The sequence below is a fragment of the Thalia democratica genome, chromosome 2 (assembly GCF_965202585.1).
Source record: "Thalia democratica chromosome 2, ktThaDemo2.hap1.1, whole genome shotgun sequence".
In the NCBI taxonomy this organism is placed as follows: domain Eukaryota; kingdom Metazoa; phylum Chordata; class Thaliacea; order Salpida; family Salpidae; genus Thalia; species Thalia democratica.
In genome coordinates, this window is record NC_139166.1 from 75,146,983 (window position 1) to 75,219,071 (window position 72,089).

The following is a 72,089-nucleotide window of genomic DNA, read 5'->3' on the forward strand; positions in this document are numbered from 1 at the left end:
GTTAAAAATAGAAATTTTGTAATGACATCATTAAAAATCACTTCGATTAACGAGTATTTTAATTGTTTAAGTTTAAAACACTTTTTCGTAAAAAAAATATTGCCCGTGTTTTAAAGCTTTTATAGTATTATAAAGTAAATTAAATAAAAATATTTTTACTAAATTTTGAAAAAACAAAGTAGAAAGTCAACTATAAATAGAAACATTTTATCTATAAATTAACTTGATTCATACTATTGAATTGATGTATTTGTCTAATATAGTTTGTTATTTTTTCCTATGAATAAAAAAGTGAAGCTTTTCAATGTATAATTATCATATTTAACACAAAATAGACCTACTTAAAAAATTAATACTTTATTTTCGATCGAAAACTTTTCAATGAAATAAATACAAAGTTCTAAAGTAGCAATCTACATCAACTTATCTACTAATTTTGTTCACTAATTCAATATACCATTTTATGTGACTGTTATGTCTAAGGGAAATCACCAATTTGAATTGAAAATTAAGATTGTTTAGTTGTTCCAGAGTTCTTAACTAAAAGTAAAGTGGTTGAGATCCACAAAAAGGGTGACAAAGACAATGATGAATACATTGACTGTTTTTAAGCAAATGCTTTCAGTATCTGTGTTTGTATCAGCGTCTGTAGTAGTGGCGTTTTTCCACACTCTTACACTGCCACTTTTGCTTTTTGGTAAAGTTGATCTGCAAAGAAAACTAGTTGGATTTTTCACACATCTTCATTGGGGAAGTTAGTTTTACATTGTTGTTTGTTTTTTTTTTTGAATTATAGCTAGCAACATAAATATAATTTTCATTAGTTTTACTACATTTTAGATGGATATTTTTTCCATAGTTATAAAAGGACATTTTACAAAAAAGTAAAGTTTTTAATTTAAACTTTTTATTATAATTTTTTTAGTAAAAAAACATTTGCATGCTACTCCCTTTAAACAAGATATGTTGTTTTTTGTATTTTCTTGTCCATGGGTTTTGATCTTACAATGTTCAAATCAGAAAGTTTTCAAGGCTGTAATTAGGACCCCTATGCCATCAGGCCACACAGAGTTTTCCAAGAAAAACAAGTGTTTAAGATTATATTTTCAAAATTTATTCATCAATCTAAGCAATGAATTTCTAAGGGATGGGAGAAACGAGCTCTGGCTTGACGCCATGGCTCTTGACAAACACCTTGGTGCCGTTTGCCTCATTCCTCAAGTTAGTCTTCACCCTCTGGGGGAAGCCCTGGCGGGACTTGGTTGCTAGATGCGTTTGGGCAGGATCCTTCCTCATATATGTAATTTTACTGTCCCAAAATAGCAACTACACACAACTAGGGATAATCACATGCAACATCAATCACACATTTCTGTGAATTTAGAGTTTTCTTAGCTTTATTTAAACTCATCATTTTTAATTATACTAAGATTTGATAATTACCTAGCATGATGTCTCACTAATATAAAGCTGAAATTATGTAGTTAGCCTTATATTTGTATTTATATTCAATGTGTTTAAAATTCATACTGTTAAGCTAAAAATCAATGTTTATAGCCTTATATTTTTATTCTAAAAAGTATTTGTATTAAACAAGCTATTTAAATACAAAATTGTAATTAATTTTTTTTTTATCATAAACTAATAAAACTTAAATACTTAATTGCTTTTATTTTATCATATAAAGTAATTATATTGCTTTAGATTTTATGTATTTAGCTTGATTTACTGGGATTAATTATTAAGTGAATTTTATTCTATAACTGTAAAAATGTATATTTATAAACTAAAATGTAAACTAGATAACTGTTAAAAGCTGTAAAAAGTGTTATGCATTTTTTGCAGTTTAGTTTTAAATAGTTAAATTTAAACCAAGCTTAATGATAGTTTTTACTTATTTAGTTGAAAAAGACATCTAATATAAGTATAGAAATATAAATATGCAGTTAATTATATAAATTCAGCTTAATATTGGTATAACATCATGCTAGGTAATTACTTCAGATTTTCTGTAACACTAGTCCATAACCTAGATTTTAATACACGGAGAAGTTTAGACCAAATCCTGTTCTAGGTCTTTCAAGTACAAAGTTATAGTTTTTGAATTACTGGTTTTGTGTGTATGAGCCATACTAATTGGAGTAAAGGAACTGTGGTCAAATTTAAATCCTTTCAAAGGATCCTGTATCAACTTACAGATTAACTACCTCATCAAACTTCAGAATACCAGTTTGTTAAAGAATTTAAAGTCAGTGCAGGCAAGCAATAAGTGTATTTTATGATTCTCTTTTGCTTACTAACATATGGCTTTAAATGGCAACTAGTGGACCCAGGCTAATGTACAATACTGAGTATCTGAGTAAAACAAACTGAAATACACTATTTTCAAAGTAATCAGATCCAATTAATACCTCAATTTTGACGCCATAAAATAGCTTCATAAAGCTTATACTTAGGAAACTTTAAATTTACCTTCCATTTCAACAATTGTAGTCTAATACCTAACCTAGATATTTAAAATTTTCACTCTGCTCAATCACAAAATTGTTAGCATCGACTCTTTATGCAGTTCTATAAAAAAATAAAAACTTTGTTTCTGATCACAATTAAAAACATTGATCAGTTTTTCTCAATATCATATATATATATATGATAGAATAGGTCAGAATCATAATTTTAAAAACTCAAGCAAGCATTATCTGCAAAAAATCTCAGTTTAATAAATATGTCATTTACATACACAATAAACAACAACAGACCTAAACAAGAATGACCCTGAGGTATTCTAGCATTCAAAATTTTACAATCAGGAAAAACAAAATTTATAACAGTAGAATGACTTCTGTTTTTTAAATATCCTTCAATTAAATTTAACATCGAGCATTTTGTGTTATAACCTTTAAGTTGTAATAAACTTTTATCACTAGTCCTATTAAAAGCCTTTGCAAGATCCAAAAAAACAAAACAATTTACCTTTTTTTTTACCAGCCTCAATTATTTCCTGATCAATCTGATTTACTGCTAACTCAATTGTACTATAATTCCTAAACAATTATTGTTTACAATGCAGTAAATCATTTAAAAGAAAGTAACTACCCAGTCTCTCACACAATAATGAATCAAAAATTTTAGAAAGGGTTGAAAAAAGAGAAATAGGTATATTTTAGTTTACATAATATTTTTAACAACTTTTGTATTTTGGTATGCTTTAGTATGTATAAGAGACTCAGGTAACATACCATTTTCAGCAAACTTCTTTTACAGATTAGAATCATATGGTGAAATATTTTTTTCACTAAGCTTCACCAAAAAATACTAGGAACATCAGAACACACACTCTTATTAGGATTCAAATTATAAAACAAGTAGTTAAGAGTTTTAAAATAATTCATTTGTCTATATAGTTTGGTTTGGTTTAAAAGTTAAGTCTGCATAGGTCATTTGAAGGACAGTTTTGCTAGACTTGCCATAATTATTTAAGCACACAGACTTAAAATAATAATTATATGGATTTTTTATTTTACTTTTATTTTATATTTTATACTTACACTAAGAAATGCTTAGAAACAACTATATTTTTTGTTATTAAGTAAATTGAAATAAATCAAAATTAAAATTTGCTATTAGCTATGACTTTTGTGATAATAGAATTAGAATTTTTTTAAACTAAATTTCAAATATATTTAAAATATTACAAACTATAATAAACAAATAGTTTTAAGTAAACTTGAAAAATAGTTAATATTAAAAACAATTTTTTTTGTTCACAATATTATTTGAAAAATTCTTTGATGTAGTAGTATAAAATTTAGCGAATAATTGAAAAGCATTTAACTATAACATTTAACTCTTTGTAATGTAGGATATTTTTTACCAAATAAGGTTGAAAATGTTAGAAAAAACCTTTTTATTCATCTCAAACTTTAATCTTTTTATAAGTTTTTACATTTAAAATGTTTTTTAACTGTTTAAATATTGCTTCTTGAAGTTTTGAGGTCAATTGTTCAAAAAATGAAGGATAATATTTTTATTGAATTTTTAAACAGGGTTGCCACTTTACCTGGAATCCTGGAAAAACCTGGAATTTGGGAAATTTTGAAAAAAACCTGAAAATTTGAACAAAAATTACTAAAAAAACTTGGAAAAACCTGAAATTTTAACAATTTTCACATGTTCAGTTGTATAATTTCGATTTGTCTCAAAAAATATATCATATAAATAAACATTTTTTGTCATCATCAATTTTTTTTATTAAAAAACATATTTAAAGTAGCTTTACAGTATCTTTTCAATGTTTTTATAGTGTTTAACACAGTTTCTTACCTTAAACTTAACTTTAAACTAAAAATAGACCCAAAAATTTGTACTTTTAAAATCCTGGAAGAAGTTTGGAAAACCTGGAAAATTTTTTGGAAAAACGAGTGGCAACCTTGTTTAAATTTCCATGAAAATTGGCAATAAAAAAATTTCAGTTCATGTGTTTGTATTGGAAATTATCTACAAAAATAACCACAAATAATACAATTTTTTAATAGGTAAAATAGTTACATGCTTGCCAAAAACCTTGTAAATCTCGAGTTTAGCAATTTTGGTAAAACAACCTGAAATAACCTGGAATCAAAGTAATTTTGGAAAAACCACAAAAAAAACCTTAAAGACCTGGAATTTTAAAGTATTTCCACATGTAAATTAATGAAATTTTAGTGACATTAGAGAATCTATCATATTAAAAAGTAAAGAAATTATCATTAAATTTTTTTAATAAAACATATATTTCAAGTAGTTTTACAGTATGTTTTCAATGTTTTTATACTAATTAAATCAGTTTTTAACCTTAAATTTAATTTTGTATTACAAAAGGACCAAAAAACTTGTGCTATTAAAAATCTGAAAGAAATTTAGAAAACCTAAAAAAATTAAAAAAAATCATTGGCAACCCTGTAGTTAAAATTTGTAGCACATTTAATGAAAAAAGTATTTAAAAAACAGTTGTTGTATACAAGGTGGCGAAATAAAAATTGCAAAAATTCTTTAGCTTGATTTAAAGTCAGCATTTAAAAAAATCTTTAAGTTATTTAAAGTAAGAATATTTATAAAGCTTTTTGCAATTTAAGAGTTTATGCTGTAGAAATATATGAAGTTTCTAAGCTTATATAAAAGTAGTTCTTTTTCTTTAACACTTAAAAAATAATCTCAATTTTATCAGCTGATAATATTTTTCAAGTAAACTTTAGTTTACTCATAATATATTTTTTCAAATTAAATATTTTAAAGTATTAAATAAACTTTAAAACTTACAAAATCTAAAATTTTTAAGGGCATAGAGGAGGTAAATAGCTTTATAGTCTTAACTTTTTTCGTATAAAACTAAATTATTAAATTTTTTATACAATTAGTTGAAGTTTTGAATAACTTTTAAGGTATGAGCGATCATAGTTTGATAGTTTTATAGATTCGTTAAGAGCAATATTTTTTACAATTTATTTATGAGCATTATTTTTCAAACTTTCTCAGTTTAATGTTTACAAAATTAAAAAAAGTATGTAAAAATAGTTTTTAAACAAAAGAATTTTTTTAATGTTTTGGTCATATATTCTTTGTTTTTTCCACTTTTAAAAGTCTAGTTGACAGATTTTTATAAATAAATTGCTTGGAAGACTTGCCAAAAATTTAAAGGTATCTACCTCAAAAAACAAATGTCACATTTTTATACAAAATGTTAAAAAAATAATGCGATCCATAGGTTTAAATCAGAAAATTTTTGCAAGAATAATCATATCTCAAAAAATAACTTTTACTGTTATATAAAAACTGATTTATAGTTTATGTTTTATACTTTCATATAAGAGAATCAAAATGTTTTTTTTTCTAAAAAGAGTCCTACATTAGCTTATGTAGTAGTAGTACAAAAAAGCTTTTAAAAGTGTTGTTAACTAAAAAATAAATAGTATCATCAATTACTGTAGTTGTTAGTTTATCTTAGAGTTTTTAAAACTTGCTTAGTTTATTTGTGAAAAATATATTAAGACTACTACACCACCGGAGGCAAGGATAGCTGATTTTGAAAACGCTTTGTACAAGTTAATAAGTAACATTAAATTAAAAAAATACAACAATAGTTTATTAAACACCATGAAAAAAGATATCAAGAATATAACATCCTCCTCATTCATTACAATCAAAGACCACAAAAAATATTTTCCTAACAAACTAACTGTAGAGTTTTGAACCCCTCCAAATCCCCTTTCAACAAATTCACTAGACACTAGACACAATAAATAAAAGAACAATAATAGGCTCAAAACTAAATCAATGGAAAAACACTGACAGCGTTATAAATTGGTTCAATAAATTAAAAATAACCCCTAAAACCTGATTCATAAAATTTGATATCACTAAATTTTACCCATCCATAACAAAAACAACTTTAATTAACTCACTAAAATTTGCTGAAAAATTCACACCAATCACGAACAACGATCAAAAGTTAATACTACATTCCTGCAAGTCTACAATCTTTAACAAAAACAAAACATGAGAAAAAATAAACACCTCTGACCTCTTTAACGTTAGCATGGGATCCTACAATGGAGCCAAAGTGTGCGACATGGTAGGACTTTTCATGCTAAGCGAAATAAACAGGGTTGCCATTCGGTCAGGAAAAGTCAGGAAAAAATGGGAGGTTTTGAAAAAAAGTCAGGAAAAGTCAGGAAATTTGACAAAATTAAAAAAAAAAGTCAGACTTTGTCAGTTTAAATTTACAAAATTCCTTGTTTTCGAAAGTCTTCTAATGGTAAAAATTAATTAAAAGTTCTTTGAAGTCAGAAAAAAAATCCAAAATTTTCCTAGAAATTTACAAAAATATTTAATTTTATTTTCAATGCCTTCATCTGGTATAAAATAGTAAAATATCCTTTACAAAACTGCAAAAATTTTCTATTAGCATATTGAACAAGTACCCTACTTGAACAAGCAGATTTTGTAAGCTTTTTAGTATTGATGATCTGTAGTAAGGATACTTCCATAGTGAAACTGTGATATATACACAAAAGTTTATTTTGCATAATTTTAGAATCAAAGTGTTTTTTGTTTAAATAAATAATTGAGTTTTTTATAACTAAGCAGTTAGTTTAGTATTTTATGTAACAAGTTAACGTGTATACTTTACCTCTTTATAATTTTTTCAAAGTTGTTTAAATTTATAAAATAAGTTATAAGAGAGGTATATGCCAAGATTAAGTTTATTTGTGTTTTTTATATAATTATAGTATATACATTTATGCTAGGAAATTGTAAAAAATTGTGCCTTTTTTCAGACAAGCTGTGTTTTAAGGCAATAATACAAGTATTTTGCTGATAGAGCTGTTTATTACAAACATCAATCATACACAGATGGTTCAAGTGATGTAATGGAAGTTTGATAATAGAATTCAAAAGTTTATTTAGCATAATTTTAGAATCAAAGTGTTTTTTGTTTAAATAATTGAGTTTTTTTTAACTAAGCAGTTAGTTTAGTATTTTGTGTAACAAGTTAATGTGTATACTTTACCTCTTTATAATTTTTTCAAAGTTGTTTAAATTTATAAAATAAGTTATAAGAGAGATATATGCCAAGATTAAGTTTTATTTGTGTTTTTTGTAGAGTAACTTAAGTTTTTAAAGTAAATAAGAGTATATTTATTTGTTACAAATTTTATACTAAATGATAAGAGGAAATATTTATAACTGAAAGTAAAAATAAATTACTGCTAAAAGAAAAGAAATGAAGTCCACAAGTTGTGGCTTGATTTAAAGAAAATATTCTCTTCAACAAGTGTAGGGGAAGCAGATGAGAGCGATAAAATAAAATGAGGCAAATAATTTTAACTGCCAAGAAAATGAAGCGGAATGCAGTTCAAATGAAGGAAACCAATTCTTCATTAGATGAAGAGGTTGAAGTGCTAATAAAAAACGAAAAAAATAAATTTTAGTACATACATTTAAAAAACAGTATTTGATTAAGTTCTTTACTGTTTTAATGTTTTAACTGTAAAAGTTCGTTATTGTTTTGAGGTTTTAATTGTTAAAGTTCCTTATATGTCGTTCCGTTTATTTAGATACATTTATGCTAGGAAATTCTAAAAAATTGTGTTCTTAAATGTTTTAAGGTTTCAACTGTAAATATTAGTTACTGTTTTAAGCTTTTTTATTATAAAAGTTCGTTAATAATTCAAGGTTTTAATTGTAAAAGTTCCTTATATGTCGTTTGTTTATTTATATACATTTATGCTAGGAAATTGTAAAAAAAATTGTGCCTTTTTTCAGACAAGCTGTGTTTTAAGGCAATAATACAAGTATTTTGCTGATAGAGCTGTTTATTACAAACATCAATCATACACAGATGGTTCAAGTGATGTAATGGAAGTTTGATAATAGAATTCAGCAAAAACTGTTGTTTTTAAGCTGTATTAAAACTAGATTGAAAGCTTTATATAGTTTTAAGTGTTAGATTATGTATTTTAGAATAAGTTTAATTTAAAAGTCAGGAAAAGTTTGGTAAAAAGTCAGGAAAAAGTCAGGAAAAGTCAGAGAAGCCATTTTTTGACCAAAAATAACATATAGACTTATATTATAGTAAATTTCATAATCTTTCAGATCCTTTTTTTAGATTTTAAAAATATTAAGTAACTTTTTTTTTATGACCGGTTATATAAAGGGTTTTCTTTATAAAGGGTATATAAAGGGTAACTTTAAAGCCGTTTTTCTCGAGTTTTTAAAAACGGGCTTTAAAATCTATCTTCTCCTTCATTTTTCAAGCAATCTTCTTCAAATTTTCAGGAAATGTTCCTTACATTATAAGAAAAAAACGTTATTTGTGAATTTTAATAATTTCAAAAAATAAAAATTTTATGACAAAAATTAAAAAAAAAAGTGATTTTTTATCAAAAAAAATTTTTTTTTTCAAAAAAAAAGTATTTTTACTTAAAATTTTTTAAAGTCACAAATAACGTTTTTTTGTTATTGTATAAAGAATAGACTGTGCAAGTTTGAAGAAGATTGCTTAAAAAATGAAGGAGGAGATAGATTTTGAATGCATTAGTCTTTTTTCGCCGTTTTAGTTTTTCCTTCCCCATAAGAAACCTGTTATGCGGCCCGACTTTGGCCGGTCATATCTCAAAAACTAATTCGAATTTTTAAAAACGGTAAAAAGCAACTTGAAGCTTAGTAAAAACTCTATAAAATAAGATCAATTTGTAAAAAACATGGCCTACCCCCCTATGGCCTTAAAACAATAATGAAAAAATAAAAACAAAAACTTAGAAAGTAACTGTATATACAATTTTTTTTTTTAAGTTTAAAAATGGTAAGCACCCTTTTTTAACCCATTACTGCCAATATTGACCATGGAAACCATAGTCTACCATGGGCTCCACACCGTCTCCTCCCCTAGATTTCTATTTTTATGATCATGTACATTCACATTTTTCTTGTTGCCCTTTCTACAAGAGTAACCACAAAAAATGCAACAAATATCTCAAAATTGAATAAATGGGAAGAGTTAGTAATGTCAGTATACATAAAATGTTTAGTAATGTCATAAAACTGTAAGAGCGCCATGTATTTTAAAGTAGTGTCTTTAAATTTCTAGTATATGTGTTTGTAGGTAAATAAAAATAGAGCAAAAAAAAATGTTTAATTGTTTTATAGATTTGTAAAAACTCAGTTTTAAACAATAAAATCTAGCACCAATAATTGATAGAACTTATTTAAACTACTTAAAATAAAATCACTCCTAACAATAAACAGCTAAATTTGAAAAAAAAAAATAAAACTTAACAAATATTCTGAAAAATAAAGTAATAATAAAAGTATTTAACTGAGTTAAATAAACTGTTTGTAAACCTAAAACTAATTTTTAACAAATAAAATTAAATAACCAGAATGTCTAAAAAATATCAAGTTTTTACTTCTAAATTTAAAATCTCTATCTTCTGAAACATATTGACAATTAATATATAGTAAACAAAAAACTACAAAATAGAATTAAAAAAGAAAAATAATACATCTACTTGTTTAATCACACTGTCAATGAGGACAAAACAATACTATTAAATTTTATGTACAAGAAACAAATTAAAAATGTATATATAACAAATAAAATAATAAAAATAATAAAACCAACCTATACCAATCCAGCTCTACCTTCACCCAGTTTATAAGACCAATAGAAATCAGCCCAAAAAAAAAGTACAAACACCAATACAAAGATATAAGTTTAACTATTGGTAAAGATTAAGCTTGATATTTTTCTGATTGTCTTCTAAGTAAGTTTTCTCTCATTCCATATTGAAATGCTCCAAGATAGCTCTGATCTATTAAGTTTCTAGGCAATTCTTCCCATAGTTTAGAACCAAGGTAAGATAATGTTTTAAGACCAAAGAGACTATTTACTATGGGAAAAAAATAGTTTGTTTTGGCAAATCTTGTTAGATGATTATGCATTTTATTAACGTTTGTAAAGTAAGGCTTAAAGTTAACTGGCAAAGTATCTTTTCAAAATTTGTGCACAAAAACTCCTACCTCATACTTAAACATATTTTTAACATCTAATATTTTCTTTTCTATTTTTATACTGTTAACACTTTCATTCCAACCTTTTAAATGAATGCATATTAATGCTTTATTAATGAGTTTATTGATCTCAGTAATTTTAGTTTTACTTGCCCTACCCCAACACAACAAACCATATCACAAAAGTTTGACACAAACCACCCATATCACAAAATTTTTAACAGGAACACACTCAAAATTTCTTATAGCTGTATGGAAAATTTTAAAACAAAAATTCTTGAACACAATAACAAAATATTAAACATCCTAAACTTCAAACAACAAGAAAACCTGCAACTGCAGGAAAGAAAAATGCCCGTTTAACAATAATTGCCTATCAAAAAATATAATCTACCGAGCAACTATAAAAACAGAAGATATAACAAAATTTTACGTGGGTTCCACTAGTACAACATTAAAAAACAGATATAGCAACCATAAAGCAAGCTTTACTAACAAATTAAAAAGGCACAATACCGAATTATCGAACTATATTTGGGAATTAAAAGACACAAAAAAAGACTATAATTTAAAATGGGAAATACTCTGCAGAACCAAAACAAAACCGAAAAACAAAAAAACATGCCATTTATGTTGCTTGGAAAAGTACGAGATTGAAAAAATTAATAAAGATTTATCATTAAAAAAGAAAAGAAAGGCAGCAACTCTGCCTCCATAATCAAAACATGTATTTTAAAAGAACAAAAACCAATAAATAATAACAAAAAAATAACAACCAAACAAATCCAAAAACAAGAACAAACAAAGAAAAAATAAGTTGACTTGTACATAAGTTGTTTTTGAAATAGGCTAACTAAAGTTATTCAATTTTAGTTGAAACGTCACAATGTGTTTTTTAATGTGTTATTCTTTAAAAAATTTTACTTTGTTCTTTATTTTGTTCTGAGGATATGTACAAAGCATTGAAACTAAGTAAACGATTCGAAAATTAGTTCTTTTTTTATATTATAAATATTAAGACTACTAAATATATTGCATAACTAGTGATAAAGCATTTCTATTTATTAAAATTAAATTAATTTTTAAAACTTCAGTTATTTTAGAACCTACATACAACTAATTTATGATTAATAACTTTTTATATCCTTTTCAGTTGTGGTAGGGTACTCGGAATGGATTGGTGACTACAAACTGAATCTGATAGCTGATGAGAAAACCTTAGCAACGTTCAACAAACAGCACTCACTTTGGATGCTTAACCACCGATACCAAGTAGACTGGATAGCACTACAGATGATAGGAAATTACTATGGCATGATACAGGTACATTTGCTATTCTTATATGATGAATTATCTTGATAGTAAATTTAGCCTTTGAAATATAAATTAAAAATATTACTTGGTTCCAAGATACATTTATTTTTAAAATACTTTTTGTCAGTAAAGTATACTTTATTTTTATATGAAATTTATTTACTTAATCTTTTAGTCGTTTATTTCTATTATTTAATTTTTTAGTCTTTTGCCTAACTTTAAATAAAACTTTAATAAAAAACCTATGCTAACAAATTAAGTGAAATAAAAGCAAATGGTTTGTATTGTTCTTAATACAACACTTGAGTTTAAGTTTTGCTTTTAAAAACTAAAAAAATTGTCAATAGTTTTTAATACATGTTTCACAACTTTCTAATACTTAAAGTAAAGTAATTCTATTATGCTGAAAAACTTGAATCAATCTTTGTTTTACAAAGTTTTTAAATGGTATAGTTTTTACTTTCAAGGTTTGATAGGTTATCAATTTAAATAAGATATCACAAGCAGTCGAATAATACTAGTCAGATTATAATTTCAAACCATGATATTAAACTATTTTAATTTTTCCCATATGGGTTACAGTTACTATTGTAGGAAGGTTTTTGTAACTTTTGTTATATAATTTGCAACATAACATGTATTAATTTAGATTACTCATTTTCTTTTCAAATTTTTATTTTAACAAACCTTTCCAAAATAAAACTCTATTTATTTTTCAAATTATCAAGCGAAATTGAATTTATTTAATAAGTAACTAGTTTAAATCTTGTTTTTATAAATAGCACCACTTTTTAATTTACTTTTTAAACTGTTTACCCAGTAAATATTTTAAAATTCATTTTATCACTTTTTAAAGGAATATAGTTTTATTTCGAAACGTTTGTAAAATATAAATTTAAAATGAAAATGAGTAACTCAAATTTATAGATGTTATGTTGCAAATAGTATACTAAAAGATTACAGATACATATTTTTTTTCTTTGACATTTCAAAATTAATTGCATCTTTGTATAACTTCTCATCTAACATTACTTTGGTTCAGACTGCATTGAATCCATAAAATGGTAAGGCACTTTTTACAAGTTTATCTTATTTTAGTATGTTTAATTTGGTTATAAGTTACTTTTACCATTATAAAAATACTAGTTCTGAGATAAAAGGGTACAAGTCAGCAAGTTCTAGATTCTTTATGGAAGGAAAAGGGAAAATATTATTTTAATACAAATCTATCTTCTTCCTACATTTTCTATTAATTGTATTAAAATTTTGGTCAAGTTTTTAACTTGATAGTAAACAATTCAATTTTATAACTTTTTATTTTGAGTCAAATTTGTTTTTTTCTCGAATAAAAAAAGCTATTACTGTTTTCTAGTTTTTTTCATAAAATGCTTAAATATTTTTTATATTTTTTGAAAAACTGTTACAATGAGACTTTTTTTTTATAATGCAAAGAACTCTTCTTGAAAATTTGAGGTTAATTGTGTAAGAAATGATGAATAAATAGATTTTTATGAAGTTTTTTAGAATTCTGAGATAATTAGAAATAAAAACTTTCATTTTCATTCACTTTTTTTGAAAACCTTTTACTGAACTGCTACTTTAATTCTTTTTTTTTTTGTTAAAGCACTTTTTTGTGTATAATTTAAGCTTTCATTTGAGGACTTAAGTAAATTTTTCTAAAACAAAAAGGGACTTATCCCCGAGGCCTTAAAATATAATTCAATAAGCTAAAATATGATCATATGCTAGAAAATAATTAAAACTTCTAAACTCTATGCAAAACGATTTATAGTAGGTTAGTTGGAAATTTTTAAGACTCGTAAAACAATTTTATTAAAATGTTTTCTCAAAAACTATCATCTTAGTTTTAGTACCAGTGTGTTTGTATTTTATTAATGTGTGTCAATAACCATTCAAGTTTAGTGTCATGAGATATATTTAAATAAAACGACTGTTAATAAAATAATTTTTACCACGTATTTTAAACTACTTTTTAAAACTAAGGACTTTGAATCTAGCTTAAATAGCTATATAAAATATGAATAAAACATAGATAGTTTATTATGAGCTGCAATTAGAACCCAGTTATAACTTGTTTAATGATTCCATTGCCAATTACTAGTATAATGACGAAGTAGTTTTTTAACCAAGCTTAAGTTTTTCTTTTAAAGAACAAAATGAGTTTAAGCGTTTCTTTTAAAGCTTGTGTACCCTTAAGCACTTGTCAGTATGGTTGGTAATAAGGCTAAATATATGAAATAAAATGTTTGTATATGTATATTAAAATAAGCCAAATTAAAACAATTTTTTTACCATAAGTATTTATTTTTCTCTAAAACAAGAGTTTATTAAGCGACATATTAAGTATTACTAATCTATTTCTATTTAAAGTAATTTTTGCTTACAAAGTACTTAATGTAAAAATTAAAATAAATATTTTTTTCAATTTTTAAAAAGTTAACATTTACATCAAATACTATATTACGTAAAAGCACAAGTTTTTACAACATTACAGGAACGTAGCATAAAAGTAAAATTGTAGGTATAACACCAAAAATCGATACTTATGACTATGTTAACAAAGCAAGTTTATAGCTCATTTAGAAACAAGCTTTGGTGCAAACTTAAAAAATAAATTTATTTAAATAAAAAGCTGTTAAAACTTCAACTGAAATTACAAAACGTTTATTATCATTAATAACCATAAAAAAGTGATCAAAATGGCATACAACTATAGCTTACAAAAATAAATTGCCTTTTTTAAGAATTTTTACACAAAATGTATTTGCATACGTTTACATCAAGAAGTAATACGAAGCTGAGAAGATGACTGCTGTGCCCAAAGCGTACGCTGTCGTGCCGGTGAAGTAACCGATCACTGAAGTTTTACGCCCGTTCTTCGTGTCTTCTATCCACTGCGCGATCTTGCGAACGTCCAACCCGTAGCTGCTTTTGACTTCGTTGCACACTTTGTTCTTGTCCGCGCACCCGTAGTTGTGCATCGCAAACACCACGCCTTCGTGTACAGGGTTAGCCCCCGTTTCGAGAGCGCAAACAACCGGGGAACCAGAGTCTCCGGGCGCCGGCGCGCACTTTCCCTCTTTGCAGCCGTAGCAAAACTGCAAGTTGGACTTGAAGAGGTTGCGCAAGTACTTCTTTTTGTAATCAATGTCGTTGTAGTCTTTTTCGCACACCGCCCCCTGCAGAAGGTCGACCGTGCCCTGCCTCGCGTGCTGCGGCGAGGTGTTGGTGTACTCCAGTTCGCCCGTCGCCGCGTCAGTGACCAGCTCGTTGTGTCCCCACCCCTGAATGACGCACTTGACGTCGGCGTCAAACTGCACGCCCGCTTCCAGCAAGATTGCTGGCAAAACGGTCCGTGACGGCTTGAACGCGTTTTCCGTCAGATCGATCATGGCCGCGTCGTATTTCTTGTCCACGGCGTAATACGGGTGAATGTGAACTTTGTCCTTATTAACAATAACGCGCTGCGCTTTAGCAGTGGTGTCGCTGCTGTCTTTCGTGCCGGCTACAACGGTGACTGTTTCGAGGACGTTGAACTCAAATTTAACTCCCCTGTAAGTCGTGCTCACGCCTTGGAAAACGTGAGCGGCGGTCAGCACCCAGTTGTAGCTGATAAGAGTTCCGGTGCCGTGCTTGTTCGCCGCGTTGCGACCGCTCTTGTCCTTCAGCAACGAGTGCACGTACACCACGTGTTTCAGCGTTCCAACTTTGGCCCTTTCCCCTTTGAGCAATTGCGCTTTTGCTTGGTGAAGCAGCAAAAATACGGCTAGGAAACAGAGAGTCTTGTTCACGCTGCTGCTCATGAGGACAAACTAAATTGAAAGAAAACTGATATTTATATTTTCTGCAAAACAAGAGTCTGTTTAGTAAAAGATTGAGTAGCTATTTCGAATCGTACATAGAATATATTTTCATCTAAAAAACACTGTAAAACATTAAGTTGTTACTGTTTTTATACTTATATTACAGTTACATTGCTTTTGACTTTTATTTAATAAAAATGTAGAAACTAAAAATCTTTTGTTTAACAAAAAAATCAAGTAGTTTTAAAGCTTAACTAAAAAGTTCGAATTTTGAATAGATCAAGCTGTATTTAAAATAAGTATTTTTCTAATCACCCTTCAATTATCTAGTTTTTATATTAAGTATTTTGTAGAAACTTGCTATTGACTTGCTTACAAAACACTACTTGCTTCTATCATATAAAAACTTATTCGCTATTCAAGCTGTATTAAAAATAGACTTAATTATTTGAAAGTATCTACAAGTTATCTATTTGAAAGTATCTTTTATATTTATCTAAGCAATTAATCACAAAAATAAAACAAAACAAAAGTTGAAAAGTCAAACTTGATATAGACAAACATGTATGTAAATTAATCCTTATTGGTTTTATTGTTTTGGTAAGAAAAAATTTAGTCTAAATATTTTAGAAACTCATAAAAATATCAAATAAACAAAAGTATTTTTAATACAAAAATGTAGAACTATTTAAACATTTAGTTGTTTTAAATTGTATCTTTTAAAAAATAATTTCGACCTTATAAATCAGATAAGTCTATTGTAATAAAAAATAAAAGGATTAAAAATAATCTTTAAATTTGTACAATTAAGTTTAAATTTTTTTGTAAGGTATATTAATATTTTTCTTTAGTTTATCTTTATTTAAATGACTTGTGCAAGTATAATTCAAAAAGAATTTAGACAAATTTTTGTTTATAAAATGTAGAATTATGAATATACAACAGATTACTACAATGTTTCGACCAATAAGGTCTAATCAAGTAAAAATCTCTCATTGAAAACTGTTAGAAATTTTCACTGTAAGAAAATTATTAACTCTAAGATATTATAAACATTATTAAAACCAACAATAAGTTTTAAACTAATTTTTAATGAATAGTGTGGTAAAGTTGATTGATTTACAAAGCAAAAATAATCTAATTTAGGTCTTACACTAAGTTTTAAACGAGTTTACCTTATAGGACCTTGTTGTAGATTACAATGTAGAATAATATAATGGAAAACTACTAATGCTATTGCAATTGTTTTTGCTCAACAATTTCTAATGTTCTAACTTAGTAAAATGACGTAATAATAGTTTTGCACAAATTTTCAAAATTTTATTGAAAAACAAATCATGCTTACATCTTGAAGGATAATCGTTAACTAAAATCAAGTTAATCAATTCATAATTACAAGAATATAATTGACATTGGAAAATACTAAAACTGAATTAACTTGAAACATAAGAAAAGTAGTAATACTTTTTTTTACCTATTCCAACTTTGACTGGTCTGATATAATAATTAAATAGTGATTTTTTATAAGGTTTATAACTTATTTTATATATAAAACAAGTCTTATTTGTATGATTTTATACTTTTTCTAGATATACGTTTTCATAAATTAGATATTCCTTTAAATATCTATCTACGTTTGTCTTCTAGTTTAAAAACACTTGGGTTGCTTTTGTTTAATTAAAAAATACTGTGTAAGTAGAATTTTAACATCTATATTTGTCATAGTTATAAAATTACATTTAAAATTATCTTCGTGGAATGAACTATTTAATAAGGGAATTTAATAACAAATAAAATTTATTTTAATGTTTGAACTTCACAAAATAGTATATATTGTCATAAGTTGACTTTTTTTAAAGTTATAGGTTAAAAGTTTAGTAAACTAACTACTCGGTTTTTTAAAATTATTTATCTTTTATAACTAACAATATACTTTTTTTTAATGTTATTTGTAATATATAGTTTTTTTTTCACACTTTAGTTTTAGTAATAAATAAAATTACGTTATGGCTAACATTTGTTTTTTTCACGATTTTCTTGATAGTTTGTTCGAATTAAATTTATGTTTTGTGCAAGAATTTGTTTAATAAGTTTCTTGTTACAAAATTTTTTTTTGCTCAGTAGGGCTCTTCATTTATAACTTTAATCTAAAAAAAGTAAGCTAATTAAATAGATGGAAGGTATAATAAATCAATTAAAAAACAAGCAGCTAAAGTTAGGCTAAAATCTTTAATTTTAGGGTTTACATCAAATTAAAGTTTTGTTAAGCTGGTTTGTATATAATATTTAAAGTCCTAAACAAATAAGATTCTAAATTAATAAAGCTAATACAAACTAAAAGTATACCAGAATATAGTAACTTTTATGACTTTTGGTTGCAGTCTTTAGTTAATTTATCAAAACTTTTATTCAATAAATTATTATCTAATTAGTTCTATATATAAGTTTTTTGTCAGGTATTATAAAGCTATAAATTTTATTATGTTCAAATACTTAAACTAAAAAGTTAAACCAAAATTTATTTATTTTTCTTACTACTTTAGAAGATAAATTAAAAAAACGTTGTTTGAATGTGTTTGTAAATAAACAATAGATAGTTGCTTGAGAAAAAGTTATAGAAGTTTATATTGTTATATGTTTTGACTTTTCGAAAACTAATAAAAGGATCTTAACTTCTAGTGAAATTTATTTTGAAGTGAAAAAGTACCAAAAAAAGTTGCAATAAGCTTTTAAATATTTTATTTTAAATCACAGAACATGAAAGGTGTGGGCAAGCACTCGCTGCTGTGCCTCCCCATAGTGGGCTGGACACTGTTCTTCAACGAGTTCATACTGGTGAAGAGGAACTTCGCTCAGGACAAGCACATCATCGAGAAGAGCATGAAGTCTCTCTCCACTCACAAGGACCCCTTCGCTGTTCGTTGTTTGTATTTTAACTTGAACTTAAAAAAAGTACTTTTTTATGTATTTTTTGCATAGGGTTATACTAGTCTAAAAAGCTCGGATAATTTAAAATTGTGCTGAGAACTTTTTATGCGCTTTGTTGGACTTATAGCTTCTTTGTTGTATATATGCTATTTCTTATGAAGTCATTCTAAATATTAGTTTAAATCAATTTCAAAAAAGAAAAGTGTGCTTAAAATTTTTTCTAATATTATTGATAAAACTGAAGTTCCACTTATAAATTACAAAACTGTTTCAGCTCTGATAAAGTTTATACACAGGTTAAAACGAGCACAGGTTTATTAAAAATACAATCAGGTGGGCGTAGTGTTTCTAAAGTGAAACAGCAGCCCTTCTAAACAATTGAAGTGTTGAAAAGGACAATGATTGTAAAATTAAATTAATACAGTTCCTTTTAAAACATCTCACTGAAACAGTTGATGTTTATAAGTGAAACAGCAAACGTTTAACAAACAACTGGCATTAGTCTCGCACAAGTAATACACAATCAGATGAATGACAATCAAATCGAATATTTTAGTTTCCTACATTAACAAATATATCAACAAATAAAACTTTCACAGCTGATAGTGTTTTGCGAAGGCACGAGGTTCACGAAGGAGAAGCACGAGGCAAGCGTGGAGTTTGCGAGGAAGAACGGCCACCAGCCCCTCAAGCACCATCTGCTGCCAAGGACCAAAGGATTCCACGTTCTCAGCCGGGGAATGGAAAAATTCGGTTTGCAAAACTAGTTTTATTTTTTCTGTCGATTTCAAGTTGCTTTAGTTTTTCAATGCGGGGTTTTTATTTGTGTTCAATTTTTTACCTACATGCAAATTTAGGCAGTACAACAACTCTGTAACGTAAAATGTATAAAATGTTTCTGATAAAAAAACACTTTTTAATTTCTCTGTGTGCACAACTTTCTATATCGAGTATAATAAAAGCTTTTAATGCTGAGACGATTTTGAGTTTGAAAGGTATGTACGGCATCTGTTTGGCTGTTTGTGCGGATTTCACAAGTTGCATTTTTGTAATTAAATGCAAAATTTTTATTTGTTCTCACTACTTCTTTTCTAAGGTCCCATTTCGGCAGTGTTGTAATACAAAAGTCTGTATAAAATTTATAAGTTCGATGTTCGTGATATAAAAAAGTTTCCAAATATTTTATAGTTTATTATAAAACATTTAGTCACTTTGCTTATATAACTTAAAGATTTTATTAACTATATTTTTCCCTGGTGTTTGTGCTTTTAATCTAAAAAATATACATTTACATTGTATACACAATGCTTCTCATTAAAAAAGTATATTTAAGAAGCAAAAATTATTAAAAAAGTTTTCAAAAATTACTGTGAAATACTATAATCAGATTAAGAACTTGCATGAACAATCTTTTTATAAAAAGCTTTTTTTCAAGTATGTAAACTGTATGCTATGCTCTGCACTATATATTTTTTAATGATAGTTTAACGTCAAGTTCAACAAAGCGTTTTGTCGTTTGGCAATTCACCACTTGCCTTGCCTGGATTCGCTTCAGCTGTTTTATATTACCTGCCAATTATCTTCAAATTAACTAATATACTCTCTATTCGTTTTGTAAAAGAAATGCAGTTTTCAATTTTTCAAATTGCTAGTCAGTAATCTTGCTAAACTACGCCTATAATTTTCTTTTTTTTACAACATTACATAAAGTAGCCTAAATTACTTTTTTTGTTAATCTTTATTTACAATGGTAAGTTTAGTTGTTTTTAAGTTTTTGTAAACTAAAAACATTAAAATGTTGAACCACTATATAAATATTTTTTTCTTTATTTTTGAGATATCTGTAGTAGGTATGAGTTATTTTAAAAAGGCATTTTTTTCATTTTATGTTTAAGTTTTAACCTCTAATTTTAAAGCTGTTGTTGTTGCTCTTAACAAAACTTCAACTCTTTTAGTATAAAATTTAAACTAAATTTATAAAAGTTGTTAGTTTTAAATCCTTAAGTTTACTTTTTTCGGTGTAAAGATAATGTATTTCACTTCTAAATAAAATAAATGTTGCTTTTTTATTGAAAGTTGAATATGACTTTATAAATACAATTAAACTAATATTTCAAGTATAAATAAATAAATAGTTAGATATTGAAAAAAAAAACTTGTCTAAAAAGGCTTTAGTAGATAATTCAAAACATTTAATTATTATTTTTTTAACTATAAGTAGTAATATATTGCTGCAGTTCTCTAACATTCGTTTTCACTATTACTAAGAATAACTGTTTATTAATAATTTTTTAATAGTTCTCGCATGTGCACCTGTGCACAGTAGTGTGCATAGAATTTATTTTACGGTGCACAAAAAAATTGTTGTGGTATAAAAGTATTCTTTAATTATGTTAATAAATATTTTGTATTAGAAAAACCTGATAATAAATTAAACTAACAGTTCTAGTGACAGTATTTATGTATTAAAACGCTAAAAACATAAGAAAATATTTTTAAAAAATAATCGTTTATAATTTTTATATTCTTTTGGGCACATAGTTTATTTTCATGTAATTTATTTAAAAATGTCGAGAACCACTACCTCATGATTAATACTTCATATGTGGAAGTTAATTAAAAAGTTAAAAACCTTCTCTGTTTGCTTACCTTATTGAAAGTGAAATTTAAAATTAAGTTTTCACATGTATGTTTTTTGTTTGCCTAGAGAAAAAGTTTGTTTGATGAACAAATAAGTTTTATTGTCGTTAGAACTGTTTCTTTTTTGTTATTTCAAAAGTTTTTCTAAAGCTTATTTGAAATTAAATGTTCAGCTTTACATTTTCTTTGCCTAGAAAAAATTGTAGAAAAATGAACTATATTTAGTTATTAAATTTTTTAAATATTATATGTATGTATACATTAAGTAAATTTACTAGTAATAAAAATATATTGTGTTCTAAGTAAACTTTGATAATTTATACAAACAAAAAGTGTCATTTGAAAAAAGTTAACTAATCTTTTTGTTGTTTTAGTTCCGCGAGTGTTCTGCGCAACGGTGTGTTACCAAGGCAACCGGGACCCCACTCTGGTGGACTTGCTCAATCTTAAACCCATCAGGGGCGACATGATCATCAGGTAGAAATTGTTGGTGTAAAAATTCAAGTATTATTTTGATGTTTCGCACTGACAAACAACCGTTTGATTTTATTGTAACATAGCTTCCACTTGATCAGGAAAGTTTCACTGACTGTTTGTGTGGTTCCTGGATTTTGTTTAACATAAAAAAGTTTTAATGACTATTTGGAAAGTTAAAAGCAGGGTTCGTGCGCGTCAGGCTAAATCAGGCTAAGTCAGGTTAAATCAGTTTTTTTGAAAAAAGTTGAAAAACGTCAGGCTAAATCAGTTTTTTTATTTACAAATTTGAGAATCTCAGTTTTTCTTAGTTCAAATGCTTCAACATTTTTGATTAAAAAGAGTTGAGAAATCTTTTTAAGATCAAATTAGGATGTGAATTTATTTCTAAATAATGATTTAGTTATTAAAGACAAAATCAGTCAGTACTTGTAAAAATAAATGCTTAATACCTTTTGTTGAATCTCTAAAAAAAATGTAAGAATCTTCATTTTGTTTTGAGTAGATTATATACGTCATAACTATAAAAATTCATAAAAAAAATACAGTTTAAACATTACAGTTTAGTTCAACAACTAAATAGTAGTAGTAGGCAATGCACGTCGTTTTATTATAGATCTTCTGGTTATAATGTTTTTACTTAGTGCTTGATTAAATTGAACAATTGTGTTTAATAATATATATTAAATTTTTACACTAGTAATAGATTAGATATAACACTTATTTTAAAACTTATCACTGAATTTGTTATGTTAAGGGCATAGGGGGTCAATCACTTTCTTCACAATTTAGTCTTATTTTATTGAGTTGTAACAAACTATGTGTTGCTTTATGCAGATTTTTAAAGCTCTAAATATTTTAATATTTTTGAGATAAAGCTAGTTGAAGTTGGAGACTACAATAGTACTAATTAAGACCCCTCAATATCTAAAATGACTTCTTAAGAGGATTTTCCTTACTTTGAAAAAATGTCAGGCTAAATTGGTCCCAGTCAGGCTAAATGAAAAATATTTCGCGCACGAACCCTGTAAAAGCCTTTTATTTGATCAAGTTGCAATTCATTTGCACTAAGAAACTCCGGCAACTATGTAAGGTTCAGAAGTAGGAGACAAGCTTTGCTAATTGATAAAAACTGATAATTGAAAAACGATATAAAAAATTCATATACTAAATTTTTCTCACCTGGATATTTTTTGGTCATCAGAATATTATATTAATTATTTACTTTGTAGGAGCTACCCAATGGATCAAATACCTTCAGACGAAAAAGAGTGTGGGGATTTCGTCAGAAAAATTTACCAAGAAAAGGTAGTTTTTTATTATTATTTTTTGTTATTTTTATTACTGCAAGTTAAAAAATATCACGTAAATGTTATATGCATCTCCTTGAGTAAAAGTAATTTTGTAAAAGGTTTTTAAGTTTAAGAAAGTTTGAAAGTATGTAGGTGTTAGTCAACTGCTGGTCTATTGTTGTCAGCAGATTTTTTGCATATACTGCTTTCTTTTGTAAATACGTTTGTAAAAACTTAAAACCACAAAATTAATAAAAAAAAACGATTTTGCTTTGTTTAATATGATTACCAAATAAAGAAGTTTATATAGCTAGGTTTACCAATGAGTTTAATTCAAGTTCTATCAACGGTTTCTTAATAATTTAAACATGCGAACTCATAAAGCAATATTTAAGTTCAACAAAAATTATGTTTTTTGTTGAGTGCAGTAAAACTATTAAGAAATGATCAATATGAGTGATGCTTGCAACAACCGGAAACTGTTGTGTGACTGTTTTCGCGTTGCTGCAAATTTTGTTGTAAAACAATGTAAGTTGTGCGCAAACACGATTTTTTATTATGATTTTTAAACTAAAAAGTTATTAAAAAGTTTTAAATAACAGTGACTAAGTTATAGAGGTGAATTGAACTTATTAGGCTTGTTTATATGTTTTAAACTTTTGACATAAATATAACAAACAAAGTTTTATCTTTATTCTAGTTATGAAATTTGCAACACAGTTAATTTAAAAACTGTTTCAATAATTAATAAAGTTTTAGTTTATGTAATACTTGTATTTAAAAATGATTCATACAGCTGTATACAGTTGAAAATAAATTATTTTTGTGAATAACTTGCTGTGTCAATCTACAAATTATACATTTTGTTTATTTTTAAAACTTTTTAGTTTACTGCATACTATTTCAGGATGAAATGATAGATTATTACAAGGAAAATGGAAAATTTCCACTTGAAACTCAAGAAGATTTGAAAGATTACAAAACAATTCCCATAACTAGAGGATGCGGGTTTGTAAAACACGTTATTAAATGATAATTTATCGACTATCGATTTATTAGAATATCCCAAGTATTTTTTATTTGGGTTTTATTCAAATATGTTTTAATATTTTACATTTTAATTTTACTTGTATTCAAAATAAAAAAAGATGGAGTAAGGTCTAAAATCAAAAAGTTTATTTTTTTTCCTTTTATGAACATTTTCTTTATTCAGTGCAACATTATTGTAACTAGTCATAATAATCAAAAGTAAAAGTCCACAACTAAATAATTCAAAATTAAATGTTCACAGCAATAATAATAAAATATTTAAGTTTCTCAAATGCTTCTTTTGGTATGTCAATTATTATTCATATTATTTATTGATTATTCTACTTGCTTGCTGACGAAACATTTGAAAGTACTTCAGGCAATAGTAATGAGTCTAAAATAAAAATTTGTATATTTTTTTGCTATGCAGCGAGAAAAAAGCACCTTTCATATTACTTCTGTAAGTGATTCATGTCAATTTTATTATTATTAGATATTAATAACTATATTTTTGAAAATAAGCTAATTGAATTAGTTTATACATTTTTTTTCAAATGTATGCACAGTAAACCGCATTAATATTAATTTGTTGTTCACTGAGTTTTAAATATTTTATTGAAAGTATTTGTAAAATAGGTATAAGTAAACTGTATTTGTAACCCCCAGCCTTGGTTAAGTGATTTTACTTTATAAATACAAATTAGAAGTTACTGTCTAATATACATAACACTCTGGTCGTAGTTGTTCAACAATGTGTTTATTTCAACAAAGCAACACAACATACACTAACTAAGTTTTTAAACCAACTGATAACACAAATAAATAAGAAAACACAAATACTCTTTTGCACCAAGTTTACAAGTTGTGTGGTAGAAACCAACATCAAAAATAACAAAGGACAATTTGTTACATATTATCTTAATTTTTTTTTTCTTATAATTTCTAGTAAGTTCTAATATGTTGCATGCTAACAGGTATAGTAAAGCTTTAAAAAAAACACATTTTTTTCCATACGTTGCATTGAAATTGCACAGCTTGAGGAAAAAGTTCACAGTTTTAGAATTAAAACCAGGGGGTGGCAAATTACTCTGTGGGGAATTTAAATAAGCATGTGAAGTTTTTGGAGGTGAAATTTTTTGATGGAATTAATCTTTTTTGAAATAGAATTCAAACTAGTGAGTGACATCTTGCAGGGTCTGATAATTTCTAATCAGTAGTAGGCTGTGTGCTGTACTCTTCTTTTTTGGTATGCTTATTGGTTCTGTTGTTTTCTTTAAACATTCCAGTACAGTTACATTATTAATCCATGGTTTTTCATGTTGTTATTTTTAATCTATTTAAAGTGGTTCGTCAATCTTAGTATAGAATTTCTACTAATATTTATAGTTTTTTTTTTTTACTTAGTTAATTAAAAAAAAAAAAAAAATTATTAAACAAAAGTTTTTATAGTTATTTGCTTTTGAAAAATTTGGTTGCCCTTGGATCATTGTTTTTGAAACTCGATTAAACGCAAACGTTAATTTACAAATCAGGCTCAAAAGCTTTCGAAAAACAAACTGTATACTTTAACATTTCAATAAACCTTTAAACGTTTCACAATTAATTTTAAACAAAGCTTGAAAGCATCACAAATCAAACGTTCGTATTCAACAGGAGCCTGATGACACTGGTTGGTTGGGTGGTGTATTTCGTGCTGTTCGGCTACGTCGTCAACTTGTACGTCGACCTCGCGCCCATACTGTACGGCGTCGCAGTGGTCATGGTTGTCGGTTAGTCTTTTGTTGTAAGATAAGTTGGGAATTACTAACGGGTGACGTTTGTTGCAATAAAGCAAAGAAAAGCTTTGTTGTGATAGGTAAACTCTTGTGTATGTTCAAACATGCTTGGTAAACAATAAAAGGTTTATAAGTGATGCAGTATAAAAGCTAATTGGAACAGCTAGTATGGCTGAGTCTATTAAAAAGTGTAATGATTACATGGTTTTAACTTTCTTAAAATTTTAATTTTATATTTACGAATTCCATTTGTTAACAAGTTAAAGATTTCTTAAAAATTAAATTTTATGGAATTTAAAGTTTTAGTGACTTCTGCAACTTTTAAGATGGTTGACTCTTGAAAGTTACCTTACATAAATTTTGGTAAACGACTATTCAAATTCGGACAATTAAAACTTTTAAAAGTTTGAAGGGCCACGAATAAAAAAGTAATATACACATTTTATAAACAAAAAAAATCTTTGTAGGTCTAAATAATACCTACAAACCCTTTCTTTTAATTATAATTGTTGTTTGAGTATTGGCTAAAATAATTTGAAAATAAAGTAGTTTTTCGAAATTTCTAAAGTTTTCTACTAAAATATATTTTGTTTTCAATTTCCTTTTACTATTTTAGTTTTACTAATTAGACCTAAACCGCTTTTTTAAAAGTTATAAATCACTTTTTGAGTTGTCGAATTTGAATTATATAACCAACAAATTTCTATCAAACGTTTGACTATTATCAAAATTCATATGAAAGTTAACATTCTGAAAAAAAGTAAACAAACACAAAGCTTTAAAGCTTGTATATACGATATACTATATATCAGTGCTTCTGAACCTTTTTCTAGTGGCGGAACCCTTTTCTAAAGTTTAACATTTCCGCGGAACCACTAATTTAATTTTACATAAAATGTTTAATATAATATTAATGTAATATTAAACGTTATATGTAAAATTTAATGGAACAATATACAATAACAATAATAATAGTAGAACAATAAACATAACAGTAATGTTTGAACAAAAAAAATGTTGCAACTAAAATTACATAAAAAAAACCTTGATTAAGCAAATCATTATTTTATATTTTTTATTTAAAATCATAAGTTTAAAAATAATATCATTTTTTCAATATTAAAAGTTTTTTGTCACTTTCTTTAGGTGTTTTTCTTTAGATGAATATCAAAAATAAAATCATTGAGTTATAATATTTAAACAGAAAAAGCATTTAATACTTAAATAACAAACTTTAAAACTTGGCTAACACATACACATTTAAAGATTTTTATCATGTAATTTAAAAAAAACATTTCAGACTCAATTTCTCTTAAAATTTTAAAGACCTGGTCACAACTTTTAAAATTAGAGTGTCATTTTTTATCATATGAGTCTAAAAAAAACTATTTCAAATTCAATTTCTGTTAAATTCTTATAGGCCTGGCCAGATTTTTTTCTAAATTATGGTAGCATTTTTTAAGTAAAAATAAGCTTTGATGCATATTAAGTTTTTAATCAAGCTAACAGACATCTTTTTAAACATTTTTACAGCATTTGAAACAATATAATATACTAGAAATAAGTTTGTGATAAAGATTTTTTTCTTAGTTTTATTATGTAAACATTTAGAATTTGTTTTGATTGCTCCTACATTGTTTGCTTTAGTGATAATACCAGTATTTTCATGACTTCGCTAAAAATAGATATTCAAAAAATTTGCTAAAATTTGCGCAACAAGGACACCTTACAATAATGAGTACCCATTAAAAGTCCTACCCACACTAAGTAGATCAAGGAATGCTATAATTATATATGTTTTCCATTTTATGTATTCCATTTTTTTTGAAGTTTTATGATTTATGTTTTTTTTTCAAATTTCTTTTTCAAATTTCGAAAGGCTTCGCGGAACCCCTGAGAGGCGTCGCGGAACCCTAGGGTTCAGAATTCAGAAGCACTGCTATATATAATATAAAACAATCAATGCCAGTTACTTTTTTTATATAAAGCTTACCAGTTTGCCTTGACTGTTACAAATTATATTTATAAAAACTTTCTACTAACTTAATTACAAAGCATATTCAAGTTCTTTTTTATTTATTTTTACTTTTTTAATAGTTAGTTTATAAAAATATGTTTAGTTAAAAAATATTGAATTTGTAATGTGTTATCTCAAAAATTTATAATTTTAACATTTAGTCTAAAACATAAAAGATACTACGATCAAAATTTTACAGCTTTTTTCTATTAGTAATCTACTTTACAATTTCATTATTATATTTTAACCTATTTTCTAAAGCAAATAATTTTTTAAAATGTTCAAACTAACAAAAGTATAAATATATTCGTTTAAACAGGGTTGCCACTTTACCTGGAAACCTTGAAAAACCTGGAATTTAACAATTCAGGCAAAAAAAAAACCTGGAATTTTAACAATTTTCACATGTTCAGCAGTAAAGTTTTGATTTAACTCAAAAAATTTAACATAAAAATAAAAATTTTTGTCATCACCAAAATTTAATTAAGTAAAAAGCATATTTAAACTTTAAAGTAGCTTTACAGTATCTTTTATTTTTTTAGTATTATTTAACACAGTTTCTTACCTTAAACTTAAGTTTAAACTAAAAATAGACCCAAAAATGTGTACTTTTAAAAACCTTGAAGAAGTTTGGAAAACCTGAGATTTTTTTTTGAAAAAACTAGTGGCAATCCTGTTTAAAGTAATGTATACATATATACTTTACAAATTAAAACAAATAAACTTCAGCTTCTATTGCGTTCTTGACCGTCCTAACACTTTCAAACAAGTACTCGAGTTATGGAAAGAAGAAGAAATAAATTAGATGAAATTAAAAGCTACAAATACTTAATTAAATGTCAAAATTTTCAATTATGTTTGTCTTATACATTTTTTGTCAACTATGAATTTTTTATTATTGTTTTCAATTTTTTTTTGTGTACTTAATTTAAGTTTTGTACGAACCAATTAGTTTTAATCACTGCTTTTGAATGACGATCTTCACAAAATGTGTTTTGTGTCTGAATTATTTATTTGCACGGTTTCGATGTACGACAATCCGTATTTGCGTTCATTTTATTTAACCACAAAGAAACATGTCCGTTTTCGACAAGTCTTTTGATTTAATTTTGTCATTTTCTTCAATCATTAGTTTTTATCTTCAAAAACTATTGCGGTACTAAGGATGAATTATTTATATGATAGAAATGATGATCTAATAATTTTTTTTTCAACTTTTATTTATTTGAAAACTTTTTTTTGTACTTGATTACTTATTTACCTATATAGATTAAAAAGAATCCTTCTTTACTACCTAGAATATAATAAAGAGTATCGTAAAAAAGATGTATGAATTTCGATTGTTATTCTTTTATATAATTTTATGTCTTTAATTACATTTAGTTGAACATTTTTACTTGTTAGGCTTTAAAATATTCTAAGTAGTTTACTTAAAACTATCATTTGATATTATTTTATATATTTATCTTGGTGATTTATAAAGAAGTATACTTATACGTTTAAAATAATAAAACAGCGAAAGTTAGATTGTACCGAACCTTTCAACTCTGTTATACTTTTAAATATAGTCTTTTTAATTAATTTAATGGAAACAACCCCTGGCAACATTGAGTTTGATAAAAGTTGCTTAGTTTGAAGAATACAAATGTGCTTTTAAACTGACACTTTTTTTTAAACACATTATACATTTACGGTGCCTTAAATAAAAAAAAAACTTTGTCAAAAGTGCTCAAAAACAATTTTAAATTGTTGTTTCGATAAGATTAAAAGCTTAGAAGGTTGTAAATATGTTATTACATAAGTAATTAACTTACAACTCGTTTAAGGTATGTATTTTAAAAGTCAATTATATAATTCAAACTCTTATATCTACAAACTATTAATTTGTTGATTCAAAACAATTTCTTCTATTTTTATCTTTGACGAACTTAGAATCTGCCGTAATTTCATTGAAACTCGAAGTTCATAAGTTTTCTTTGTTTCCAAAACACCATTATGGTATATATCAAATTCAATAATTTGTTACTTTTGAGAAAAACAATTACTAAGTTTCACCGCAGAGCGGATTTTCAAATTGTAGATCTATAGTAAAATAACAATGGTAAAAATGACAATTAATTAAAATCAGGTTTGAATTGAGTATTTTGTTTAGAAAGTTTCATTAATAAATTAATAATTATCAATCTCCCTTGTGGATAGATTATTGAGTCTTTTTTATTTGTTTTGATCTAATTAGTTAAATATCGAAATCTCTAGTTTTAATATTTTAAGTTTTAAATATTTCGAATCAGTATGTTTACAATAAAAGTAAACGAATACTAGTTTGAGACAATTTTCCATTAAGTTTACTGTGATTATTTTTAATAACAAGTAATAAAAAAACCTGCATAAACACCTATTACCGTTTTACCACATTTACATATTTAATTTTATAAGTTTGAAATAAAACTAAGTTCATTAGAGTACAACAGCAAGTTAAGATAGTAATAAACAAAACCGTCTTTTGTTTACGTTAGTAGACATTTTTAAAATTTGTAAACATATTTACTTTGTTATTACATTAATTTACATGCTTTTACCATTTTACTAATTTAAGAATTCTCTCATTAAAAACGTTTCACTCATTTAACCAATTAGATTGTTCATTAGTTGTTTAATAAGCCTTTATGTAAAAAGGATAATCTCCTTAAAAATAATAAAACAAACATTAACTTTTAGTAGGGCACACTTATTGAAATGTTGTAAAACGGTTTACAACTTTCGAAAAGTGGGTTAGTATTGTATGTCAGTTTATTAAAATGTAGAATTTTTTAATTGTCTTCAATTTTTATCTACCAATAATTGTTACTAATAATTAGATTTAAGTTATACTATTGTCAAATGTGTTTAACTGTTTACGTTTTTTTGGCATGTAGTTTTAGACTAGCTTTTTTTTGCTGTGTTTTCCTTCACAATAGTTTTTTTTTCATCTGCCTCTGCTTCAGCTCGTGTTGATAAAGCTTATTACCTCATAATCATTTGATGGTGTAAGACGTTTGCTTGAAACAAAGGAAGGCAGAGCACAATATTATCACCATTCTTTTTCTACCTCTTCTTAACCCGTAAGCACACCATAATATTTTACAATTTTCAACCATAACTGTGTTTATGTTCAGTTGGTGACTACTTTTTGTTTAATATGCTTATTTTGCTCAGTGAACTACTTCTTAAAATAATAAAGATAGAAGATTTATTTCACAAATGCAATACGTTTGAAACAAGCATGCCAACTGTTACAACAAAGCTACTTCGTCGCACCAAATGACTTTAAAAACTGCTGGAGTATTGTAAACATCTTAACAACGGGGTACCTACCTTGATTTACAACAAATTAGACTAAAAATTGTTTACAACATAGAAAGTTTCATATTGATAGAACCTTTTAAGTTGTTCACGTAAGTGTAGAAAAAGCTAATAGCTTTAATCGTTTTCTTCTTTTAGCTTTATAGGCTAATTACTGCGTTCATCGAGAATTTTTTTTTTATTTAAAAATTGTTATGTAGTTAAAATAGTTTTTAGTATATTGTTTAAATTTTTTATGAATGTTGAAACTATTACTTTAAGTGTGATATTGTATTTTAAATATTAAAACTTTGAACGCATTGTTTTTCAAACTCGAAGCATAGTTACAACTAAAAATTGGTAGAACTACATCAGATTTAGTCTATTTTGCAATTTTTAAAACTAATATATGAATACATTTCATTTTTCATTATCACAAGTTTTTTATTAACGAAATACTCGTTACCACAGTATTAAATCTTAAGGTGACAGATTTATATGTAATCATTAATATTTTTAATTTCTAACAATTATGTTAATTAGATTTAATATGTTATCTTTACAAACGACATAAAATAACCTACATAAAAGTTTAAGTGTTTTATCCATAGTCTTTTCTTTGTTTTCTAAAACTTTGAAAAATAAGTTTACAACAGGCTAAAAGTTTTATAATTATGTATTTTATTGGTTTTGCTTAAAATAAAGTAAGTATTCAGAACACTTGCATTTGAATTTTTTGTTTGTAAAAAAGAGTTTTTAAGTACAAATAAGTTCTGAAAAACTCACTTAAATTTTTCTCAGACATTTCCTAATATCTTTAACTTATTAGAGTGTTTAGAGTTTACATATTAGTAGAATAATTGAGTGATTACACCTTAATTTAATCGACCTTTTAAAATTAATTTTACCAGTACTTAAATGTGGTAAATATGTGTTTGATATTTGATTGTGACACTAACTATTAGAAATATTAAAGAGATATAGTTTAAAAAGCAATAATGTTGACACAGAACATTCTGTTTAACAGAAGATAAAATATTCCTAAAAGCAGCCAATGAAGTAACTTAAAAACATTGTTTGTCATGGAAAAGACGTTAAAAGGTATCCAAGTAGTGTGCTACTCGACAGCCAAAACTTTTTTTTGTGCACCAGGTTCCAAGACCAAATATTTCGAGCGCTTATTTTTCGTTCAGTAAGCAATATATTTTCTCTTAAAATTAACTCCGAAAAATAACTAATAGTTATCTGTACTAAAATACGTTTTATTTTTTTATAGTTTGTACTCTGTTGCTTTTAGAACTTAAAACTTTAGTTTTAGTTGTTTTGCAACTAGTTTATTAAAAAAAAACACAAATAAAAATAATCATTGAAGTTAGATAGAGCACTAAAAATTTTTTTTCGGGTTTGTTAAAATAAACTTAATTAACTATTACTTTATTTTTGTAGAATTTTTATAAAAATGTATGGTATAAATATAGTACCAAAATTTGAAACATTGATTGTTAGTAAAGTTTTTAATTTTTAGGCGTAAAATATAAAACATAGAGGTCACTTAAAATTTCGTTTTATTTAACAGAGTTTTTGATAAAAGCGTTTATTATCAATACTAAACGCAAAATGCTATCATCAAAACGGCTAACACACTTTAGTGACATTCATTGACAGCTCCTTCTTCAAAAACAAATACATCTAAACACGTGACAATTTTATTTCTTACATAAAGAAATAAGCTGATGCGGCAGCAACAGACCAAAACGTACCCAAAACGTAGGTTTCCCAGCGATTAAAATACGAGTACTTGCCCACTGTTTTGCCTTCCTTCGTGTCCTTGATCCACTGCACCACCTTGCGGACGTCCACCCCGACACTGCCGGTGTGGGGGGAGCAACCGCGCTTCTCGTTCAGGCACCCGAAGCTGTGAACCGCGACCACCCACCCGTTCGTTTCCGGGTCACCCCCTTTTTTGAGAGCGCAAACCACCGGTGCGCCGGAGTCTCCCGGCGCCGGTGCGCACCTCCCCTCTTTGCAGCCGTAGCAAAAGTGCAAGCTGGATTTGTACTTGACGCTGGTGAACAGCTGGAAGACCTTGCCTTGATTGTAAGTCCAATCGCACACCTCGCCTTTCAGGAGGCTGACTGTCGCCTGCTTTGCGACTTTCGGCGTGGTCTTTTGGTACTTCAGTTTACCGTCTCTGCCTTTGACTATCTTGTTATATCCCCACCCTTGAATGACGCATTTGGCATCGGCGTCGGGAGCCAAGCCGGGTTGCAGCAAGTTTGCGGATGTAATTGCAAAGCTCATGCCAAACGGAATCTCAACATGCCTTATGTCGATCAGAGCCACGTCGTACTTGCCGTCTATGACGTAGTACGGGTGAACGTGAACCTTTTCGTCCTCCCGCTTGATAACTGCGCGTATCAACTTTGCGCTGATGTTTTTCGAGCCGAGGTCGATTATGCTCGCTTCGTACTTGTAGTCGTAGAACTCGACTTGGCCGTTTTCGTTGGCGACCTGCTCCTCGTGGTCGGCCACCATGCGGGCCGATGTGAGCACCCAGTTGCCGCTCAAGAGCGTGCCCGCGCCCTCCGAGGTGAACTTTCCCCTGACCCGCTCGTTCTTGATGTCCACGTAGCTGAATCCCGATCTTACGGACACAACGTACTTTAGAGAGTACTCCTTGGCTGCCTGGTCTGAGATCACTTGCGACCTCGCGCGGTGGCAGAAGAGCAGCATGGCGACAAGGAAGTGAAGCGTTTTGCAGTGCATTTGGAAGTGTGCACTGTGCCGAGTTGAAATGGTTTTATTTGACAACTTTTATTTATAATTTCTGAAAAATGTAAGTTAGTTGAAGAAAAAAAAATTCACATTATGAAGTTAAGAAAATTACGGTATTAAAATGATTATTAACTTTATTAAGCAATCTAGAATAAAACAAGTTAATGCATTTAAACTGCAAGGGGAGACACTTTTGCGCGAGTGTATTTTTAATATCGGAAATAAAAAAACAATTATTTAAAACTTTTGATTATTCTCTGGGGTTAGGAATAGACGTTGGTATAAAAATAAACTCTAAAACTTTTGCTAAGAGCTAGATGCTTTAGTAAGGGTTATAAATAGCCGAGAAAAATAGTCTTTCCATACAACCTGACAACTATTTTAAAAAACTCAATCTACATTTCTTCCGAAGTTATAGAAATAAATTAGCAAACAAAAAATTAATGGAACAAAAAGATACTTTTGAGCAAACACACTTATAATATGCATTTAAAAAAATATTTATTAAGTTTGAAATTTAACATTAAGATTATGATTTTTGTTAAAACTTTTATATTTATAGCTACAATACAAATGAATTGAATAAAAAAAAAAGTTTTGTAACACCATGTGAATAATGCTGTTTATGTGATTAACAGCTAAATAGACATATAGAACATTAATAATGTATACTAATTAACAACAGTTTGCAAAATACTTTATTTATTAAAAACAAACTAAGTTTTTCAATGTTAAATTTATAATATATTACTATGGAGTTCTAAAAAAACATAACTCATTCAAAGAACAGATGATAAAGCGTAGTAGATAAGTGTGTTTTTTTCTAAAACAAAAGCTTATATCAACTATAAGTATGGGTAAACATACCGATTACTACTAATTATTATATTGTCAACAAAAAAAGACGAAAAACAAAAGTAATTCGGTTGTGACTGACTGATGAGTCCTAATAGGGACGACTATGATCGAATTGGTATGATCATCCCTTTTGAATAACTATATTATATACTAACTATTACATAACTAGTTAACAAGCATTAGTAAATAAGAATTATTTACAGTAGTATAGTTGTTTTAAAATATTTTATGACATAATAGTTTAAATTTATTAGTTAATGCTTTATATGACTCTAATGTAACTACTTTTATTAATTAATTTGTTTGCCAAAACTTTAAGTTGATGTATGTTTTTATTTTAGAAAATATAGTTAATCCTCAATTTTTTTCTATATTCTTTGAAGTATTTTCAATAAAAAAACTCCAAACAACTGTATTAAAAGTTTAAATAGAGATACGACGTTAGTTTTCAATAGATTAAGTACTTTGAATTAAATTTTATGATAACTTTAAAATTTTTATTATATATTCCTACTAAGTTGTTTCTATTACCAATTAATTAATTTTGAACACTATTTTGATACTTAATACTTTTTAATGTAGTATAAAAACATGTAAATAGCATAGCATATATTTAAACAAATAGATATGCTTGAACAGAGTTTATGGAGTTGAATAAAAAAAAGTTGACGGAACAACTTTAATTTTTAATAAAATTTTATTTTAAATAGTGGTAATAGAGATTTTACAAATATAAAAAGTTTATTAGATAATGAATCGATAGTTAATATACAAAAAAGTAAAGTAGAATGTTTAAGCTTAAAAGTTAAACTTGTATAAACTAGTTAAGTCTTTAGATTGATTCAAATAGATCGTTTAAAATCAAACTAATTCCAAACTAGACTTAGTTGAACTTAACATAGTTTCAATGATTTATTCAAATTTTTTAAAACTTGTTGTTTATATCTTTCTAACTTTGAACATGCCAGTAATAATTTAAAAGAATCCACTAGCTTTTAATTATTACCAGGTTTCCATTATAAAACAATTAAATATAAAAGAATTAAAATTCAAGCTTCATTTGGACAAATATAAAAGAAAGTTATTACAATTGTACATTTATGGATTAAGTTATAATAAATACAAATTAAAGGCCTTAAAAGCTTTATAAACAAAACAAGTTAATTGAACAGTTGTAAGTTTTAAAAAATTGAGAGAGTTTTAATAACTAACTTCCTTTATTAACTAGTATACATACAAAACTACAAAGTTATATAAATCAAAACAGTCTCACTTTATAAAAAATAAGAACTAAACAGTGCTAAGTTTGTCTTTATCAAACTTACACTAAGGTTTAAACTTTAATAAAAGTTTTAGTTTAGTTTTGATAATTTTTTTAGTTTAAACTAGATTTAAAGTTGTAAAAATGTAGTTTTTGAAAAATTAAGCAAATGTTTGTTTAATAAGCCTTAAATTAAGTATTTAGTACAAAAACAAAACTATCAACGTGATTATAGATATAAAGTTGATTGAATTACGAACATAACAACAATTTTAAAATACTCACTTTAACTAGGAATAAACAAGTTTACCTTTCAGGAGCTTGCTTTAGGATATTAAAATCAAAAGATCTTTGCAAATAATACTAATGCAATTGAAACAGTTTTGTTCAGAAGTTTCAAGTGTTGAGGTAAAACCTTTATGACGTAATATTAGTTTAGCTCTAAAACTTAAAACTAGATTGCTTACCTTTAGAACTGGAAGAATAATTAATCTTACTGTTGGTATTATTTAAATAAAACAGCTCGAAATCAGATTTTATACAGGGTGGGCAAACTGCGGCACGCGGACTGTTAAAATAAAGAATATAGCCAAAACTTTTGGCCCGCGATGTACTTTCAGCCAAAAACGTACTTACTTAAAACCATATAACAAAGTTTTTATTGTAAAACATTTCAGTTAGGCTAAATTAACTAATTACTAGTGCTTTAATATTGCTCATTTTATCACACAATGGATTAAAATATTATTTTGATGCTGATTTCTACAATAACTTTAATGTAAGTTATTTAAATATGATTTTAATTAATAATAATATAAATTTAAAACCTGTGAGCTATTTTTATGAGGAAAATTAGATTCTCTACTCTCTTTAAGACATTTCTCTTATCATTTCTACATCTTAAAAGAGCATGTCCTAAACTGTGTAGAGAACTTTTGCTTTTCAGAAAAGAAGGATGGTATACCGGTCAAGGTTTTAAATGCATCTAAACGTTCATCCATTGCAGAACATTTGGTTAATAATTCGACATGTGCAAACAGTTATACTTTAAATAGATTTAAATTTATTAAAACTTGTAGTATGTTTTCGATTTAATAAAAGTAGAAGCCATTTGTATTTTATTAAGGAAATCTGTTTTTTGTAAGTAAAAAGATTTTAAATATACTGTTTCTTTATTTTCGTAATACTTCATAAGTGTCATTGTCATTGTATTGATGTAACTGTAGATTAATTATAATGTAAGTATACTTAAATGATTTAAAATTTTATCAATTACTTTAGTCTTTTATCAATCTTTTGATTACTTTATGATTACTATGTTACTATATAAGCTTTTATCTCTTATTAGCTTTGTACTCTACTGATGAGAATTGCTCGAAATATATTTAGTTTTATTGAATTTTTTGTCTTGTATATCTTATTATATAATTTAAACATGTCTGTTAAGTAAAATTTCAATGAATTTTCTTAAAGTATATTATTAGGTTTGCATGCAATACCAGACTTATAATGTTAAGTTTGCAATGCTATTTGTTTGAAAGATACGTTTGTACTTTTTAAAAGCTATCCAAATAAATCATAAATTTCACACATTTTACCAAATTCTTTTTGCTTTGTTTTTATTAAAAAAAAAGCTTTGCAGAAAATTAGCTTTGAAATAAGTGGTAAAGAATGTACCAGCAGGGCAACAAGACAAACTAGAATAAACATTCATATACACGCGTGTAAATGTGAAGCGGCGCAGTTATAACGGTCGTGAGTTTGAATTGAAAAATATACGTTGAACAAGAGAGTTTTGTTTGCGTTTGTAAAAGGCGGCGCTCGCTTCACGGTTTGAACTTGTTTTACGCTTACACAGCGTCAGTGCTTACCAAGCTTGTGTTGCAGTTTTTGTTTTGGAGACTTTTATAAGTTTTTTTCTGGGTTCAACCCATTAGTTTAACAACTATTTTTAGCAATATGTGAACCTTTTATGAGAAGTTTTGTGATTTTTTGAATTAAACCAAAACAATATTCAAGTTTACAACATATAAAGAGATAATTGACCTTTTTTTTACTTTTCCTTTTTGTTGTAATTTTTAAGCAGTCTAAAAAAACGACAATGTTATTACATTTAATGCCATTAAAGCTATATATTTAAAATTAGGCCAATTCAGTAAAAATAATGAAAAATACTTTTCTTTTTTTTTGAACTTTAGTAACTTATGTTATTAAAATTTGTTTAGTTTTTAGATGACCTACTTAACAATTTTATACCTATAAGTAGAAAAATATATAGAGTAATTAAACATCAAGTACTTTTAGAAACTTAGATTATTAGAATTACTAGATCAAAACATAGCTTAAATTTTTCAAAAGCACTTAAATTAATAGTCCTTTATTATAAGTGGGTACAAAATTGTAGTAATTTGGACAAAAGAATTCATAAATTATAAGCTATTATCAACTCGTTTATTTTCGTTTTTTGCCTTATTTATTAAAAATAACAGAATTTACAGTCAGATAAGCAGTTTATTATTTTTGTACTTTGTTACTAGTGATATCATTCAACCTTATAGCAAACAAAGAAAAAAAGTTAAGTTGAGTTTTACTAAGAGCTTATTAAACTAACAGTTATATATACTTGTATACTTTTATAGTTTCAAAATCTGTTGTTTTTCTGTTTAAAATGCATTATATTTTATCATCAAATTAAGTTTCAACTTGTAAAGTTTGGTCTATACATGCTTTTATATAATAAAGATAACAACAAAAATATTATATTTATATTTAACTAAACTAGTTTTTGAGCAAAAGTTTAATGATGATAAAAAACAAATAAAAAAGTGTAAAATTATAATTTAGGGTTTAATAATGTCATCTTACATGGAGATCCGAGCTGCGAAAGTTAAAAGTTGGGAGGTGAGATAGTAAGCAAAAAATGCAAAAGTAAAAACTATGAAACAGTTTGTAACTCATAAAAACAAAAGTAGTTTTGTTTGTTAAACTTTGCCGAGTTTTAATTCTTAATAGTTTAAGTACTATTTAAGCTAGTTCAAGTTATTGTAATGTAAAAGTTTTAGATAGTTTCTGAATTACAAAAATTTTGTTTTTACCTTTAAAAATATTTTCATTGAAATCTACCTTAAGAGTTCTATTAAGCATTCTTTAACTTGCAGAACGAATAACTTGAAACACGAATCGACTGCTTAAAAATTAAAGAAACCATTTAAAAATTAATGTTAACCATATTTTAAAGTATACAAAAGCAAAATTCAAGTAGTTTACTAATAAAAATAATATTAGTCTTTTACACAATGAAAATGTGGTAGGTTTTTTCATCATAACCTTTTAACTCATTATATATAAATAAAATAAATTTATAAACATCTAGCTTTGTATGCTTTTTAGTTTGATGTACCAGTATAACTTTTAAGTATAAAACTGACTTGAAAAACATGATTTTTTTTTTGTAAAAAAAAGTTTTTGGCGCATTAGGCTTAAAAAACTCTTTAAAAATACTTTTCTTTCTTACCAGTTTACGAAAATTTTTTAAACAACTTTTAGCTCGGTAAAACAAAAGCATTGCTTTAATTATTTTTGTTGCAGGAAGAGCAGCTGTGCTCATTGAACAAGGTGGTGAAGGAAATGCACGAGGAAGTGCGAACAGCAAAGTGCAATGAGCACAAGATGAAGAAAAAGTTGCAGGAGTCCAATGTCAAGGTGAAGAAGCTGCAAGAGTCTGTCAAAAGGTAAGTTAGTGTGTTGATTACCAGCGTTATTTGATTTTTTGGTTTTTTTATTTTAAAAGTGTTCAGCAATAAAGTTAACTTTACATTTTCTATAAATAAATCTAAAATTTAGCGAGTCTGTTTAAAAATCAGTTTAATACAAGCATATAACAGTGTTAAGTTATGTTTATTTGGTTAGGTTGTGCGGAGAAAAAGAAGTTTTAAATGGAGAAAAAGTTTTGCTCAGCACAAAAATTGAAAATTTGGAAAAAGAAGTTACAAGAGCTCATAACGAGACTATTGATGAAAACGATATAACAAAGTAAGTTTTCGTAGCTAAAATTTTTGTAAAGTTGAATTTTAAATAAGGTACTGAAAGTTTTAATTCTGTGTACGAAAAAGATAAATTAACAGTTATGAAGTTTTGCTAATTTTCTGATATGTGTATAAAGTTTACAGCTTGTTTTTAACCTTCTTTACCTTTAATATTTAGTAGTATTTTTAACAAAAGGTATTTAGAGGATGTTCCTAGTAGTGACCTTAATGATTCGCTTGTAGAAAACATTACAGAACAAAACGTGAGTTTTAATTTTGTCAATAACTTAAATTATTGCTCAAAAATGATGTTTGTATTTTTTAGTTCGATTAAAAATTATGTTTAGTTCTAATAACATAAAAACTAGTTTATTCTGCATGTTTGAAATAAAGAGTCTTGTACAACTTATGTGATAAAAATAATTTAAATGTCATTTTTAGGCAATTTTTAAACGATCAAAACCTTGAAAATTCTGTGTATTATTCTTTAGGATTTTTAGATCTATTTATTTTTTATGTTTTTGGTACAAAACTAAAAAAAATCTTGAAGAAAGTTTATAAATAGAAAATTTAAATAAAGTAGTATAATTAAGATATTTTAAATTATTTTTACATTTTCTTATAGTTTGTTTTAAACTTAATCATTACAATCAATGGTATTAGAGTATGTCCAAACATTATAAACTTTTTGAGCACAAATTTTGTTTGCTCATTTTACAAAAGTTAAACCTTAAATATTTTAAGTTGGTTTCAACTCCTATTAATATTTTTTACTGAGTTAAAAAAGCGCTATATTTATGCAAAATGGCAAAAACGAAAACATTATTTGAAAAATCAACATAGTTTTCAACTAAAATATTACAATTAAATTTTGTACAATTTTTAGATTCACACCGATTAAATGTAACAAATAATGTTTTTTAGAAATCTGCCGAAGAGACACAAGTTGCCGTAGAAGAAGTTACCAAGCAAACAGCTAAGGATGAATCTGTTATAATGGTGGAAGAAATAAGGTTGTAAAAGTGATTAATACTTTTGTGCCCCGATCAAATGTCGAATAGTTGATTTTTACAGGTCCAAGCTAGAAAAGCTTAACTCAGAAAATTCCAGTTTGAAAGAAGAGCTAAACCAGCTCAAAGAAAAGAATAACACCTATCAGGTAAACAGTCTATCACAAAGTTTTCAATAAAAAAAAGAACTAAAAGTATAAATAACTTTTTTGGTCAGAAAAATAAAAAAAAAAACTAATTTTTAATTAATTTAGAAACAAACCACTCTTTTACTAAACATGTTTAAACGGATGGTATTGTTTTATAAAACACATTTCATCTGTTTTTATATATATTTTTGTTGAAATATTTAACTTTATTACATTGTCAAATGCTTTAATAACACTATTTAGCTTCGATTTTTAAAAGGAATTTTTCGGATAACTATAACCTATTTTACTTGAAAGGAAGGAATGATTATGATAAAAGACTGCTTCGGCGATGCGAATCAGTCGTTCAGAGAAGAAAAAAACGACTTCATTCAATGTTTTGTGCAAAGGTTAACAATTTTAGTTTCTTATAGCTAACATAAAAATGCTTTACTGACTAACTGCACTTGTTTTAGCGTCCTTGACTCAGTGAATGACTTGAAAAAGAAAGTTGAAGTTTTAGAGGCGGACAGAGAAAATTTAAACAACGAAATCAGTCAGAAAAATGATGAAATTTCAGAAAATAAGTAAATATAAAACCAAATTACTAATAAGTGTTTTCTTTAATATTTAATTTTGAGAAATTAAATTAATCGCATACATTCGGTATTCAGTTAAAAAGTTTTCAAACTAAACTTTACAGGGCCGAAATTTCCTTGCAAATTGAAAAGTCAAAGGAAAAAGAAATCGAATTTCAGCAGAGTTTGTCCGACTTGGATGCCCAAAAAGTTAGAACGGAAAAAGCACTCGACCAAATTCAAGTAACTTATCTTTATTAAGACTTTAAAAAACTAAAACTAAAAAATTGACTTATAAATTACTGTGTATAAATTTTTATTAAGTAATTCAAAAAATAGCTATGTTTTTTTAATGATTTATAGCGCAAATAAACTACTAAACATATTACAAAAAGTGTATAGTTTAGAAAAACAATGTTTTTTGCGATTTTTTTATTTATTAAAACTGTTATTTCAATCAAACTGAGTTTATTGAAAGCTTACAGTAGAATTTATAAACATTTTGTTTTTACAGTAGAGTACTTAAAATCCAAGTTTTATTTAAAAAGTTTTATTTATTAGTTAATTTTTTCAATTAAAACAATTGAATAAAACTGGAAAATAAAAAAAACTAATAGCATTATTCTTTCTACTTTTTAGAAAGACCTGAAAGAGTCAGTGGAAAACAACGAACAGCTAACAACTCTTAACACCGAGTTTACAGAAAAGGCCGAAAAGTTAAAGTAGTGACAATTCAGTATTAGTTAAAACATTTTCAAACACCGTTTTTATGCTATTTTCTTTAATAACTTGACGCTGTAAAACAAAATATACGTTCATTTAAATAAATTTACGTTAAAAGGGAACAAGTGAGCAATCTTGAGCAGCTGAAATCTAAGCTGACCGAAGATAAGGAAGTCCTGGATGAAGTTTTGGAAGACAAAACAAACCAGTTGAAGAGCGTAACGGTATTCTTAATCTATGAGAACTTGAAAATATTGTTTCATTTTTTTCTTAATTCTAGTATCTGAATTATTTCCTTTTTATAGCATAAATAAAAACACCTAGGCACAAGATCAATGACAAATACACACGTTCGCAGGAAAACCGAGACAGCTTGGAGGAGAAGTGTTCCGACCTGGACATCACCATCAGCGATCTGAAGAGCACCTGCCACGTCCTCCAGAACCAACTCACGCTCAGTCAGAAGGTCAACAGCGACCTGGAAAGCACGCTGAAAAGGTAGCTTGTTATTGCAGAATATTTCCACAAAGTCTTAGATAATTAAAACTTGTTTTGTCGAAAACAAGCGCTGGCTAAGTATGTTTAGGAAAACATATTGTTAAGGTACAGTAGTAGATATTTTTATTTTATATTGAAAATCAATAAAAGCAGAAAAAATCTAAATCTTGTTTTTCAAAATATTTCTTTGACTAATCGTTTAGTTGAGAAACTAACAAAAATCTAGTTACCACAAAGTTTAAAAAGTTAAATAACTTCGAAAGTTGAATTATTTTATCTTTCATAAAGGCAGAAAAAAAAAATCTTTTCAAGCTACTTATCAAACTAAATTTTGGTAAGAAACTTCTAAAAGTCCAAAAATAATGTACCACAAAGTTCAACAACTTATAAAAACTCTGTTAGTAAAACGAGACTTTTTAGAACCAAAGCCCACTTGCAATCGGTCGAAAGTGAGAACGACCAGCTGAAGGAGAGGTGCGAGAGTTACGAGGAGAAGGTGGAAGGTCTGAAGGAGGAGGTGAGGAAGGAGAAGGGGAACCTGAAGTCGACCATGGCCAACATAGAGGAGGTTTTGCTCGACAAACAAAAGCAGGTCAGTTGCAAGCTTTACCTTATGGGTTTGGAATGATAATGGTTAAAATGATAAATGCTATAGTTTTATTTTCGTCTAAACGAAGATTGAAAAACTCAAATAAAACACTTAAAACCAAAATTCTCCTGTTTTGCTTGGTAAACAAAAGCAGGTCAATTGCTAACAACCTTAAACGCTAACTAAGCTTGTTCAATTGTGTAAATTTTATTAATACTACATAAAGATTACTAACTTTAACAACTGAACTGTTTTTTTTTTTGGTTTTTGTTGTGGTGTAAACAAAAATGTTTTTATATTTAAAAAACATACAAAACAATCAAAATGTTTCAGATGAAAGAAATGAAGGCGGGTGTGAAGAATGTCAGCGAAAATAACCAAAAACTTTTGAGTCAAGTAGAAAAATACAGGTTCGATTTTGTTGACAATATAAAAGTTTTGTAAAGTTTTACAACTTGTTTTATTTTTAATTCTTAGCTGAAACTTAAAAAACGACAAAAAACTTTATTTTAACATTACTAAAATTAGGTATGCAGTGTTTAAGTAAAGCTATAATACTTTGCAATTTAGCATTGATTAAGTTGTTTTAGATAGTTTAGATCCCTTTTCTTTTTAGTTAGTATTAAGTTTAACTTAATAGCATATAAATATTAAAAAAAAGTTTTTGTTTATCGACAAATGTGCCTTTTCATCTAGTTAGTTGTTAACAAAAAAAAAGTAGAAATAACTAAGTTCTAAGAAAATAAAAAACCTTAAACTTACAATGTATTTTTGTCATAGTTTTGTCTGTACAGTCTATAACAGTCTACATATGTAACAAACATGCTATAGTTTCAAAAAAAGCTGAAATCTAAATACATAAAACTTCAATAGACAAATAATTAACTTAAACTTCTTTGAAAATAATTTTAAAAAGTATGATAGAATTAAAACATTGTAAGTGTATAAATAAGTTACACAAGTTACGAAAGACATAATAAACAAAAATACAATTGAAAACGTATAAGCTGTAAACTTAAAACTTCAAACTTAAATTTCAAACTTAAACTTCAAACTTAAACTTAACAAAGTAACATGTTGCTTTAAACTTACTTTCAAGCTTGTTTTAAACAAACGAAGCAAACGCTTTACCACACAGAAAACTCGTGAAAGCCCTGGAAAGGGAGAAAGAAGAAGTTCGCGCGGAAATGAGCGACTTCAAAGAGGCGTGCTACCTCAGAGCAGACGAGTTGAACAACGAGAAGGTAACGTGATTAACATATGTAAAAAATGTTTTACCAACCAGAATGTTGCAGAACGAGATAGCCAGGGAGCTGCAACTCCGCTTGGACGTGGCGCAGCAAGCGAACGAGGAAGTTCTGAGGAACGAGCAAGAGGTCAAGGAGCAAATGCAGAACAGGTTTGTGGCTTCAAGCGGTTATTATACGATTAATATATTTTTTTGAAAGAAAAATACTTTTCTCGCCGCTTTTCATAGGATTCCAAATAAACAATTTCTGAACCTTATAATCGTAACACAGTTGAAAAAAAGTTTTATATTTTGATCTTATGGTTAGTTATTGATTGAATCGTTCAGACATTTTTCAAAAAGTTTTGCTTACCTTGCATGAACAAAACATTCTAGGTTCTTTATCTAAACATTAAACTACTATCTAGTTCTTTTAGTAGAAACCTGTTGAAAGAACCTATTCTGTTTACTGTCTTTACAATGTTTCATGTTTGCTACCCATGTAATTGTATAATAAACGAAATGAGATTATTAAAAAAAGACAAAAAGTTCTGTTTATCTTTAAGCTGTGTACAAAATAACATATAGAGCATAAAATATTTTTTGTTTACTATCTGTCTTTATTTTTATAGAATACTTGCAGTCTTTAAGTTGTTTGTAGAATTACATATAAATGACTTTATAGTTTTTCGCTTTAAGTTTTCTTTATTTTACTGTTAGTTCAATATTTTAAGACTTATTTTCATGTAACAAACTTCAAAAAAACTAAATAACTAGTTGAAGTTTTGAAACTGGTTAGAATATATTTTTAATCATAATACAAAAACTTTATTTATTCTTTTTACCATTAAAATCAAAGGCTAAATTACATGTAAGTTTTTTTTTAAGCTGTAGTTTATACTTTTACTAGTCAAAACCTTAAAAATTATCATGAGTTAAAAGAAAATAACAAAGTTTTTTAAAAGTTTTTTGTTTTAAATTTGCTAACAGCTACGTTCGAAAGCTTCTAAGAGCGGAAACTGAACTGCGACAAAAAGACATTGAGCTCGGAGTCGCAGAAATAAAATTGAAAAAAACAAAAAGTAACAACGACAACAATCTTTCACTAAGGGTAAATATTATATTTACATTATTTTTGTACAAAACAAATTAATATTTTATATGAGTTTAAATTTTTTTCAATTCTTTAGAACGAAGAAATAGATGACCTAGAGTGCCGGTTAGATCTTTCCAGGGAAGAAAGCGATTTTATAAGAAATGAGTTTGTAGTTAATTTGGTTATATATAGAAAAATAAATACATTTACATAAAAGGAAAAATAATTTTGATGTTGTGTTTTCTTTTGTCTTTGAGTTACAGAGTCTTGATCACAAATAAAACTTTCTTATGCGAGTTTTCATTAGTACAACTGTACGAACTGACTGGTTGTAAGTGTAGTTTGCTTACAACCTAAGTAGTAATTTAAAAAAAGTAACAGTAAAAAGCTTTAGGTACTCGAAAAAGCTAACGATTTCATATTGAGGTTAATTATTATTAAACGTTATATTTCTTTAACGTAGAAACGTGTTTAGCTTATTTTGTGCTCAATAGGTTTTAACACAAATGAAACGTAGTAATTCGCAGTCAAAGCAAGTTCCAAATTAAAATTAACCAAAACGTGTATTCAAATTTACCAGTTACGAAGAAAGACTGATAACTGCGAGGCAGATAATAAACGAAAAAGAAGAAGCTCTCTACCACCTGGAAGACAACTTCGCTAGAATGAAGGAGATCAACAGAAAGCTGATGAATGAAAACAAAAAGTACGTGCAACAGGTTAGTTGAATAATAAATTGACATTTTTCAAACTAAAGCATGAACTTTTAACTTTAGTATGTACACTTTAACTTCACTTTTTTGAAGCTCACCTATGTTAAAACAACAAATGTAGCGATTAAAGTAAAGCTTTTTTTGAATATTATTATAAACTTTACGCTAAGCTTATTTAAATGCTTATGCGAAGCCTTTTTGTAAAGAAATTAAATAAAACATGGCAAAAATATGTTTTCATTTAAAAAAGTTTAGACCATATTAAACTTTGTATAAATACTAATTTTATCGAAACAAATACAGATAAAAGATTTAAAAAGGAAGGAACGCTCTAGAAGATTTGAAGATCAAGATTACAAGTATGATTCAAATTTCTAACTACTATACATTTAAATTGGAGCAAAAAATTTAGTTTAACATAATTAGTTTTTGTACAATACCTTAAACTTTGAAAATATTCTTTTACAAATATAGAAATAACTGAAAGCTGTTAGCCGTTACTAATTATTTTTCGTAGCTGAGTTACAAATTTTAATATCAATATAACTAATGCTGATCAAACTAACTATAAATCTACAGTTTCTCTTCAACTTTAGCCCAAGCAGGATGCTCACTTAAAAGTAGGAAAGACGAGTATGAAGATTTGTTGGAAAAAGTAATATAACTTCTATTGATCTATTAACAATTGAACTAAAGTATAAAATATATCACAAGGAATAAGTAATGTAGATTTGTTTTTCGCTGTGCATCTTGATTAAAATGTTTTTAATTAAAACGTATTTAAAAAAATTAACTATGTGTTGCATCTAATTAAAATATTTATTTAGTTTATGGTTTTTTTTTATTGTTATTTTTAAATAAACTGGATAAACTGATAACGGTATAAAGTAAATAAGTTTCGTTTGCTTTTATTGCTTTAGCAGACCAAAATTATTATTTTTGAACAACATTTTAGCTTGCAAAACTTGAAGATCATTTAGCTAGCTGTGCTGAAAATTCTACCTCGAAAAATACCAGAGAATATCATTTATGCAGGTTAATAAAATCGACAAAGTTAAAAAAACCTTCTATAACAGAAACAAAAAGTCTTTTATTGATATTTTTACTGACGAACACTTACAAACAATATAACTATTCATTTCTTAAATAATTAGTTGAAGTCTTCAATCTACGTAATTAGTAAAAAACTAATTGGTTTCTAAAATACTAATTGTTTAAGTACTTAATTAAGTTAACTTAATTAAATACTTAACTAATGTTAACTTAGCTCCAAAACTAAATCCAAAAGAAACTGTCAAAGCTTGACTTTTTGTTTAAAGATTTTTGGTGGTTTAAATTTCATAAATAAATTTTCAACTAAGTTATTTTTTACTTTCAATATTATTAGATAAAATTTTAGAATTGTTTCTTAGTTAACTTAATACTAAAAAAACAGGCTAGAAAACGTTCATTTGGAACATGAGAACACAAAAATGAAAATTTTGCTTCAAAAAGTTCCTTCATCTTACCTTAAAAACTTAGATGATTGCTTAGAAGTAAGTAAAGTTATTTTATTATTTAATATATTAAATTTAATTCTTTTTAAAGTTATTGCTATTGTTAATTTATTCTTTGTTTTACATTATTTATCTAGATTAGTGGTCGGCAAACTGCAGCCTGCGGACCAAATGCGACATTCAAAGCCAAAAACTGCGGCCCGCGAGTTACTTTTTAGCTCAAAACTACCTTTTTGAAAACAGTAATCTGAAGCATTTTTACGGAAAAAGCGTAAAACTAGACTTTTATAATAATAATTACTCAATACTAGTGCTCTACTAATACTTTTTCTTTATAAAACTTCTGGTTTAAAATAGTATTTCAAAATAAGTTACAACAAACATTTTGAAGTAACTACGGCCCGCAGAAAAATATTTTTGGACAGTTCGGCCCGCGATCAACTTTTTCATAGGAAATTGGCTTTTAAAAGGTTGCCGATCTCTGATCTAGAATAATTTTATTTTTATCGTTAAGTAACTGTCAATATAGTATGTTGTCTTAATCAATTTAATTGTACTTTTTTTTTCACTAAAAATTTTATCTTTTAAGAGTTTCTTAACTAATAAACACAAACTTTCTTTTGAATAAACTTTTTATCTCTTATTAAACACGTTTGGCATTTTATAATGTATATTTTTAGGGTTATAATTTTGTTTTTTTATTTATTTTTATTTTTGTTTTTTACAAATTCAATTATAGTCGTTATCTTTATAAGTTTTTATCTGTTGAATATGAAGAGTATCTGATATATCACAGTAAAAAAGATAAAATTTAGTCTACCACATCTTTAAAGAACACAGTTTAGCCGTAAAAAAAAATTTTAGTTTGTTTAATATTTAGTTATTCTTTTTAAATATTTTCTTTAATTTCAACTATAAACTTTAACGAACAGCAAAGGCATTAAAAATTTTTGCACAAAAAAATTGTCAGCAACATATAGGTTTAAGTACCAGTTAAATTTATTTTTTGAATTTGTTGTTTATTTCAAGGGATTACATCGGATTGTTATCGGATGAAATTATTAACCTTCGGAATTTTATCAAACCAAATTATCAGAAAAACTATCATTTTAACAAAAAACGTTAACTAACATTTAAAAAAATCTGGTTTTGAAAACTGATAATTTTGATAACGTTGCGAAGGCGTCTGTGGACGGGGAGCGAGTCAACTTATCCGAGAAGATCGGCGACCTGGAGGACATGTTCCGGCGCTTCGAGGCCGAGTACTATGACGTCATAGAAGAAATGCGGGAGGAGTGCGAGGAGCTGAGGAGGTTGTGCGAGGCGTACGAGGGGGAGATGAGGAGGATGGGGAGGAGGAGAAAAGTCCCCATGATGCTCATGCCGATGTGCGGGGAAAGTTACAACAACGACATCTAGCGTTTGAAATTTTCAAGTTTCAATCAGTTTTTTAACAGATTTTTTTTTCGTTTTTTTTTTCTTGTGAAATCTATGTAAAAAAAAAATAATTACCTCCGAATAATTGTATTAAATGTTTTTTATAAGCACGCAAATACTTACCTTTTTTTAGACACTTAATTTATTAAGTTTTCCAGTCTTTTTAAAAATATTTTACTTTGAGCTTGAAATGTACTTATTTTTACCTTATAGTTTTATTTTTATAACAGTTTATTAAGACTTAAAAAATGCAAAAAAACTTTACTTTTATTTTAGCGATACTTCAAATTATTTCTTTTATTTCTATATCACTTTGTAATCTTACTTTATAAAGTTTTTAATAACTTTCTTAAATTTTATATAAGCCTTAATTTTATTTTGATGAAGTATACGAAAAGCAGCTTTGCTTCAATATTCAGTAAATGAAACGAACTTTAACTTCTAAAGTAGAGTTATGGTCAACATAGTTTTCTTTACTGTTTTTTTAGACATTAACGAATCTACACATAAAGTGTAATTACATCGTTATAGTTTAAAAACTTTATTTTTTATCAACTGTTGTGCTACTTGTGAAAACTTCTTTTTATTCGCCAAAAGTAAAGATTAAAAAATGTTGTAACGAAGTTAAGTTTTCACTGAGCGTGGAAAATGTTGGCAAATATGGCATTCACTGTAAAGCAGGGGCGTAGCGTGGGGAGGGACACTGGCGCATGCCCGCCTTCTACTAAAAAAAATGCATAGTCTTTATCCTTTATTTCTCTGCTTAATTTGTCTTTTTAAAGTGTGGTTGTATAGCTTTTGAAAAGTTAAACGAATTTTTCGATTATCGAACACCAAATATACAGATCAGGTGCGTAAACATCATTGTGAACCGGCTTTAATGAAAAACTTCACGAGGAAATTTTCCAAGTTCATAAACTCCATATAGATTAAGATTCAAAAAAAGCTCACTGATGTTTGTGCACCGTGGTAGTGTATCAGTTATAATTAAGTTTTTCACAAGGAAAAATGCTACAATCAAGCTAAACATATCCCATTATGAAAATGATTCAAGAATAAAGAAATTTTCATATAAAAAGTAATAAGTAACTTTTAATAAAGTAAACTAACAATTGAAATAAAAAGTACAAAGGATGAATAATATAAGAAATATTAAAATTTAATAAAAAAAAGTTATAAATTTTATACATAATAAAAAAAAAAAAACAAACAATGATAACAATGCAAACTTCACTATACAAAAAGACTGAATTTAAATCAGAAACTGGATTTAAAGCTGAAATTGAAAACTTTGCAATTTTATACTGGGCAAAATTTATCATGTCTAAAATAGGTATAATTGGTCTACCTTTTTATTAGTCTTTTGAAAACTATATAGTTTGGGCATTGTAAACTAATTTTTCGTATAGACTCATATAAATCTTAAGAAAAGTAATCATTTATATGCTAGTTTCTAAGTTAAAAAAAAAATTCAAAATTATTAGTTGAATAACTTTATCAATTGAAACTAACTCAAAAAATTTTGATTTTTCATTTAAGATAATTTTAATTTTCTTAATGTACACTACATACTTATTACAAACTTCACTGCAAAAAGTTTTTAAAAAGCTTAATGCTTTTTGAATGCTTAATGAACTTGTATTTTTTGCATTAAACTTATTTGTTTAGTGTATAATTTGATTTTTAGCAAACAAATAAATTGCTACAAATTGAAGCAGTTGTATATAAAAAGGCCTTAAATTAGTTAAAAATATAATTTTTTAAATAATTTGGGATTTTCTTAATTCTCGACATCTCCTAACAAAGTTACTACGCGACACAAATGTTATATACTATCTTATAGTTTTGTACCTTAAAGTTGTAGACACTTAAGTTACTGTTAGAATAGAATATCTATACAAAAAAAAAACCAAGTTTACATTAACTGTTTTTTATTGACTTATAGGTTATTATTCTTACAAAAAAGTTTCAGTTTAATTCTGTAAAAGTGTTAGTTGTTTTGTGTTCCTCTGTATAGTCAAACGGGATAATGACTAGTTTTCATGCATTGTGTTACGGATCCAAGTGTCGCTGCCTTCGTGCGCAATGTTCGTGAACACTTTCGGTCCCGCACCGCCTCCAACACGTTCCCAGTATCCGCCGTACGATGCCACTCCGACGACCTCGAGCTGGCCTTCGTTATTATTGCAAACCAACGCTGTTCCCGCTGCGACGCTGAAAGTCGGCTTGTTAGCATCTTGCCTCGCGCAAATGTGCACGCGTTCTTCGTCTGGAACTCGAAATTCGTCCAAATCATCTCTTGGTTTAAACAGTTGAGACGTGCACTGTGCATATTGCAAGATTTCCACACTCCTGCTTTGCCGCTGCGCGCTGTATTCTTCTCTCTCGCTCGCGTAATCGGCTTCCCACCCTACAACATGGCAGTTTTGAGGATTTGGTCCGATATGACCAATATCAATCGCTTGGACGTTGTTATCACTAAAATCAAATACATCATCAATTAGTATCAACCCGATGTTGTGTTCGTCTTTGCTATTTCGATTCTGCATATTCTCTCTGTACTTTTGGTGTTGAAACCAGTTATGAGCATTCGATGAATTTCTAGTCTGTACCGCTATAACAATTCCTTCTTCGTTATAACGCAAACCAGCCTTGACAGTTAATTTTTGAAGGTCTCTTGGTGTCACTATTCGTTCTTCTTGACGTAGTTGTTCTCCTGACCATTCTTCTGGTACCGATTCCTCAATTCGATCATTACGGTAAGGTCCTCTTGTATGCTCCAGTGGATTTTGATCTAAACAGCTTGCCGCAGTTAAAACCCACCTTTTGCCAATAATTGCACCCTGGCAAATGATGATATCACGCTCTTTATTTTGGTACTTTCCTGATATTGAAACGTGGTAAGGCGCTTCGTTGTCTCTTGCAACCGACCCTTGCTGTTTGAAAACCATGTTCGGCGTTTGCGATCGCATTTTTTCCTCCATCCATTCTATGTAATGAGAAGTTCTCACAGCTATACAAAAATCGTCTTCGTGACCTGCCATTTCAAAGGCTTCTGCACCGCAAGAAACCACGCCGTGCACAACTTTATACTGTTCATCATCACTATTTTGTGGCTTGCAAGCTATTGGGCCTCCCGAGTCACCCGAAGTGGTGGCAACACACTCGGCGGGATTTTCAACGCCGGCACTGCAATGAGTAAACAAAGAATCCCACATGAAACGAACACTCACACCTGTTTGAACTTGTAATATATCTGGTCTGCTACCTATTGCATCTGTATGGCCCCAGCCGGAAATTCTACAAGACCAATCTTGGCGTGGCTCATCCGCGGGAGATAAGACAGCAATACCTATGTTTTCGAAAGGTGCATCGTATAGTCTTCTACCGAGAAATACTAATCCGATGTCATACCGGAAGCCTTGAACAACATTAGGATCCTGGTAGTAGTTTTCGTGTAAGTAAACATTTTTCGAATAGACAGTTCTACGGGTCGGATCCTGACGGTTTCGTTTTTCGTATATGGTTCCGGCAGTTACTGCGAATACAATTTTTTCTTGTCGGTAATGATCAAGATCATTGTTCAAGCAGTGTGCAGCTGTCATAACCCAACGGCTGTTTAGTAAAGAACCGCCGCAAGTGTGTTGATACACTGCGCCGTAACCCTCATAAGGGGCAGAATCTAAATTTTCTAGCACCCTGAAATACGCTGGTTTTAAAGATACTTGATAGGGAATTTCTCCTGGCCGAGCAGGTCTTCCGTTCTTTACTTGCCCATTTACTGTGCACGAGCAAATTAACAGAAACAAAATACTTAATCTGCTTTTCCAATCCATAAGTAATGTAACCTGAAACTTGTTGAGTTAAACAAATGCATTTCTTTTTCCTTAAGAAATTTAGTTTTAAAAATATCTATTATTACGTAATTATAGTTACAAAATTTTATGAAAACTTTAAACGATAAAAAAGAAAGATTAATTCATGGAGTTAAATATATTTTGTAGTTTAAAATCGTACAGTAATGATACAATATTTAGCTTTTCACATACTCTGTTAGTTTTTTATATTTCTAATAGAACAAATCCTATAAAAAGGTACAATCTGCGGTCGTCAAATGTAAACGTAATCTAGGTATTATGAAGTTGGAAATGAAGAGCAAAATAAAAGGTCTTAAGTTAAATTTAAGGGAAATTTTAAATTAACACTTTTATTTATGTTATGGAACGTAATACTGAAACTACGACTGCAGACCGATTTTTTTTACTTCCGAAATTTAGCATTTATTGTTAGGCTGTTTTCCTAAAAGGGCAAAATAGTCTTAAAAACACTAAGTACCATAAAATATGTCTTCAGTTTGAGTTTTTAGAGTTGGAGATTTTGAGTTAGTGTGTTGGTATAGGAAAGTTTAGGTTTTTTTGCAAGAAAGAATTCTTAGTAAATAAAGCAACTGTTCTTTCTGCAAATTCTTATTTATTCTCTGCTTACATTTCATTATTTTATTATTTGCAACCTCATAGTTATTTTGTTTGATAATAAATTTAGTAGTTTTATAGTTGTATATATTTTATTAGTGATTTTCAGTACTATTTTAGTGATTAATAAGATTTAAGTTTTCTGTATTTATAAAAGTTGGGCCATTTAGTAATTTTATAGTTGTGTATAATCTATTATTGATTTTTAGTAATATTTAGTGATATTTAAGGTTAAAGTTTCTGTAGTTATTAATAAATATTAAGTTTTATTTAAAATATTGATATTTATAATTCTGTTCTTACTAATATTCTTATATTCATATTCATCACATATTGATATTCATATTTGATATTTATAATTGATATTTGTTGATATTTTATATTGTTTATATATACTTTTAATGGATATGAGTAAGAGACACTGTACACGTAGTCAAGAGAAGGGTACTGGCCATGCAACTATTAGAAGTGACTCTGAGGCAGTACTTGTTCCGCCGGTGCTACCAGGCCCTCCGAGCGGACAAGCACGTGGCCACTAAGTGCCTGCCATCAATATTGGTATACATTGGTCTACTGACTATAAACTATCAATTAAAATTGTAATATTGTTTTCAACTTACTACTTTTTTATTAAAAGTAAAAGATTGTCTAGATATACAGTATTGAGTAAATTTACTTAAGGTATAAAAGCTTTTTGTTAAATTATCTAATAATATAAATTTTAAAAATACTCTAATCCAGGGGTCGGCAGGTAGTTGGTGGTCGCGGGCCAAATTTCAAGTTTCCAAAGTCTTCGCGGGCCGCAGTTTTAGTTTTAGTTTTAGTCACACTAGAGAAAAGTTTTACTTTTATTCACCTTAATATTTTAAATGACTTTTAGCTATACATAGAATTCCTATTTAAATTAATGTTTATCTGAATAAAAATTACACTGACTAATATACTTCAATGTTAATAAACTATGTATTTTCATAAGCACTTAATAAGTTAAACTTAATACTTTTATAAATTTACTTACATCCTAACTCTCTATAAGAAAACCTAACTTAAAAGACAATTTATGGGTTACTTTTATACATTTGTTATATTATAAACTCCTTTTTCATATTTCTAAGAATATTTACTTCAAAAAAAGTTTTCGCGTGTTAAATAATTTACACTCATTAAAAAATTAGTAATTAGTTAATTTAACAAAACTAATACCTGTTTGTATACCAGAAAGCTAAAACAAACTTTTGAACACAATTAGTTCTCAAGCACTTTAATAAAATATCTTACTAGTAATTAGTCTTTTACATGGTTGCCACTTAAAAATCAAAAAAGTCTGAGTTGTATCAAACTACCCTAAGTTTATTAGGAGCTAATAAATATTTGTTAATGAAGCTTAAATACTTAGTTTTAATATCATCATTATCAAAAAGTACGCAAAGTGTAAGAAAACAAGAAAAAATTACGATTAGTAAACTACACTACAGTGATAAAAACTATTCTGAGAATTCTAAGATTTCTTTAAAGTGTTGAAATAAAAGTTTCACACACACCTGAGTTTTCAAGCTTTTTAAATATCCTGTTTGTGTAGCAACCCAGCTAAAATAAAGTTTACAACATAAAAAAATAACGAAGGTTATTAACAGTAAAAAAAATACATGCCAAAAAAAAAATATAAGTCAGCTGGAATGGACAATTAAGTTTCTTAAACAAATTTAAGAAAAGTATAAAACTTTCTTGAGTCATTAGCGAAGTAGAAAAACTTAATTTTTATTAAGCATTATAGCAAATCTTTATCTGCATTAGGAATACTGCATTTAAAAATAGTAATTGTACAATATAATACGAGCTACAAAAATAAAAAAAAACGTTAGTTAGGAGTTATTGCGAGTAACGAAAAAAAAACAAATCACTAAAGTCAGTTCTAACAAAGCACATGATTATCTTTAGTAACTACAGAATGATCAGAAAAAATTGTTAAGTAAAGTTATAAAGTAGCAAAATTTATTACTTAAAATGAGGTACCGTTAATAATTCAAATTTTTTTAAAGAATTTATGATGGTGGTAATGAAAAACTTTTGTTTATTTCTTCAATAACAACAATAAGTCGTGTTTAGGAAATGCATTAAGGTTATAAAGTCGCATAAATTAAATTAGGACTTCAATCAATCTGTTAATATGATATCACTGATAGAAAAACTATTGCTCATCTGAGAATTTTTATTAGAGATGTTTTTACTAACTTTGACATTTTAGTAGAATCTCTTTGTTTAGTTCCAACGCGAAGCACAACAATCGGTGAAATTTTACAAGTATAGGTGCAATGCACCAATCCAAAGTTTTTGGAAGTACAATTCCTTATTTTATTTCTAGTATAAAGTTTAGTTATAGTTAAAACAAATGTCTTTAAGAACAAATTATTATCAAAAAATACTGTGAAGCTACTTTAATACATTTTTTAATAAAAAAATATTTATTTGGTAAGTGCTTTGTGTGAAACCGAAATGTCATTAATTTACATGTAAAAATTGTTTGTAATACCAGGTCTTTTCAAAAACTCTCAAATTTAAGTTTTTTTCCAGAATTTTTAAGCATAAATTTTCAAATTAAAAGCTTTTCAGGGATTCAAGTTTTTTGGCAACACTGATTGTTAACACTTAAATGTACACAATTATATAAATAATAGTTTGAATTATATCAGCTTCAAGACTTAAAATTTAACATATATTATAACTCAAACTAAAACTGTGGATTGAGCAAAACATACATCATAAGTTTATTTTGCCACTCTTTCAAGCAAAAAATCCAGCCTGCGTCAAAAAAAATATTCGTGCTTTTTTGTATACAAAAAGCAATTCTAGTCAAAAACTTAAAAAATGACTTAGTTGGCCTGAGATTTGAAGTCTTCAAATAGTGATAGTCTGAGTGTGTGGCATTGTTTAGTTTTTTTTTTGCTAGAATTTGAACTAATTTGATTAACAATGTACAAACTTAACAAATTTACCATCTCTAAATCTAGTTTATATTAAATAGGTAGCCCAAAAAACAGGAATTGTGTGTATTGATATGCAAGGCATAAAAATTAACTTAGTTCGAGAAAAAATGTTTGAAAAATGAAAATGTATACCTAACAAAAACTATATTATTTTATGTCATATATATTGTTTTAAATGTGTCTGTACAAATTTAGATATTACATGTAGAAAGAACAATGTTAGAAAAATATGCATAAACTAAACTCAAACTAAATATAGTATAAAATAAAAAGTGGCATAAAATATTTGCATCTTTTTAAGTTGGTTCATTTAAATTCTAATTAAAATTTTTTAAGCATAGAAATTCATTTAAAGTGCAAAAAAAACTTCTAAAAAATAAAATGTGACAAAAAAATCAAATGAACCTTATTTCTTATTACTATGTTAATTTAAATATGTTTACAACAAAATTTAACATTTAAAAATAAAAATCTATAAAAGAAACTTAAGTATATAAAATATTGAAAAAGAACATCTAAGCTATAAAGAAATGACACTTTACTGTGCACTACTTTTGTACAAAATGGAAAACATTTACATTTAGTTTCTTTAATAAATAGTTATTATATAACTAACTTATTAAATCTAAGCACCCTTTACACTCTTTTTTCAGATAATTACTTGCTGTTGTAAAAAAGAAGTTATTATGGAACCGAGAAAATGACCTGTTAGAGTGCTAATCTGTCTTTTTCAAATTTTTAAACTAAAACAGTAATTTCTTCTAATTATTTTAAAATGTTATACAGAGACTTGAAACCAAACTAATCAAATTACATCGAATTACCGAAAAAAATTTAACTTGAAATATATTATTGCTCGGCGGGCCACATTTGCATGCTCGCGGGCCACAAAATTTTCTTTCGCGGGCCGCAGACTTATCCTTCGCGGGCCGCATTTGGCCCGCGGGCCGCAGTTTGCCGACCCCTGCTCTAATCAAAAGCCCATAAATAGCGAAAGGCTGATTTAGACTAGAGATGTTTAAGTACTAAAAGCTTTTTTTGGATATTAAGTAAAGATTTAAGTGTTTTAATCTCTTCTTCAAGCATATATGTAATTGTTTTTTGTAACATATTTTGGTTATGCAAGCTAAAATATAATCAAAAAAAAACTTTGGTTTGAATAATGCAACTTGAAATCTAAAACGTTTTGTTTCTAAATTTTGCAGTTATCTTTTATAACATAAAATATGTTTTCTTCTTGTAATATACAAAACTTTGCAAGTTAACAGATAAAAGCTAAGTTCTTAATTTATTCATATAATTCGTTTTGTTTCCATCGAAGTAAAGATAGTATTGTTGATTTTAATAAAACTTTTTTACAAGTTCGGTGTGTAAGCAAACTGCGACCAAATATGTTTTAGTTCATTTACACTTAGTGGTTATGCTTTGTAACATAAACAATAAAGTTATTGCTTAATTTCGAGTAAACGAAAAATAATAATATGATCATATAAAGCTTTCTAGTTTTTTTAAATACAATGTAATTTAGTTGATTTATACAGACAATGGTAAATAATAAAACTTATGAGTGGTTTAAAACAAACTAAAAACATTAATGTGATGTACTAAAGGTTTCAAATAGTTTTTAGATGAAAAACTTAAATAGAGGTGTTCAAATTAAATACTTTATTTACGACCCGGTTTCGGTGACAATAAATTGCGACCTCTTCAAGTAAAATAAAACAGTAAACTGCAAATAACATTGTTGGTTATCTATAATGTTATTTGAAAACTTATTCGTGCGTGAAAATCTGAATAAAATTTAAAATGTTACACATTCGAAAGTTCAAGCTTGTCAGAGTATAATAGGTAAAATTGGTACTAGTTTTAAAACGAATTGAATTTAATCAATATAATGAGTCAAAAATATAACTGAAGTAAGAGCTTTGAAAAAAGTTTAAAGATATTTATACCTTAAAATTTGTCTAAATGGAATTAAAAACTCTCTAAAATTGGAAATTGAAGCCGAGTATCAACAAAAAACTTTAACAAAACTTAAAGTCACTGAGAATTTTAAAATTTAATTTGTATTAAGTTAATTTAACAGTCAAAATTTAAACGGACTTAAGAACTTTCTCAAAAAATTATAAAAAATAATTTAAGTTGAATTAAAAACTATTTAAAATTTTCTAATTTAAACTAAATCTCAACAAAAACTCAATGAAAAATTCAAAAACCTATTTTGTACTAGTATTATAGTCTGATTTAAATATTGTCTGCTTTCGAGTTTATTCATGAAAATTTGTTTCTGTGTCTGCAAAAGTTCATTAAACCCGTTCTGTTGTTGATGCAATTTGTACCAGATTCAAGTATTAATAAAGCTTCTTTTAAGCACAATCTGCATGTCATTATTCATGGTTTAGATTTTTTCCTCTGTAGTATTTTCCAACTTGTTTTGTAGTTCTTTTTTTCATTTTAAAATTTGTGGGTTAATTTTAAAGTTCAGTTGCTTGTTTGTACTGTAGGTAGTTTTTGTCGTTTGGTTTGCTTTTTATTGTTGTATTGTGTGGTGATATACGTTTTTTAAGCTGATTGGCACTTAGTACAATGTGTATTTTTGATGAAATGTCTGTTTTTATTGTTGCCTTATAAATTAAATTTTCTGCCCTACATTCTCCTCCTTCCAGGGGGCATGTTTGTTTATTTCTGCAGTTGCATAATTCATGTTTGTTTACTTTATTGTTGTTTATTAGTTTTTTGTTGTGGTTTTTTACTATTGTTTCAACGTTTGTCATGCAGCTGTAGCCTAATTTTACATTGTTTTTGTTTATCATTTTTAGAAACTTTTTACCTCTGTTTGTTTTTACAAATTTGCAATATGGGGGATTAAACCATATAATTTTATTATTATTATTTGTTTTTTTATTTTTGCATTCTTCTGCAGAGTTAATTTCATAATTGTATCTGTTTATCTTCAAAGCATCATTATGATCTTTTTTTTTGTTGTTAAACAGGTTTTTATACTTGAACTATTAATTTTTGGAATTTGTTTGAGTATGGTTGGTGGGAGGCTTGTTTTGAATTTATGTACCTTATTTTGAATAATCATATATACTGTTCTTTTTAAATTCGAATTTTCAAAACCAGTCAAGTTTTTATTTATATTTAAATATAACCCATAAAGTTTTCAATTCTACCTTTTGTTTTCAGCTACATTTAAAGTTTACAAAGTACATAGAACTAATTTTTATTTTTGAAATAAATGAAGATTAATGAAGCATTTATCATGTCTTTTATAGTGATAGAGGACCTGAAGGCTCATTATATAAACTAAGTATTACTATAACATGATAACCTTGCTAATACATTCTAAGTAGTATCTTTTTGTTATGTTTACCTAAATACTGTCCAATAAGTTTTACAGTTTATTACACAATACAATATATACAAAATTAACACACAGTATAAAGAATACATAAACATAATAGTCGATTAAATAATACTCAGCTTAAAAAGACTAACAGGTGGATTTGGCTCACCATTCTACCAAATACAACGTTTATTCAAAATTATCATATTTAAGCATTGAAAAATTAATCTTTTTTTACAATCTCTTCTCTTATACAATTAAGAAAGCAGTGAAGCATGCGATACTGCTACACTTTATTAAGTTGTGTTTATTTAAAAGATCTAGTTTATTTTATTTTCATTAGAATCGTTTTTTTGATTTATATTTCAGTCACGATGAACGTAAATGTCAATTGCACTTTTCACTATCTTTTATTTTCTAACTTTTGTATAACTTTGAAATTTTTTTTTTCTTTGTTTTAATCATCAAGTACTCAAGTTAAAATTGCACTGTTCATCATTTTGGTTAAATCAACAATCTGTTTGTGCTTTTAATATTTAATCTTATTTACAATTTGTGAATTTATAACAATTTTCTGCTTTTTTTAGTTTTATTTTGGTTGACTTAAAGTTATACAATAAAATTATCTTAAAATATAATACATTAGTATTACTACTTTAGGTTTGTTTTTTAATTTCAAAGTAAAAAATAAAGATTATTTTGAACCCAGCGTTTTTCTGCTTTAAAGTGGATACTATACCGGAAGTTTGTACCTAGGAAGTGCGTACTTAGCAGACAGGTTACTGTATACAGGCAAGTATTTTGAAGTTTAGAGAGAACTTTTGAAATAAAAACTGCCAAATACGCTTATTTGTTGATTTCAAAACAATTAAGAAATAATCCTTAAGAAAAGCTTAACCTATCCTTATTTGAAAACTCTATAAATATTCCTTAGTTACAAAAACCTAATTTTAATGTATAAAAATAATTTAGAAGAATTATTTTTTTGATATTTTGAAGATTTCAAAGTTATTTACTCCGGAACTAAGTTAATTAAGTACTTAACCAAAAATGAAACAAAAACTCATGAATAAGTATTGACCGTGGTCTACAATTAAAAATTAAATGCTAAAAGCCTTCAGTACATTTGATTTTCATCAAGACTAAAATGAACAAAAGAGCATCTAAGAAGCACAACAGTGGTTTAAGTCCACGTAACAACCTTTAAAACTAATAAGTTAACAAATGGTAACTTTGAAATATTAATTTGGTAAAAGTAAATTAGAAGCCATTATTATTCAGGGTTGCCAATTTACCTGGAAACCTGGAAAAACCTTGAAAAACCTGGAACTCGACAATCAAGGCAAAAATAACCTAGAAAAAACCTGGAATTTTGAACAAAAAACCTGGAAGAATTTGGAATTTTAACGATTTTCAGATGTTCAGTAGTAAAATTTTGATTTGACTCAAAAATTCTATAATACAAATAAAAAAATTTGTCATCATTAAAAAACTTTTAATAGAAAACATATTTAAAGTAGCTTTATATTATCTTTTCAATGTTTTTATACTATAACACAGTTTTTTACCTTAGACTTAACTTTAAACCAAAAATAGACCCAAAAATGTGTACTTTTAAAAACCTAAATTTAACAAAAGGGTTGATCATGCCAATTCGATCATCAGACCACAAGTTTCGGTAGACTGAGACCGGTTTCGTCCTTATTAGGACTCATCAGTCAGTCACAACCGAAAAACTTGTATTCGTCAATCTACAAACGGTTTATCATGCTTTCGCATGAAGCAACCATTTGCTGGCAATGATTAGTGACGTCAGCATTGTCTTTGCCGTGCAACGTTTAAAACATTGTCCACTAGGCAAGACATCTGGTACGCCGATTTTGTTGATTGTACTAAAACGAGCGTACCAGATGTCTTGCCTAGTGGACAATGTTTTAAACGTTGCACGGCAAAGACAATGCTGACGTCACTAATCATTGCCAGCAAATGGTTGCTTCATGCGAAAGCATGATAAACCGTTTGTAGATTGACGAATACAAGTTTTTCGGTTGTGACTGACTGATGAGTCCTAATAAGGACGAAACCGGTCTCAGTCTACCGAAACTTGTGGTCTGATGATCGAATTGGCATGATCAACCCTTTTGTTAAATTTGAGCGTGTCTCACGGCAAACGAAAGTCCGGACTTGTTCTGCAGACTTTCGCCGATTTTGTTGATTGTACTAAAACGAGCGTACCAGATGTCTTGCCTAGTGGACAATGTTTTAAACGTTGCACGGCAAAGACAATGCTGACGTCACTAATCATTGCCAGCAAATGGTTGCTTCATGCGAAAGCATGATAAACCGTTTGTAGATTGACGACTACAAGTTTTTCGGTTGTGACTGACTGATGAGTCCTAATAAGGACGAAACCGGTCTCAGTCTACCAAAACTTGTGGTCTGATGATCGAATTGGCATGATCAACCCTTTTGTTAAATTTGAGCTTGTCTCACGGCAAACGAAAGTCCGGACTTGTTCTGCAGACTTTCGCCGATTTTGTTGATTTTAAAAACCTAGAAAAAATTTTGAAAAACAAGTGGCAAACCTGATTATTGTTTAATTGAAATTAAAATAATATTTTCAAATAACAAATATTTAAACCGGATGTTATCCACAGACTAAGAATTTTTGGCTAGCTATTTTATTTTGTTTGATTGCTATTGTGTTATTTTTGCATACTCCTTTCTTTTAACAATAAACTTTAGTTAGTACTGTATTTATATTGTACTTTTCTAACATGTTTTTTTAGTTTTTGACACTATTTAAAATTTTTTCGATGATGTAAAATTTTGTGTCAAAACTGATCAGTAATGTTGAGTAAAATAAAAAAGTTGGTTTATGTCTGTTCAAGCTGATATTCTAGAGTTAGTGTATCTCCACCTGTTTTATCTTTGTAATAATATTTAAAAATTAAAGTATTTCATTTAGCAGTTTGTAAATAACACTTATAACTAATCAAAAACCTTCAATGGTAACAAACGTCCTATTAAGTCTAACAACAGTAAAAATAAAACTAAAACTTAAAAAAAAACAGTGTTAGCTACATCGAGCTCAATAAATTAAAAAAAAATTACACAGTCTCTGGTCTAGTAAAACTAAAAGTGTTACAGTCTAATATGATTAAATATAGTTTGCAACTTTATTTTGAAAGTAACGCTTACTATTTGTTGTTTTTAAGTTTTTAATTGCCGTTTAAAGTTTTAACAGATAAAAAACACATAGTGCCATTTTAGCAACTGTGAATATTTTTATGAATTTTTTTTCAGGCTTAGAAATAAGTTAAAGTAAAAGGTTATGAAAACATACAAATTTAAAAAGCGCTTACTTACTACTAAAATATCTAATTTTATTAAAAAAAAAACCTAGTAAAAGGAAATTAGAGCGAGAAAAAAAACTTATGATTTTAATTAAGTATTTACTATCTGCCTGATAAAGTTATTGAGTGTTTGTATAAGTTGATCATTAGTGTTTAAATTGGACAGGTTGGAATTAAAAGAATTCGATTTTACTTGGAAAATAATAGATATGACATTACATTAACCGTTTCGTTTTATTGAATCACTACAACGAGTTAAGGTAGGAGAATTTTAAAGCTTTATGTGTCGTCACATTTCGTACTGAGAACAGAAAGATAGAAAGAAGAAGCATGAAGTAGTTTTGAGAGAAAGAGTGTAAAACTTGGGCGGACCCGAGAAGCGGGAAGACGCACGACGCAGAGACGAGTGGAGCCGACATAGGCCGCATGAAGGCCGTTTTGTCTTTATACGAGGAAGACTGCATCGTCGAGTCTATTTTTTGACAATGTTCAATAATGTAGATCCAATGCATGTTAAACAGAAAATTAAGTACTTGGTTAACGTTCCTACAAAGGTCTTAAAGCAGTTGTTGGTAACATTTTTATAGCACTTTGTTTTCTACCACTTCACAATATGTTTGTCTGTTTTTTTTTGTACATATAAATCACGTGCACTAATAACCAGTTTAATAACATTATTTTTATAGTAAGAACTAGTATAATAAATTAAGCCGGCGTTCCATCTTAACGTATGTAATACTTAAAACAACCGTCATTAGTAATGTATGGGAGCCGATCATTTCTAACCCGCTATCATTTCTAACCCGATCACTTCTAACCCAATCATTTCTAACCCTATCACTTCTAGCCCGATCACTTTTAAACCGATCACTTCCAACCCGATCATTTTTAACCCGATCACTTCTAACCTGATCATTTCTAACCCGATTTAACTGAATCATTTTTAACCTGATTATTTCTAACCCGATTATTTCTAACCTGATCACTTCTAACCCGATCATTTTTAACCTGATCATTTCTAACCCGATCACTTATAGCCTGATCTTTTCTAACCCATTTTATTTGATTATTTTATTATTTAATCTGGCTTTCTTGCAAAACAAACTAGTCTTAATGAAGTTATTTTAATAATAAAATAATTCTAAATATTCAGTTATACTATAACATAATTCTATTAGTGTGTTATGTTAAAATGTTTTTAGTATAAATCTTAATTTCTATTAGTTAAACATAACTTTGATTTATTTTTATTACTTCAGGTTTTGACATTTAATCCTACACATAATTTCAATTTATTTTCATTATTTCATATTTTTTGTTTTTTCAATCTACTTTCACATACATTTTTCGTTAATCATATACAGTTTACTAAATCCTTTACTTTACAATATTTCAAACTTGTTTTTGTAGAATTTGAAAACCAGCAGTTTTAACAATATAAAAGTTGGATCTTATCGTAAATTACGTGATTATGATAATTTTAAAATAGAGACTGTTTTTATGGATATCGATTATAAAGTAAACTTCTACAATTGTGATATTTCCTCCTAAATTATAATTGGTCTAGGAAAAAACAAAAAAAATGACTGAAAAATTCTTTATATTTACCAATAACAATTTTAAAAAATGTTATCAAATCAAACTGCCGTCTTCTATACTCTAGAGACTCCAATCTGAGCTTCACAATCTGTCTTTGTATGAGGTATTTGAAATGTTGCATCTATTACAAACAAAACGGGTAAAATTTCTCTGCACAGACTCAATCCTAATAATGTCTTTTTTTAAATAGGGGGACCATATTGGGGTATTGTATTCGAGTTTAGGGCGAATGCAGATTTTAAATAATTTAGTAAGAATACTAGCAGAACTGGTCTTAAAACTTTTAAGTATTTGATAAGAAGAATCTTGAGCAATTTTATATAAAAAAAGTTTACATTTCATGTTTGTTCTATTTTAGATTTTCAGATATATATATATATACATAAGTCTTTAAAAATTTTCACTGCTGGTATTTATTAATTAAAGGGAAACATGAAGGGTTTATTTCTATTGATGGTCACTTGGCATTTTTTTGGATTTAAATCAAGTTTTCTTGTTTTTAGCCATCGTGAATATTATCTAATGTTACTTGTAAAGAAGTTTCTGATTTGTTAAATACTTTTGCGTCATCTGCAAATAGATTTATTTCGCTTTGAATGTGAGTATTTAAAGTAATATCGCTGATGTAAATTAAAAAAAGAAGAGGACCAATGACTTCACCTTGTGGTACTCCACTGTGAATTTTCGGTAGATCTGACAATGTGTCGTTAATGAGTACACTTTGTGTCCTATTATTTAAAAATTCGTTTAACCAATTCACTAAGTTATCATCAATACCATATTGAGTCAAAATTTTTAATAATCTATTGTGTGACACAGAGTCAAAAGTTTTTCTAATGTCAGTATAGACCACTGTGACTGATTCATTGTTCAAGTAAGTTGTTAACCAAGTTTGTAATCATGTTAATAGTTGGAATCCTGATGATCGGTGGGGGACAAAGATAAATTGTTTTGGTGTTAATGAATTTAAGTCGAAAAAAATAATGTGTTCAAAAATTTGGAAAAACTTACTAATTAAGGATATTGGCCTCTAATTTAATGGGTCGTGTTTGATACTTTTTTTATATACTGGAATTACATAAGATGTTTTCCATTGATTTAATATTTCTGATGATGCTAGGGAGCAACTAAAAATTAATAATAAAGGAAAAATTAATAATGGAATAGCATGCTTATTAAAATAAGGTGGAGTTTTCTGGCGTGATGATTTTATCTTTAAGGTGCTTAGTCGGTCTGTTAATGTTTTCATAACTTATATTAAAACTTATAATTTTACTGCATTTATTTTAGGTAGTTCAAAAATTTAATGATTTTGATCTTGTTTAAATACATTCTGAAACTTTTTATTGTAAAGTGTGGCTCTTTCAAAATCTGAAGTTACTATTTTGTCTTTATGGTGATCAAATAGGGGAGGCAGTGAAGTAATTAACTTAATTTTAGATTTAACGTAGCTATAAAACTTCTTAAAATTTGGGTTAGTGCAGAAGTATTTTTCTTATTCTAAACTGTATTTTTTCACAGCTAATTCATATTCTTTTGATTAAATTTTTTAATTTTTGGAGAATGATTTACTTTTCTTGCTTTTTTTGTAAAGAGTAAGTTTTTCTTTTAATAATTTTTTAATGTTAGATGAAAATTTTTTGCATTTGTTATTTTTAGGATAAAGTGGAATAAAGAGTTTAATTGAAGTTTAAATTAAGTCGATAAATTGGTCATAAAAGTGTTGAAGATTTTTTGATTTATTAAATAATGAATTCCAATCAATGTTTGACAAATATTTGTTAATATTTTCAAAATCAGGCTTTTTAAAGTTATGTGAAACTACTTTAGAATTAAGTATTTTTTTTTATTTTCAGTTTTATTGTTTAATAAGATCAAGTTGTGGTCACACGTGGTTGTTAATGGGAATTTAGTTAACAGAGAAGTTATTTTATCTAAAATAAAATGGTTGCAAATTAATAAATCGAGTATGTTTCCATTTTTATCGGTTGGTTTTTTATTTACTTGAGTTAAGAAGTTATCTGGGTAGAAATCAAAAAAAAAGTTCACGGAATTCATTAAAGCTTGTACAAGAAGTTTTCCAATTTGTGTTTGGCAGATTGAAATCTTTAAGAACAATAAAAAGAATAGCTATCCGGCAAAAACAACTTAATCAGTTTAATTACATTCTTAACAGTTGACGAGCATTTTGCAGCCAGTGGAGGAAGGTAGATACACAAAAAACTTAGTTTAGTCTTTTTTAAAATCACATCTATACATAAATATTCGAAACCAAGAATATTAATCAAGTTTCAATCTTTTTCAACACTAAAAACTTTAAGGGAATTTTTGTAAAGGACTGCAACACCTCCACCCCTACTTATCCTATCGTTTCGGATAATATTATAACTACAAGGATAAGTAACGGCATCGTTGACTTTAGGAGTCAACCATGTTTCAGTTAAAAAAAAAATCAATATCTTTCATATATAAATAATTTCCCTAAAATATCAACTTTAATTAATACAGATCGTATATTAGTACAAAATATCTTTAAATTACTATAAATATAACTATTTAAAGAAGACTGATTAATCTTATCAAAACAAGCAGATAGATTAAGCTTTTTTTTTTTAATTTGAAAGGTCTGACTTACAGTCTGTCCTACAAATCCCAGAGTTTCTGGGCATCATATCGAAAAATATGATTTGTAGCTTCCATTATTTTATTGTTCTTTATTAGTATTTTATACTAATTTTCGTTTTGTTCTACGGTAGTTTGTTTTCTTTTAGTTCTTCTCGTAGCTTCTTAAAAATTTTTAGTTGTTCAATGGTTCGATCCGGATTTATGTATATTTTAGCTTCAAATTCATGTGTCACATATTTGAGATTTCTCAGCTTAATTAGTCTTTCGTTAGCTTTTGTGTCATTGAGTTTTACAATTATAGGTCTAACTTTTCCAACTTCAAATTTACCTATACGGTATTAGGGTTTTAGTTCATGTTTTTCAATTCTATTTTCACCTAATACTTCTTGTAGGACTATAAAATCTTTCTTATAGCTATCAAATTGACTTTGTAAAGGCACACTTTTATTTTTAGGAATATTAAATACGATGATATTAAATCTTTTCTTTTCAATCTGTTTCTGTTCATTATCAGCATCTTTTTTATCTTTAACAGCATCAAGTTTACTTCTTATGTCGGTAAGAACTTCAACTGGCTTGTTTTTGACAATATCAGCACAAATTTTAAATTTTGCTTCAAAACTGCTGAAATTAGTATTGATTTTGAAAAAAAAAAGTCTTTTGGTTTGATTGTTTCAACATTGAATCAACATATGTAGAAAAATTTGATTCAAAATTTTAAAATTTAGAAGAAAACTCTGTTTAAATTCCAAAAAACTTCTTTGTAACTCTGTGATTTTTTCTTCTAAGGAAATAACTCTGTTACTAAATATCACATTTTTGTCATCATTCTTAATTTCAACAATACTTTTCTCAATGCTCTTACTTCTCTTAATATACTCAGTTCTTAATCTACAAATATCAGCCTGGAGTGAATTAAGTTCATTGTCTTTTTTACATGCAAATGCAATCAAATTTTCTTTCAACAGTTTTTCTATTTTGGAACTTCAATCAAGGCTTTGACCTTAACTTCCATAGACATTTACTTTAATAACTTGAAACTCATTCAATATATTTGAACGGTATTCGGGTATGTACTAAATGAATTTAATAAAAGTAACCCTGAACTTTATTTTAATTTTCAGACTATTTTTCTGATTGTTGCACTAAAATCATTGAAATAATTCACTAGATCTTCTCAACATGTGTTGGTGAATTTTGCAGAGAAGGTTTTTTGTTGAAAAGAATTTGGAATCTAATTATAAAATGAAAGATTGTGCAGCTGTGTTTGGTTTTGTTGAAACTCACTGATTGTTGAAAGAGTTGACGTTATAGTTGCTTCTTATGAAGTTAAAACCAAATTTATTAAAAAACTTATACTTCAAATCAAACATAAGTTAATTATTTTTATAATAAAGTGTTGGTTTCTTTAACTGTTAATCTATAAAAGTAAGATAAAGTTGTAGTTTTTGATTATAAAGTATATAAATTTTTGTTTCTTCGTTATGTGTCATTCAGCTTAAGTGGCCCAGATTTTGGTGTTTGGTTCTAGCGTAGGACAACAAACTTCAAAAAGCAATAAACATAAAAAAATAATTTTTAACTAAAGCTATCTAAACATTAAGTTTTATTTTTGAAAAATAAACTAAATTTCAATAAAAAAAAACAACTATGTTTAGAATAGTTTGTTTCTAAAACAAATCCTAAAATTTAAAACAATAATAGTTAAACACATTAATACAGATCAGGTTAACAGTTGTCTGGTTAGATCGGATTAGAAATGATTGGTTTAAATCGGGTTAGAAACGGTCTTGTTAGAAATGATCGGGTTGGAAGTGATCGGGTTAGAAATGATTGAGTTGGAAATGATCAGGTTAGAAGTGATCTGGTTAGAAGTGATCTGGTTAGAAGTGATCGGGTTAGAAGTGATCTGGTTAGAAGTGATCTGGTTAGAAGTGATCGGGTTAGAAGTGATCGTGTTAGAAGTGATCGGGTTAGAAGTGATTAGGTTAAAAGTGATAGCGAATTAGAAATGATAGTAAACCGTAATTTATATAAGCGCAGCTATAACCTTACCAAAACCCAGCCTAATATAATTGCAAAATTGATGACGGTTACAACTGTAGTCAATTTCAAAGAAGTTTATCAGATAATAAGTAATTGTGGATGGAAATGATACAGTTTATAACTAAACAGTTGGAAATAATAATTTAGATGGAAAATGTTCGATTGAAACTGATCGAATGTGAACTAAACGGATCGGAGTTAATTTGAGTGGAAGTTTAACGGATTGTATTTAATCGGATTGGAATAAATCGAGTGGGAATTGTTTTGATACGAAGTAGTATAATTTCCAACTAAAAGGGTGGCGGTTGAACGAATTTATACTAATTTTATTGCGAAATGATTTAAACAACACCATGTTAGTATTGATTTACTGTTATATAACTTAGTTATGTTATCTATGTTATATGATACGATAGAACGCTAAATCAGCTGCCTTCATAATGTGTGTCCATGCACAAAATTTATTTTTGGGGGCACGAAGCTCATTTAGGGGTGCACATTATACACCTTAAAACTTTTACTAGTTGTTGTTGGTTTCATGGTGTAGAGTAAAAAATGTATTTGGCATAGTTGTTGGGAATTATGTAGTTTCAAAAATTATTTAGAATTAATAAATTAAAAACATACTAAAAGATCCAGGTAATATATTTTTAAACTGTAAAAGAAAAAAATAAAAATATCAAGCGTATCCATTTTAAAAATTGTTTATAACTTAATACTTCAGTACATAAGTGTAAATTACAAAAATAAAAATAGCCTAGTAACAACTTTGTTACAATTGAAAGTATACCTTTAAGTTACTACAATATACTCTTAACATATATAAAATACTATTTAGTTATTGTACCTTAAAGTTGTAGGTATTTTAGTTACTATTAAAACTGTATCTGTTTACATAAAACACAAGGTTCACATTAATTGTTTATTGGTTTGTAAGTAACTTAGTTTATTTGCTTAAAAGTTTCATTTTAAGTCTGCAAAAAAGTCTGTTAAGTTATTTGAAGTTATTTTTCGATGTTTCATGTAATAGTTAGGCGTTGTCGGCCATCGTTTTTTTGATCCAATCCTCATTCGCTTCATTTCTACTGGCTTTATGCGCAAGGTTAGTAAAGACTTTTGGCCCCGCACCACCTCCGACGCGTTCCCAGTACCCATCGTACGACGCAACTCCGACGACCTCGAGCTGGCCTTCGTTATTATTGCAAACCAACGCTCTATATTGTTTGCCTCTATTATTCTTGCAAGTCAATGCGGTTCCTGCTCCGACGCTGAACGTCGGCTTGCTGACTTGCTGCTTGGCACATATAAGCGCGTGCTCTTCCTCCTCAAACTCTTCCGAATCCTCCGAATCGCAATCCTCCCACTCACCCGAATCATCTGAGTTCTCACAATCCTCCCAGTTTGCCGAATCCTCTGAATCATCTGAATTCTCCGAGCCCTCCGAATCTTCGACTAAGTCGTCTCTTGGTTTAAACATTGGAGACGTGCACTGTTCATATGGCAAGATTTCCACACTCCTGCTTTGCCGCTGCGCGCTGTATTCTTCTCTCTCGCTCGCGTAATCGACTTCCCAACCAACAACTTTACAGCCTTGAGTACTGTGACCGATTCGTATAGTTTGAACGTTGTTATCACTAAAATCGAATCCATTATCGAGTAGTATCAACCCGATGTTGTGTTCGTCTTTGCTATTACGATTCTGTCTATTCTCTCTGAACTTATAGTGTTGAAACCAATTATTAGCAACTGTTGAGTGTCTAATCTGTACCGCTCTTATATTTCCCTGTTCGTTATAACGTAAACCAGCTTTGACAGTTAATTTTTGAAGGTCTCTTGGTATCACTATTCGTTCTTCAGGGCGTAGTTGTTCTCCTGTCCATTCTACTGCTTCCGATTCCTCAATTTGATCATTACGGTAAGGTCCTCTTGTATGCTCCAGTGGATTTTGTTCTAAACAGCTTGCCGCAGTTAAAACCCACCTTTTGCTAAGAATTGCACCCTGGCAAATGATGATAGCATGGACTTTATTTCGATATTTTCCTGATATTGAAACGTGGTAAGGCGCTTCGTTGTCTCTT

General features: G+C 27.8%; 2 protein-coding genes across 2 annotated transcripts; both read left to right on the forward strand.

Moving 5' to 3' along the window:
• Positions 1-563: 563 nt before the first annotated feature.
• Positions 564-29,083, forward strand: LOC145829615 (1-acyl-sn-glycerol-3-phosphate acyltransferase gamma-like). The gene is made up of 9 exons (XM_082937459.1): positions 564-754; positions 11,705-11,874; positions 18,444-18,605; positions 19,217-19,370; positions 21,632-21,734; positions 22,964-23,039; positions 23,931-24,031; positions 25,706-25,821; positions 28,574-29,083. Exons 1-9 carry the CDS (start codon positions 586-588, stop codon positions 28,642-28,644), a joined length of 1,122 nt encoding a protein of 373 aa, XP_082793585.1. The 5' UTR covers positions 564-585; the 3' UTR covers positions 28,645-29,083.
• Positions 29,084-38,912: 9,829 nt separating this feature from the next.
• On the forward strand, positions 38,913-49,562 carry LOC145828946 (uncharacterized). Its single transcript, XM_082936690.1, has 24 exons — positions 38,913-38,960; positions 39,648-39,790; positions 39,969-40,091; positions 40,281-40,347; positions 41,009-41,097; positions 41,159-41,243; positions 41,541-41,632; positions 41,699-41,809; positions 41,926-42,043; positions 42,440-42,522; positions 42,642-42,747; positions 42,882-43,021; positions 43,442-43,613; positions 43,944-44,020; positions 44,749-44,854; positions 44,906-45,009; positions 45,829-45,949; positions 46,029-46,099; positions 46,515-46,653; positions 46,951-47,006; positions 47,227-47,302; positions 47,603-47,682; positions 48,083-48,182; positions 49,326-49,562. The coding sequence occupies exons 1-24, from the start codon at positions 38,913-38,915 to the stop codon at positions 49,560-49,562; spliced, it is 2,544 nt and encodes an 847-aa protein (XP_082792816.1).
• The last annotated feature ends 22,527 nt before the right edge of the window (positions 49,563-72,089 follow it).

What these genes read in the sequence shown, in the direction of transcription:
- LOC145828946 (XM_082936690.1), top strand. Translation starts at nt 38,913, where the DNA reads ATGTCATCTTACATGGAGATCCGAGCTGCGAAAGTTAAAAGTTGGGAG. An exon ending in AGTCAAGTAGAAAAATACAG is followed by an intron (nt 44,021 to 44,748) that starts GTTCGATTTTGT and finishes TTTACCACACAG; the next exon opens with AAAACTCGTGAAAGCCCTGG. An exon ending in ACTTAGATGATTGCTTAGAA is followed by an intron (nt 48,183 to 49,325) that starts GTAAGTAAAGTT and finishes AACGTTGCGAAG; the next exon opens with GCGTCTGTGGACGGGGAGCG.
- LOC145829615 (XM_082937459.1), top strand. Translation starts at nt 586, where the DNA reads ATGATGAATACATTGACTGTTTTTAAGCAAATGCTTTCAGTATCTGTG. An exon ending in ATTACTATGGCATGATACAG is followed by an intron (nt 11,875 to 18,443) that starts GTACATTTGCTA and finishes TTTAAATCACAG; the next exon opens with AACATGAAAGGTGTGGGCAA. An exon ending in CCGGGGAATGGAAAAATTCG is followed by an intron (nt 19,371 to 21,631) that starts GTTTGCAAAACT and finishes TTGTTGTTTTAG; the next exon opens with TTCCGCGAGTGTTCTGCGCA.